This window comes from Neltuma alba, unplaced genomic scaffold (assembly GCF_004799145.2).
Source record: "Neltuma alba isolate B1F8T4 unplaced genomic scaffold, ASM479914v2 tig00001525_pilon, whole genome shotgun sequence".
NCBI classification, from domain to species: Eukaryota; Viridiplantae; Streptophyta; class Magnoliopsida; order Fabales; family Fabaceae; genus Neltuma; species Neltuma alba.
The window spans coordinates 493,835-565,923 of record NW_021632496.1 but is presented as its reverse complement, the minus strand read 5'-3'; the positions used below and the strand labels follow the sequence as shown (position 1 = coordinate 565,923).

At 36.4% G+C, this 72,089-nt stretch overlaps 2 protein-coding genes across 2 annotated transcripts; one reads left to right on the top strand and one right to left on the bottom strand.

The window, feature by feature from the left end:
* The first annotated feature begins 21,508 nt into the window (after positions 1-21,508).
* On the top strand, positions 21,509-44,100 carry LOC114758437 (nudix hydrolase 19, chloroplastic-like). The gene is made up of 6 exons (XM_028947473.1): positions 21,509-22,168; positions 23,290-23,430; positions 23,516-23,620; positions 41,522-41,621; positions 42,893-42,985; positions 43,476-44,100. Exons 1-6 carry the CDS (start codon positions 21,680-21,682, stop codon positions 43,769-43,771), a joined length of 1,224 nt encoding a protein of 407 aa, XP_028803306.1. The 5' UTR covers positions 21,509-21,679; the 3' UTR covers positions 43,772-44,100.
* A 6,480-nt stretch (positions 44,101-50,580) lies between these two features.
* On the bottom strand, positions 50,581-71,501 carry LOC114758539 (U2 small nuclear ribonucleoprotein A'). Its single transcript, XM_028947589.1, has 8 exons — positions 71,316-71,501; positions 71,146-71,186; positions 70,805-70,934; positions 70,465-70,670; positions 69,813-69,986; positions 68,916-68,966; positions 54,176-54,349; positions 50,581-50,904 (listed from the first exon to the last, which is right to left on the bottom strand). Exons 1-8 carry the CDS (start codon positions 71,395-71,397, stop codon positions 50,899-50,901), a joined length of 864 nt encoding a protein of 287 aa, XP_028803422.1. The 5' UTR covers positions 71,398-71,501; the 3' UTR covers positions 50,581-50,898.
* Positions 71,502-72,089: the final 588 nt, after the last annotated feature.

Genomic DNA, 72,089 nt, shown 5'->3' with positions numbered 1-72,089 from the left:
ACACGTGAGGCACTTTGACACATATTAAGTGATGTCTTTCTTCATGTCGGGCCACCAAAATAATTTCTTAAAGTCACGATACATTTTAATCATACTCGGATGGATTGTCTATTTGCTGTTATATGCCTCATTCAAGATTTGCTGAAGGGATATACCTTCTTACCTTGAACTTAAGTAATTCCTCAATAAAGACTTCAAAGTCTTTAGTTTCCCCTTTTAACATCTTGGATTTATAATTATCTATCATCTGGTCACTCTTTTGAGTCTTGATAATTTGTTTTGTTGGCAGAGTATCTGCCTTTCATATTCTTAGTCCTTCTGCTATCAATTGCATCAGGTAAAAGGGGTCCCAATCCCTCATATTTTCTAGCAACTCATGCTCTTTGATCATCATTGTTATTACTTGTACCACTTTCCTGCTAAGTGCCTTTGCCACCACATTAGCTTTTTTCGAGTGATACTTTATTTGGTAGTCGTAGTCTTTGAGCAGCTCCATCTATTTTCTCTGTCTCATATTTAACACTTTCTGATCTTGCAAGTACTTAAGACTTTTATAATCGCAATACAATTCAATAGTTGCCCTCTATAGATAATGCCCCCAGATCTTCAAGGCATAAACTATCACTGCCAGCTCCAAGTCATGTGTGGGGTAGTTTAATTTTCTTCAGGCGATTTCAGCTAATGTGAGGCCTAAGCAACCACTCTCCCTCGCTGCATCAACACACATCCCAATCCCTGTTTACTTGTGTTTGTGTATACTACGCATGGTAGTATTGGATCGGGAATGATCAGCACAAGAATGGAGGTTGGTTTTTGCTTCAACTCTTGGAAACTTACCTCACATTTCTCAACCAATACAAGCGGTTGGTTCTTCCTTGTGAGCTTGGTCAAGTGATGGGCAATTTTGGAAAAGTCTCAGATAAATCACCTGTAGTAATCTGTTAGCCCTAAGAAACTTTTGATTTCTGTTACTGTCTTGGGCTACTCCCAATTTAACATTATTTCTACTTTACTGGGATTTATGGCCACTCCACTTAGAGTAATCACATGACCCAAAATTTCACTTTATTTAGCCAAAACTCACATTTACTGAGTTTGGCATATAACTATTTTTCTTTCAACGTACTTAACACCACCTTCAAATACTGCTCATATTCTTCCAGGATTTAGAATAAACTAAGATATCATCAATAAAGACTATAAAAACTGGTCTAAATATGATCAAAAAATCTAATTCATATAGCCCATGAATATCATAGGTGTATTTGTTAATCCGAACGGCATTACTAGAAATTTATAATGTCCGTAGCGGGCCCTAAATGCAATTTTCAGAATATCTTTTGCTTTAATTCTTAGCTAGCGATAGCTTAATCTTAGGTTAATTTAGAAAACAAAGTAGCACTAGCTAACTGATCTAACAAGCCATTGATTCAGGAAAGAGGATACTTATCCTTTACGGTCACCTTATTTAGCTCCTAATAATCTATACATAGTCTCATGCTCCCATCCTTCTTCTTAACAAATAATACTAGGTCACCCAAGGGAGATTCGTTAGGTTTAATGAAACCTTTCTTTAATAGCTCTTCTATCTACTTGTTCGATTCTGCCATCTCGTTTGGATCCATTTAATACGGAGTTTTTGAAATTAGTTTAGTTCTGGGTATTAGATTAATAGCAAACTCTACCTCCCTTTCTAGTAGAAGTCTACTAATCTCTTTTAGAAAAACTTCTGAAAAATCTCTTACCACTAGTATCTCATCAATTCCTTCTTCTATCTCTGCTTGTACCAAAAAGAACACCATGTATCCTTAGCAAACCTGTCTTAGGTATTTGTCTACTTGGGCCTTAGTTATAATATTTAGTCTCACCCCCGAGCAAGGACAACTTCTTTAGAAGGAAAGATTAGGGTTTTGCTTTTACAATTTAGGAGTACATTACTGGATGGCAACCAGTTTAGGCCAATTATAACATCAATATCATGGAATGGCATATATATCAAGTTGAGAACAGTGCAACAATATGCATATCAAACAATATAGTTCAAACACACACTAGAGGTTACTACTCTAATGCTAGTGGGAGTGAAAACACACAAGTCATATGACAATGTATCAATAGTAAGGCGTAATCGTCGAGCACAATCATATGATGTGAATGAATGGCTTGCGTCCAAATCAAACACTACACTAAGCAATCATTGATACTGATCATACCTTAGATCATTTTGAGTGACTTGCAAGCCTCCTCCTATATAAGGGCAAACATTTGCCTTATGTCTAAGGCCTTGAATTGTCAACACCTTACTGATACTCTCTTGCAAAATGTACAAACTTCCCGTATTGATAAAACAAGTTCTAACCCATCATGCATGGCCTATCGCCATGATTTCTACCACAGATTTCATAATTCTTGGCTTGCCTATAAGTGTCAACTCCCCCTTAATGATTCCCCTACTTAGGCCTTCTACTTAAGTTAGGCCTTCTCCTCTTCCTACAACTGTTGTAGGAAGTTCCCCTTAGTATCATCCTTGCAGGAGGTCTCTCGGCCTTCAAGGTTTTCGTAGTTTGACTACAATGGTTCTGACTACTCTCGGTAATTTAGTAGGCTTCCATTGCCTTATTGAAAACTTCAATCTGCCTCGAGACTACCTTTTCTCTCAGTTTTGGTTTCAATGCCCCTAATCATTTTCTCTGTGAACCAATGCTCATCATTTATGTGTTACAAGTAGGTGGAATACTGGGACAATTTAATATACCTTACAAGGTACTCATCAAAGGATTTATTTTCTGCTTGCCTCACAGTAAGGAATTCTGCCTCTTTCTCATCCCTTACTAATCACCAAATACTTCAAGTAGAATTGTTATTTAAACACTTTCCAAGTAATAAGTGTTTCATTGGCCTAGAGAACTATTTCCGTGTTTCTCTACTTGTTAGCTTCCTTCTCTAACTTATATATAGCCATTTGGGCTTTCCTCTCTTCTGAACACTCTAGGATTCCCTTAAAAGCAGGAGGATTATGCTTGCAAAAACACATAATCCATTGCTACAAACTATTTTGTTTTACTGCAAGTGGTGCCTATTCACTTACAGGTTCTGAGTTTGAACTGGTTGGGCTGCCCTAGCAGCTTTTGGTTCGGGTTGCTATATTTGAGGTATGGGTACTGGTACTATTGCTGCTATTGCAGCTTCTCTCTTATGTTCTTGTTGAGCCTGTACAACTTGTATCTCTTGTATCGTTCATTGTTACTCATCTAACCTATTTAATATTATTTGAAGAGGGTCAACAGGGGGTCTTTCTTGTGCTTCCCCTGCTTGAGCAGTTTGTCTTGTTCTAACCATCATTGATTATCTGCTTAACTACAAAATGAATAGCACTATTATATACATATCTACTTTTACATTTCATTTATACTTATATATTTATAGCAACATAGCTAAAAAGATCAGTCACAATTAGTCATCACATAACTATACAATTACTAAACTAACTACTCATAACTGAAAAAGAAATGCAAAGGTAGATATAATAAAACTCTCTAAAACATCTACTAGCCAATTAAAGGTGCACATGTCAATATTGTCACAAATCCCTTTGATTTGATCTTGCCATATACTAGTCTCCAAGAATGCACCAAACAAAGCTGATCCCTAGACAGTCTCGTCTAGGGCTTAGTCCTCCCAGGTAACCACCCTATGTAGTAGCATGATCTGATAAAGGAACTCTAGGTACATCGTGGCATACTGCTTCTCTGTCCTCTTAATATGTCACCCCATAATTTGAATTCCTTTATGAGGACCTAAGTGTTTGAAATTCCTTCTATACCTGTAACAGCGTCTTCTTTAAAGGTAAAGCATTTACTCTACTAGGACCTACCTCATTAGGGTCTGATTTGGGTGCTGAAGAAGTGCTGAGTCCTACTTTATTACTGTCTGGTCTAGGTATCTGAGTACGCTGAGTATCATCAGTCATATCCATATCCAGTACAAAGTTGGATGCTACCTCAGATTTATTGTGTTCTGGTAACCCAAGCATATATGCCAATCCTGAATAATAGTTTATAAGAGATACATGATCCTCTTCTTATTGAAACCACTAATATGGATATGGCTCCTCGACCATTATCTAATTAACTGTTTCTTCTGAGTGGCTTCCCTCACAACAAGCTATAATACTATTTTTCCTACAACTTATTCAATCATATATTCACCATTACACAACACAAATTCACACAATCAGAGTACACAATAACATGTCAGAACCTTTGCTCTGATATCAAAAATATAACACCTTAACTTATAACCCTTTTTTACTTCAAATAGAAGCAATTGGAACTACTTTTTAAGTCTTTAAGTTAGAAAATTTTAAATTTTAAAATGATTCTTCTCGAGTCACTATTCATTATAACCCTCAAAATTGGCACAACTTTGAAAATACATAAATAAATCTAGAAAAATTAAAATGAGGTGATTCCAAGTTTTATTTAAAGTTTTTGAAAGATTTTTAAGGGAGAAATACTTCCAAGTTATGAATCCATTTCATGTGTAACCAATTTTCACGTCAATATGCACTGTTCATATGGTTAATTTTTCAATTTTTAGAATTTATGCCTAAATTTGGATATGCATAACTTTTTGTACAAAACTCCAATTTTAATGAATTATCAATCATTTTAAAACTAAAAATGAGATCTATTGTTTTGCCAAGTTTCATGATCAAACTCCCCTATTTGCTTAAAATCATGGGGACTCCATTATTGGCTCGTTTTAGGTCAAATTAAATCCTTTTTTAAATGTCAATTTGAACAATTATACCACAGCAACCCAATGTATGCTTTAACCACATTTCACACCATTAAAACTATTCTTTATTTAAGTTACATATCAAAAGTAGCCATCAAGTTATCTAAAGTTGTAGATATTATGATATTGTAACATATTCTTCATGAGTTCATACAAAAACATCAAAATCATTCCTCATGCTAGGGCCACTTCCTTGCATTTTCCTTGAGTAGTTGTAGTCCCTATATGGTGTTAATTTGAGCATAAAAAAGGGTGAGATTTCATGAAAATCTCAGTAGCAAAGAATCACAATCATAATGTTAAATAAGTAAAGCATGTTACATGTTATTCTCAAGATAACAATCAACATTCATGCCATGAAAAGGGAGAAATATACCATATCAATAATCAACTCAACAATGCATATAGTCAAGGCATAAAATGCAAGGAGTTAAGTACATTATCACATATCAAGCTCTACCACATCATGGCACATAAACATGGAATAACATATAACAACAAACCATGCAAGTTAACATTAAATTGTAAGTTTTATGCTACTTCTTGATACATTTGATCCTTCAGTTTCTAGTTCTTGTTCTTGAGCCCTCTCTTGATCAATAATAATGTTTATCAAACAATAATAGCAATGGCATTCCAAATCAATTGCATAATTCCATCAAACACTTAACTAGCAATGGCACATAACCATGGAATAACATATAGCAACAAACCATGCAAGTTAACATTAAATTGTAAGTTTTATGCTACTTCTTGATACATTTGATCCTTCAATTTCTAGTCCTTGTTTTTGAGCCCTCTCTTAATCAATAATAATGCTTATCAAGCAATAATAGCAATGGCATTCCAAATCAATTGCATAATTCCATCAAGCACTTAACTAGCAATAGCACATAAACATGGAATAACATATAGCAATAAACCATGCAAGTTAACATTAAATTGTAAGTTTTATGCTACTTCTTGATACATTTGATCCTTCAATTTCTAGTCCTTGTTCTTGAGCCCTCTCTTGATCAATAATAATGCTTATCAAACAATAATAGCAATGGCATTCCAAATCAATTGCATAATTCCATCAAATACTTAACTATCATCTTTTTAAACATAATTCCTACATGATTTTTTATGTAGAATCCATATATAAACTTAGATTTATCAAAATCCAACTCATTCTCTTACTTTTCTTCTTGGCCAAGAGGTACTCCTGGGTTCCAAAATTTTCATTTTCAATTTTAATGTTTCGAAACACATATTTTCCACATACCCCTACACAAAGTTACCTTCTAAAGTCATTGGAAGCATCAAAATAACAAATCAAATCCTAGCATCATAAACCAGCTCTGGCCAAACAATGTCCCAAAGTTACATAAGTTGAAATATTTCTAATAGCAAGGTTTAACTACCATCAATCAACCATTTTCTATCTCCTAATCCATATATAAACTTAGAATCAATCATGTCTCATCAAGATCCAATTCAAATAGCAACCATACTCCAGATTTTCAACCATCAAACACCATCAAAATCATGTTTAAAACCATCAATATATAGAGTATCATAGACTAGGAAGGAAAACTAAGCTTTTACCTTAATTTAGTACTTAAAACTGCCTTGGTCTACCTTGTTCTTCTTCTCTTCCACCTTCTTCCTCTCTTGACTGAAATACTCTGCCTCTCTTAGCTCTAAGGTTGGACAAAAGAATTACTAAGGAAGAGAGGAAGAGGTATATATAACCTTGGCTCAATTCTTTACCATGTGGTAAACTAGTTTACCATCCAATTTTTACCCAAGACACTTGGCTTCATCTTGTACTCTTCTCCCTGTTGATTTTACCACATAGCCCCCTTAAGTGTCCTCCCATTTAATGAAGATGCCACCTTATGGGATACCTAAGGTTATATGTGAAAAAAAAATCTCTATTTTTTATTCATAATTTTATTTTTTAAAGTCTATCCTTCAATAAATTGTATTATTCCACTTAGGTTCCTCTCCCTCCTCATTCGGCATGTATTGAAGAAAAATGGGGAAAAATTTTGCCCCACCAAGCTTATGATTATTACACTGTATAATCTTACAATATCGGTTGAATTTTTCTTGAATTAAATCCACTATCTCCTGAGCCAATGGCTTCCTTTTAATAAGGAAAAGTTCTCCTAAGTTTCTTAGATTTCATTTTTCCTTATAACTCTGTCAATTAAATTTTTCCTAAAATCGGCCTTTTGTCAATATAATTCAACTTTAAATATTGGGAAAATGACCAGAAAATGATTGTTGAAATTTAAAATGACAAAATGGGCATGCAAATTACTCAAATCACCAAAAGGGCTTGAGGTATCAATATGGAATTTTGACAATTCAGTAGAAAGACTAAAAAGCCCCTGAACCTCTTTGAAAATATGAACAACACATGACACGTAATACCAGAAGAGAGAGAGCTAAGAAAATAAAAATGAAGTTACAGCAAGGGTTGAACGCTAAGAAGACGAAAAAAGTAAGGAAATTTTCTGTTGAAATGCTACTATCTACTCCTCCAACTATCACCATTCTGCAAATCTGATTAATTACGGTGGAATTTTCTTGTGGCCAACTTCGTTTGTAGTAAGAGAGGGATTGAACATGGGTATTATGTAAGAAAGTTGAGGTTAATGATAGGTTTGGGTTTTCAAGTGGTTTATTGGTGCATGGTCAAATAGGGATGGGCTTATGAGTATAGATGGTTTAAATGAAGAATTTGACTAAGATAAGAGAGTGACACATCAAAAATGGAAAAATAGTGGCAACTGATAACGTGGGCATGAAGTTTGAGGGCTAACAGTAAGCATGAGATAGTCAGCATTGTTAAATTCATTAGTGGAATTGTGAAATCCTATATTTAAGTTGTTAATGGAACAAATGGGTGTGTGTGTTTTTTGGGTGTTGTGTTTTTTGTGAAATCTTAAGATAAATGAAATTGATTACTGGGGAACTAAAATATTGATTTATGCTTCTTTGGTGCAGATTAGCAAGCTTTGATGACATCTAACATTGGGTCAACATCTTCAAAGTGTCTTGCTAGTTACTTTCATGTAGGTGGGAAGTTTGCAAAAAATAGTGATGGTGAAGTTGAGTATAATGGTGGAGCTATCAGGATAAGAGTGATAAAAGAGGGTATAAGGCTTAAAGATTTGAGAGTTATGATAGGAGGATAGTTTGGTGTAGATAGTAGTGGTTGCGATATTAAATACACATTAGGCTTTGATGAGAGGATATTAATAGATCTCATTGATGATGATGAAGTTGACAACCTATTTGAGTATAATGATAGTAATGCACATGTTTATGTAGCAGCCAAAGGTAATGAGAATACAAAGGAAGAAGTGGCTGATTGAAATAGGTAAGTCACAAGTTTTTGGTTGTGGAAGTTGTTAGTTGCCATAATGTTGTTGTCAATATCTTAACAAATGTTGTAATTATACATGCAGCATGTCAAAATTATCAGGACTATCACAGCAAAATGATGAGCCAATGATTCAAGAAAATACAGTCAAATATGTGAATTACATAACATCTGGAAATATTCTTAGCTTGTCATATGTAGTAGAGAGTGCACCAACTCCTTTACTGGGGATAAATTCCTTGAAATGGAAGAAAGTATTGTTAGGATTGAGGTAGACTTTTGTAAATACGAATGATTTCAAGAAGAAACTACACAAATTCAGCATTGCAAACAAATTTGAGTATAAATATGTGAAGAATTCTAATGCCCATATACATGTCAAATGCAATGTTAAAGGTTGTTCATAGAGGATCAGTGCGAAAGCAGCTAGAAAGAGTACTCTAGCATTTTTACATGTAACAACATTCAAAAATGAGCATGTTCATAATGCCCAAGACAATCTTCATGTGACACATGCTGGATCAACTAGCTTGACATCATTAATTATAATTGAAGAGGTTAAGGATCACATAGACATGCATCCAAATGATATAAGAAATAGGTTGGAAAGAGATTATAGTGTGAAGTTAACGTACAAGCAAGCATATAGGGCCAAGGAAAAAGCATTGGAGGATATACATGGATATGTGACCAGTTAAAGAAAATCGATGACAAAACAGTGGCAAAATAGGTGGCTATAAGGAACAACACATTTGAGCGTGTATTCATAGCCTATAGGTATTGTATAGAGGGCTTTATTGCTGGTGCTAGACATGTACTGTATATTGAAAAAAGTCATTTAAGTGGACCCTATAAGGGGATACTACTTTCAGCCTTTACTTATGATGTGGACAATGAATTATTACCTTTTGCCATTACGATTGTGAAGAGAGAGATATTTGAGGATTGGATATGGTTCTTATATATGATTAAGGACATAGTTGGGTCAATGCAATTAATAATTATTTCAAACCGACACAATGCAATTATAGGCACTGTCCAAGCAATATTCAGAGGTGAATGACATGCATACTGTGATAGACATGTTAAGGAGAATTTCAGTGGGCAAATGACCAAGTTAAATAAAAGAAAAAGGAAGACAAGTGGCAACACAAGAGAGGATGGACTACATTTCCTAGATGCTATTGCATATGCAAGGCTTGACACAGAGTTTGAGCAAGCAATGGCTAACATAGGAAACTTCAATTCCCAATTATTTGAATGGCTTGTCAATCATGGTGATATTCACAAGTGGGCCTTAAGCAAGTTCCCTTTTAAATGATGGGACAACATAACAACAAACCTTATGGAGTCATTCAATACATGGATGTTGAAGGAGAGATGATATAATGTTGCCTAACTTATACATGAGCATCGTGAAAAAGTGGCCAAAAAGATGTATGCAACAAGCATGGTAATGAGTAAATGGAAAAATGGTGTAGGCCCAAACATAAATGCAACATTGATGGAAAATGTGACAAGATCTACACAGATGTTAAGTGTTCCTTACGGAAGGGGGAAGGTATGTGTCCATATAGCAAAAGGAGCCATTAATGTTGATCTTGGGAAAGGTGAATGTAGCTATGCAGCTTGACAAGTGTCAGGCATCCCTTGCCTGCATGCATGTGCAGCTATCAAGGCCTTGAATTGCAATGTGTATGATTTCGTTGAAGAATGCTACAAGATTATGTTCTAACAAAAGATTTACGGCAGGACGACAATTCTAGTGGTAACAATTGACATGCCAAATCCTAATAACTATCAACTGTAAGATATAGCAAGTCAAGTGTTCCTAGCACCACCTTTGACTAGTCGACCACCTGGAAGGCCTGGGATAAATAGGTAAGAGTCGCAGTTTGAAAACAAGAAGGTGTACCATTGTAGCGCATGCCATCAAGTTGGCCACATAAGAAGAACATGCAAGAATTCAAACCCGAGTTAAGGTTTGATGTCAATACTTGAGGGGTAATTCTTTTGGTGGAAATAGAATGACTTTTGAACCCTTAATTTTTTTGGGAGAAGGGTTGATGGGTAGGCTATCCTTTTTATAAATGATGTTAACTGGATAGGATGTGTTTTGTAATCTAAATGATGAGGAAACATTAGGCAGTAGGTTAATCTTAATGCTAACTTGTCATTTGAATATCAGTTATGTAGCTCCTGTCATAGGTCTATTGGTTTTTGGTAAATATTATCACTTCAGTGCTCAATTCATTACACATGTAGTAAAGTCTTAATGTTAATGTAAACATTCTATGATGGGTAGGCTATCTTTTTTGTAAATGATGCTAAGTGGGTAAGAGATGTTTTGTAATTTGAATGACAAGGAAACATTAGGTGGCGAGTTAATCTTAATGTTAACTTGTCATTTAAATATAAGTTATATAGCCTCTGTCATAGGCCTATTGGTTTTTGGTAAATATTGTCACGTCAGTGGTCAATTCCATTACACATGTAGTAAAGTCTGAATGTTAATGTATGCAATTATCATTATAAATGTTGTGATTTTCATTACTGAGGTAGTGAAATTCCGTGACAAAATTGATACGTGGTATGAACATGAAAAGAGTTGCAAATGGCAACAGCAAGGTGGTAACTATTGTTACAAAAGTTGCAATTATCATTAAGAATGTTGTGATTATCATTACCGGGGTAATGAAATTCTGTAAATAAAAAGTGTCACTTAGGTATGAACATGCAGAGTTGCAAGGAAGATGGTAATTATTATTAAAAAAAGTTGCATTTCTCATTATGAATGTTGTGATTATCATTACTAGGGTAGTGAAATTTGATCCAAAAACATGTTACTTGGGTTTGAAAGACACCAGTTGCAAATAACAACAGTGATGTGGTAACTATCATTACAAAGGTTGCACTTCTCACTACGAATGTTGTCATTGAAAAAAAGTCACTTGGGTATGAACATGCAGAGTTGCAAATGCCAATAGAAAGATAGTAACTATCATCACAAAAGTTGCATTTCTCATTACAAATGTTGTGATTATCATTATTGGGGTAGTGAAATTTGATCCAAAAACATGTTACTTAGGTTTGAAAGACACCAATTGCAAATGGCAATAGTGATATGATAATTATCATTACAAAGGTTGCACCTCTCATTACGAATGTTGTCATTATCATTACCGGGGTAGTGAAATTCCGTAAAAAAAATGTCACTTGGGTATAAACATGTAGAGTTGTAAGTGTTAATAGGAAGATGGTAACTATCATTACAAAAGTTGTATTTCTCATTAGGAATGTTGTGATTATCATTACTGAGGTAGTAAAATTTGATCCAAAAACATATTACTTGGGTTTGAAAGAAACTAATTACTATTAGCAAGTGATGTGGTAACTATCACTACAAAGGTTACTTCTCATTATGAATGTTGTCATTATCATTACTGGGATAGTGAAATTCTGTAAAAAAATGTTACTTATGTATGAAATGTAGAGCTACAAATGCCAATAGGAAGATGCTAACTATCATTACAAAATTTGCATTTCTCATTACGAATGTTGTGATTATCATTACATGTTGTGAAATTTGATCCAAACACATTACTTACGTTTAAAAGAAACCAGCTGCAAATGGCAATAGCAAAGTAGTAACTTTCATTACAAAAGTTGTTAATCCCATTACTTGTGTAGTGAAATTAGGTCCAAGTAGATGTAATTTGGGGCACAAATAATCAACTTGTGATTATCATCATGGAAGTCACATGTCTCATCATGCATGTTGTAAATACCATAACTTGTTTACTGAAATTATCCCAAAAATTATTACAATTAGGCCAACATATGGCAGCCACTTACAACCACAACCATAAGTCAAATATCTTCACAATACCTGGGCACTGCTTTCACAAGTACTATATGCCTAATCTACATAATGTTTATTGCTATCATAGATGTCATCTTTTGGTCAATATGGTGGCTTGAGTTGATGAAAGCAAGCTTAATGCTTCATCATGTCTTGAATTGAGCTCATGATTCACTAGCCACCACATAAGGATTCGTCAGAATTCAGCCACTTGTTCATTTGTATAGTTAAGTATCTCACTGAGCTTCCATTTACTTAACCATATTAATACATGAACGCCACGTCTTGCCTACACATGAAAACATCCCAACGATATAAAAGAATGAAAAAACACGCATTGGGTTGCTTTGAGACCTAACAATATCAACAACATAAACCACTCACAGATTGTTTTGTTGTGAAACAGGAGCAAACAGGAGCCCCAATGATATCACTCATTTTTTTCTTCCCAGTGGCATTAGGCTTAACTATGTCAATAATGTCATAAAATCTATTCTTCTGCACAATATAGAGGTACAATTGTAAACAAAAGGTAAATAAAATATCAATCATAAAAGATGAGTTACATCATCTTTACACATTCAGTGACCACGGTCATCATGTCATCATTAATTACACCCTTTTTCTTGCTCTTCTTCTTACCCTCTAAATTTGGCTTCATTGAGTCCAGCACATAGAAATTCATTATGCTAGGCTCAAGCACAACACAGAACTAGTGAGCGCAACAATTGTGGGTCTAAAGATCAAATCACATTCTCCTATGTTGTAGCCTACATTTTTAGATAAAAATTGATTCTTCCGTTTTGTAGCATCCCACAACTTTGGGTTTGCATCCATTATTGCCTAAAACATGAACATGTTAGTCATTTATCAACATCAATCCACAAAAAACTAACATCTCAGCAAGCTTATGTAAACTCAGCATAAAAAATATACTGCTTCACCTGTCTTTCCTTCTCCATATCAGCCATTAAAGTCTTGTACACAGTTGACATCAGCTGTATGCAAAGAGATGATTGTTTTGATGAACCCAAAACACAACATCTACTAAACAATTAAATCACCTGATCATAAATATTATACTTACTCAGTTACCTATTTTCTCAATTCTACCAAGTGTCCTTAGCTGATCCTGAGTGATATCCTCATCAGAGATTTTCACCAAAAGCCTACAAATATGTTGTTAATATCATTATGTATGTAATCAATTAGTACAAAACTATAATGAATATGATTACGAGGGTAGTGTATATGCACATACATGTCACCCTCCTTACTTGAACACATATGGGGAACTATATCAAAAACTTGGTTCTTGTCATCCATGGTCCTCTTTCGCCTCTTAATTGGATTTGTCAAAATCCATAGAGATATAGCCAATTTCATCTCCCTTTGTGACCTCCAGAGTTGACATCCCTTGTCCATGCGGGAAAGGGCCAAGGGAGACTCCATAATTTCTTTTTCTGCACCTTCTGCTACAACACCAATCTCATCACCCTTATCTAAGCCAATTGCATCATCGTCTCCCTGATCATCTCCCTTATGGAACTCATCTCTATCATCATCTTCCTGATTAGACTCATGCCCATCATGATCATGAGGGTTCTCATTGCCAAATACATCATCATCTCCCTTATCATCATCTGGGATGTCAATAGGCTCATCATCATCTCCGGTCAAATTATTTTCCTCTATCGTTATTTGCACCTTATGCAACTCATCTTCTATTGCACTTATAAGTCTCCTAGTGCTTAATTCGATCTGAGCCATCAATAGTCCATGCAACTTATGTAATCCTACAGGAAATAATTTAAAATGAGTAAACACTTTTTTCATGAGATTATTTGCTAATGAGAATGAAAATTAGTAAGGAAAACACATACCGAGTGTAAATGAGCCACACTTTTATGTTTTCCTTCATCCTTTCTATTTCTATCCGTACTTCCCTTCCCCTTATGCAGTAAACCCTTGTTGCTTTCCCTCTTTTTCTTTTCTAACTTCCTTATCCTCTCATCAGTCCAAAATTGAATACCATTTAGGGACCCTCTTTTAATAGATTTGGATAGTGGGAAGAGCTCAGCAAAATATAACTACAATAGTAAATAATTAACTTCCCAATTCCACAAATAAAGAAAACAATAAATAATAAGCATAGGTGAGAAATACATACTAACAGGAGGTAGATGCATCCTCCCACATTGCAACTTCTTTCATCTTCATCTTTGTCTTCCTTTGCTTTTGTGTACACTTTCACATAATCTCCCATCTCTTTGCACAAGTGCTTCACAATGTACATGGCTCAATTAAATTGGTGAAATCCCTTCATGGTACAACACATGACTCTTATTAGCTTATCACTCACAATTGTTTGCAAAGTAGGAGTTAAAAAACTCCCAAGTATGTATAGCATAAACAAGAACTCAAAGTCATCTTTCTTCTACCTAGATTTAATGTCATTGAGTATCTTCGTATAAGGGACTTTACCAAATTCCTCCTTTAACCTCTGGTATATTTCATCATCATCACATACATCTATTTTTACCTTCTCCCCTGTGTGGGGTACACCCAGTAAGTTTGCAACATCTTTTGCTTCTATTTCCTTTATTATCCCTCTTATTAAAAATTGATGGGTAAGTAGATCATGTGCTCAAAGCACACATACTATGAGGTCATGAGGGAGACTCTCACATCCAATGTCAAGCAAATTAGCGAATCCTAAATTCTGTACCCTTACTTTTAAACCTTCATCATTTTTTATGAAGTCCATTAATGACTTAAATTGCCAAACTGAGCAACAAGTGATAAAAGCAACTTTTTTCTTCCACTTCTTCTTCATCCCTTCCTTTCTTGATTGCTTCACCCGATCACTATAATTCTTTTGCTCTTTTGGTGTCAGCTGCTTCCATGCTTTTGATGCCTTTTTCACTTGTTCGGACATATTCTTAAAATTCCTCCTACCCTTAAGAAATTCTTGTCTAAACAACATGTAGCCATTCTTCACTTTTTCACCTGGCCCTTCTTCTACAACAAGCATAAATAACTAAATCTGGTCAGTTGAACAGCTCAACTTTCTTTGTCTTTCAAAAAAGTTGTCATTACTATTGCCAATGTAGTCATTCACATCGTAAGTGTTGTTATTTAACCACAAAATGAACCTAGACTATTTACTACTCAGATAACTAAATTTGTTGATCATGTAATGAAAGTTATTGCTTCTTTCTCACTTATAAGAACAAAGCAGAAAATAGAGACTAACAGCATAATACACTTTAAGAACAAACTAAAAACAATCTAATATTAGCAAACCAATATAACTCAACCACTCAATTGCTATTACAACTGAATATTACCGTTTGTCACAGTCACAATTACTTCGTCGACCTCCTCCATGACAGCAATGTGATTAATGCTTCTCAGTACTTCAGTGACCTCACGTAATAGTTGAGGATGACTAACCAACATGCAAAAACTCATGTGATAGTAGAATAGATCACAAGATTTTTTTTTTAATTACAAAAGATACAGGGTATTACGAATCATTCAAATAGCACAACCATAATTAAGCTCATAGGCTATAAACAAACTGATTTAAACAGTACAAGCATAATTTAGCACTTACAGACACAAATCATTATGTCTAAATTAGTTTTTAATCTCTAGCTCTTCAATCCTTAAACTAGCAGATTAAAAAAAAGGCAAATCAAATTTATGCCTCATTAATTCCACAAGCATCAATTCACAAGCAATGACCCACATACTCACACGTATACAAATACTTTTACAAGTATGGAATCAGCTTTTAACCTTCAAAACATTTCAAGTAGCAGTAATATATAATATGTAAATTTTTTCCACTTTCAAAACATGCTAATATATAATTCAGATTCATTAAACAGTCTCTGAACCCCATCGTATTCTGAATTTAGGTTTAGTGCTTGACACCTTGAGAAAGAGACTAGGGCCTTCTGTCAACAACACTATACAGTGCACTTCATATCAAGACACTACACAACTATATAATTGAACTCATTTCAATTCCATACACAATGCTAAAAATGTGCAATGTCCATTACACGCACAGACCAAACAAGGGGACAAAAACAGGAAGTATCCACTGGCACATGTGCGACAGTGGTCTCAATTTATGGGCTTCTAAAAAGTAGTGTAACAATCATAAACACACACATATATTATACCTTGTAATATTACAGTAGCACAGCAATCAGAGAGAAATCTCGTCAAAGATGGATCAAGTTTTATGAATTAGAGGAAGGAAACAACTTCAGTAATATGGTTACACACAGAAGCACCAAGTTTTAATCTACCTTTAGATTTTGTTTTAAGCCTTTACCATTGCTTCCCCCCCTTTAGAACCAACATTCACTGGTTTTCCCCAAATAAAACCACTCCAATTAGAGAAGTAGAAGATGGAGAGATTTAGGTGGCTTACCTTGGTCAGAAGCAAATATCGTCTTCTTCCTCCATCAGCGACGATCTTACAGGTGCTCTCCCTTGAGATCTCTCTCTCTAGCCACCCCTCTTCCTTCTAAAGATTGAAGCTTATCACTGGTTTATTGCTTCTCACTGCAACCCCACGAAAAAGAGGAAGAAGCTTGACGCTATGCACATTCGTCACTCACAGTATCCTTAATGATGGCAATGTCAAACTTGGGAGAACCATATGCAATTTCGCCAAGTGCAATGTGAGACTTCGAAGAACCCTATAGCCTATGCAGTTTCGGTGAGTGGAGAACTGTCAACCAAAGTGTAGTTCTGTTCAACAATATCCTGCCCTCTGACTCTGTTTTTTCTCAAAAAAATTGAGGGCATTTTAGTCTTTAAACCAAATTTCCAGATTGATACCTCAGGCCCATTTGGTGATTTGAGTAATTTGCATGCCCATTTTGTCATTTCAAATTTCAACAGTCATTTCTTGGTCATTTTCCCTTAAATATTTTAAAGCTAACTTCTGTTTTAGTAATATAGGCCAACCTGCTGGTTAGGGGTTGGCCTATGGTGGGTTTAAAGGCTGATGGTTCGGTCCTAAAAGGACCGACTTCTGACGAGTTGATATTTTACCAACCCAGCCTGCCAAAGTGAGTTGGTGGATTAGGCCGACCAACTCACCACTTTTTTTATGCCTTTTGTTTTCGTTTAATAAAATATATTCCAATATTTAAACATCTAAAATCAAATATACAAATAGAAATTATCATAAATAAACTATGAAATCCAAAGTTCCAAATATCCTAAAATATTAAATATATATGATACATATCCTAAATGCTTAAACATATATCCCAAATTAAAACGTAACAAAGCTAAATCAACAATAACACAAACATAATGTTATAAATTACTATCAAATGCTCAACCATGAGCACCATTTAATGTTAATATAATTTGAAGAATGATATGAAAATGTGAAATTATTTGGTTGAGCTTAATAAGTAGAACCATCTTCTTTTTGCTTAACTAATTTTACCACAAATAAAATTCATAATACAAAGTGAAAGATATATTACATTAGGGTAATTTTAAATAATGAGAATGAGATGAAGGATCAAAGGTGTAAACATAATTATATTTGAATGGAGGGAAAAATTTAAAATAAAATGGGATGGTTGCCAACCTTGTGGGTTAGCCTACTGCGGGTTCGGTCTTAGCAGTTACGGGCTCAAAATATCCATTTTAAAATGAACCTGATTTTTATCGGGTTGGCAGGTTGAGCCTACTAGCTCTACTTTGCATCACCATAGGCCAAAAATAATTTTAAAATTCATAATAACCTTTTAAATAATTTTTCTAATTTTTTTCTTGAATTATTGAGGCCCCTATATATTTTAAATAATTCAATTTTTCCAATCTTCTCTTAATTAGCCAAAATTCTATGAAATTATAGAAAATTTTAACATAAACTATTTTCATGCTATTTTCATCTTTCAGGCATCAAACACTGCTCTAGACCCTTCATTTTATTTTTCATGATTTTCTGAGAATTTTTTGAAATTTCTGGTACACTTGCCCGGTCTGTTCTATCTTGACTAGATATTTTGAAAATGACAGTTCGATCTTCAGTCAAGTTTCAGTTCAAAAGTTATTCTGTCTTTCTGTTTACTACACTACTTGAACCTTGGTCTATTTTATATTCTCTTTTTTCATGGTTAAAATTATGGGAAAACATATACGGGAGTTCTTATACTTGATTTTGAATTAGGTCCTTACAGTTTATTTTCTTTTCATTAGATCCTTAGAATTTTTTCACTTTAATTATTAGTCCTTCTGCTTGTATTCTATTTGCCATTCTAAACGGTATTTGTTTATGTGAGAGGTGACTGCCACGTGGTCAAGCAGAAGAGCTTAGTTTTCAATAGTCTTCGAAACCGATTTTCTTTCCGGCGGCATATTTGATGCTCCGCAACTTCCTTGCTTTTAATATTTCTCCCTGCCAAATGCCGCACAGAGAAGATAGCCCCAACTTCTTTTGAAGGAGGAACCGAGTGATTGGAGGGAAGAAAAATACTTGGGTTTGTCGGCAGCGGCAGAATCGTCTTCGGAGAAGAAGACTGCTAAAAGATTCATGTTCCTATTAATGTTGTTCCCACAAGAACCAGCTGGGAATACTGTCAAAGGCAAGGAACTTGCACAGCATCACATGCCGTCGGAAAGAAAATTGGTCTTGAAAATTATTGGAAACTAAACTATTTTGCTCAACCACGTGGCAGTTACCTTTCTAAATATAAACAAATGCCTTTTGGTGTAGCAAACAGAATGTGAGCAAAAGGACTAATAATTAAAGTTAAAAAACTCTAAGGATCCAATAAAAAGAAAATAAACAGTAAGGATCTAATTCAAAATCAAATAAAATTATAAGGACTCCCGTATATGTTTTCTCTAAAATTATCAAGATGTAACATTTTGAATCATAATAAATATTTTTGCATCCAAAAGTACTTAGTATTCTTTTTTAATATTATAATAAGTAAATTTGCTTTTCTATCCGTCAAAATAAACCAACAGATGCTGAAAGAAAAACCATAACCTCAATGCCAAGCAAGTAAATATCAACCACAAGAGGGAGAATGCAACTTGCTTTCAATAAAAGGAAAAAGCGATTTGTTCGTGAAGATTCATGAGCCACCGTAGACAGGACCGTTAAGAGATGTTGTGGATGGCATTTAACAATGTAGCATATGGCAGGAAGGAGGTCCAAAAAGACAGAATTTTCCATTTGCTTGCTTCATGCTCCGTGACTGGATTCACTTTCTATTTCAGTTTGGCTCCTTTGAATAGTTGGCTTCCAGTTTGGCTCCGTAACTAATCTAAAAAACATATTTTAGACAAGATGTCTTTTTTTTTTTTAAAAAAAAAAAAAGTTTAAAAAGACTACCACTATTTGTAAAAATGCCACCAATCGTATACTTTAAAACGGTTATAAACAGTGTAAATCACCTATTTTATGTAATTCTAGTGTCATACTACCTCCGGTCCTTAATATAACATCCTATTTGACTTTTATTTTGGTCCTAAATATAAGACCCTAATCCACTTTGTCTCTCATATTTACTTAATTTTTTCCAAGATAATCCTTCTAATAATTATACTTCTAGTCAATACTCTTGATTAGCAAGGATATTTTAGGAAAGACAACACCTATTTAGGACAAATAACTAACTCAACTTTTTTTCTTAATCTTCTCAAATTAGTCAATCGGCTCTTATAATTAGGACCGAAGGTAGTATCATGGAATTATAAAATAACTCCCAAGTGGCCGATTTCATTTTTCACATTCAAGTGAATGATTTAATACCAATCTATAAAAGAAAATTTTGTGGGATAAAATTGAGTTACTTGAATTAAGCTTGTTTGATTAGCATTGTGTTTGGCTCGACGGAGGGAAGGAGAGGGGAGGGATTTTGATCAAGAGAAGGGAAGGGGAGGAAAGGAGAGGGTAGCTACAAGAGGGAGGGGAGGGAGGGGAGGGATTTTAATGATATCCTATTTGGATTGAGGGGAGGGGAGGGGAGGGAGCAATTTTAATAATACCTTATTTTGTTCTAATAAAAAATTGACTATTTTAACATCATAAAATTTAAATAAATTTTTTCACTTTTTTTATTTTATTAAGATATAATTATATATATAATGCAATTCACCAATTTTGATTTACAAGACAAAGTTACACATTTATAGGATATCAAGATAAAAGTTGTCAGTGATAGATTTTAATTAAAGAAAAGACTTTGAATGTGAAAGAAAATATTGACGGCTTCTTGGAATTAGAAGAAGAGGAGGAAAAAAAAAGTTTACAAATACTCACTAATTTTGGAGACAATTATCTCAATAACCTCTTGCTAGATGTTTAAAAGAACTCTCTTATATAGAAATGTTTACGACTGATTAGGAGTTAACAAATTAAAAGGGTATATAAAGAATTAAAATATTATCTCTTATCTCTATTTCAAAAAACCCCACTTTTAGGGTGTGTTTGGTTGGAGGGGAGGGGAGGGGAGGGGAGGGGAGCCCCTCCCCTCATTTGGTTAAAAATTTTGGAGGGGAGGGGCTCCCCTCCCCTCCCTCCCCCCATTTTGGCTCCCCTCCAAATTGGGGGTTTTTGGAGGGGAGCCAAAATTTTGGACCATTATGCCCTTATGATTTTTTTAATATTCCGCTTCTACCCATAAAATATATTATTATAATATTTATTTCAAATAAAAAATATATTATCCTAAGTAAAAAAAATAAAAAATATATACATTATTATAATTAAAAATATATTATAAAAATTATTTAAATAAAAAATTATAATATTATAAAATTAATTGTTTTTTATAAATATATTATTTATTAAATATATTTTAAAGCTAGAAAAAAGATAGCCTAAAGAAAATAAAATTTCATTTTTCTTAGAGCATATAAAATTTGTTAATTTGATTATTTTAAATATATTATTATATTAATTAGAATGAAAAATTAATATACCAATTTTTTAATACACATATTAACATGATAAGACTGAATTTTGATTAAATTATATAATTTAAATTAAGATGGAAATTAATTTATATAATATATCAATAAAAAACATAAACTAATATATAAGGGTAAAATGGTAAATTGATTATTACTATCCCTCCCCTCCCCTCCTTGAACCAAACAAGAGATCATTAAATACCCTCCCCTCCTCTCCTTTTCAATCAAACCAAACAAGGTGAGGATGAAACCTCCCCTTCCCTCCCTCCCCTTCCCTCCCCTCAAACCAAACAGGCCCTTAGTGGAGAGGTTAGAAGGGAAGAGGAAGGGAGAATAGCTCCTCCCTTTTTAAAAAATATCTTGACCAAATGAAAAGGGAAATTGTTTCCTTTCTTTCTTTAAAAATTGCACCAGCCAAAACAAGGGAGCAACTTCCCTCTCCTGAAAACCCCTCTGAAAACCAGTACCAAACATAGTATAAAGGTAAAGGGTGAGGGGAAAAGAAGAGAGGAAAGAAAACGCTGCGCGTGCTAAGAGGGGATGCTCAGACTCTTCTTCCTTCACCCTGTGTCTACTCTCCCTTCGTTTTCTGTCGCTAAAAGGCTCTCCCGTCAAATCTTATCTTTAACCAGATAATTCTCACACGTAAATCTTCCCCTACCTCCATGTCCATCAACTTAGCGTCCCACGTTTTTGCTGGCAGCCCTCTAACATCCAAATCCTCAAATCCGGGCAATCCGTTTTCGCCTACGGCAGGTCTTGAAACCATTAAAGCCAGTCTATCGGACAACAAACAATCTGCATGCTCTTCTAATTTCAAAGTTTTGCTTTTCAATTGCGGGAGGCCCTTGGCCTCTTCGATTTCTGTTTCCGTTGATTCGCCGCCGGTTTGGAATCTGGGTTGGATCAGTTTAGATGATCTCATCAGGCTCTTGGAAAGTACTGGTGTTCAACTGAGCGGAGACCAGTTTGTATATCTGGGTTCGCGCGCTGACGACAACGTAGTTTACTGGGCAATCGATGTTTCTGCTGAGCGCAGCCTGGTGCCTTTATTAAGAAGCAAGCAGTTTTGTTTTGTGGAGCTTCGAACGCTCATGGTGGCCACTGATTGGGCGGACCTGCAAGCTATGGGGAACTTGGCTATTGCTGGTCATGTAAGTGATCGTTATATATTTTGGGTTTCTTTGTTTTTTTGTTTTTGTTTTTTATTTGGGGTGCGCTTGTTACCATTTGGTTTTGCATGTTTTTCTGATATTAGCCAAGGCAAGAGCCGTCGATTGTAAATTGCGATGTTATGAAGTATTCCGTATTTCCAGTTACTCGGGAATTAGAAGTTCATCATCATGTTTATCCTATGTAGGGAAATTAGAGTGGAAAAGGTAGCGGAATGTGGGGCCAAAAAGAAGAAGCAGCAAAACAAATTTGCCTTTCTTTTGTCTAAAAGTTTGACACCCAAATGGACACATTTGTGTCCGTTCCTTTTGTTTAGGAGCTGTGCTGTTCTAAAGTGAACGTAAGGGTATGATTTTTGCACACTGATAACAAAATTAAGAGATTCGTATTATTTTTTAAAATTAAAAAAAAAAGAAAATAAAAAGCGATGCTACTAGTGAAATGCCTTGTGAAGAATGAAGATATATGAAGTCAGCCAAGTTATTAATCCACACGGTAGTCTTCTATATTTCTTGTTGGTCTTCTTCACTAATTAATCACTATATGAATATGGTCACGGTAGAAGAAACGGATGAAAACTGAAGCGTTTCAAAAACAGATAAGGGATGAAAATTTCGTAAGAACAACTTAATCTAGGTATGATGATTATTCATTAATTATCAGATTTATGGGAAGAAATGGAATAAGGTGTGAAAGTCTGCTTTATGAGCAATCATGTTACCCCATGATAGATTTACAGCAAAAATTTTAAATTTGGGATAAAAGGATGATACATACTCTATAATTTGATGAGGCCTGAGGGAATTGAATTTAGTGTTGTGAAGAGTAAGGGGTGTAATGAGATCCCTGTTACCATTCATTTTTATTTTTTCCTTTTTTTTTTTTTTTGTGAGACGTACCAACCATTTTATGGAAGCCATATTGTGCCTTACAAATTGAGCCACGTTAGACTACAGGCATGTAAAGTCCTATTTAATTTTGAAATGTCTCTAAACAAGGGCTAACTTTCCTCTCCATTGTTTCTTATTCGATTCTGTTCTTTCAGACTTCAGTAAACAGTACCCACAGTGAACTAACATATGAAATTACTTGGTTGGGCCAGGCCAGAGCACTGCTGGAATGGCATAATTTATCACGTTTCTGTGGACATTGTGGAGAGAAAACGCTTCCTATTGATGCTGGGAGGCGGAAGCAATGTTCAAATGAATCTTGCAAAAAAAAGATATATCCACGAGTTGACCCGGTTTGCCATCTTATGATTCCAACTTGTAATGGATCTGTCGATGATTATGTATTTTGATGACCTCTTTTAATCCAATCATGTGCAGGTGGTAATTATGTTAGTCATTGATAGAGAAAATGACCGTGCCCTTTTGAGTAAACAATCAAGATTTATACCAAGGATGTGGAGCTGCTTAGCGGGTTTTATAGAGGTAAATTTCTGCCGCATCTTCTAACTGCCTTTTCTTCATGGGGACTTTGTTGCAAGACTTCGGGATGTGCTAGCCCTAGTTCACTAAGTTAGAATTAGTCAGTCCAAATTAATTTTGTCATTTACTGTCTGATTTTATTTTCCTATTTCCATGATCTTAGGAGTTTTGAATATGATCCTCAATATTCCTAGATCAGATTTGATCACAACGTCGGATTGGGTATCTCTATTGAACAATTTGATGCCAAAATACTGTATTTATTCTATTGATAGGATACAATATTTTATAGATAGCATAGGAAGATTCTAGGATCACGAGAGATTACATAATTAGGGTAAATTAGAATTAAATGGGATGAATTCAAAAAAAAAAAAAAATTAAAAGAAATCAAATCTGCCATAATCTTAGGGATTTGGCGTTAGCTAATCTTAATCATTAAATGTAAGCTGGATAGGCCTAAAGCCCATAACTTCGTCAACACTCCCCCTCAAACTAGCGAATAGATATCTATCATTCCCAGCTTGCTTTTGAGATCTTCAAACTGTGGTCTTGCTAGAGTTTTAGTGAAAAGACCCCCTACTTGACAATGTGAAGGAAAATGTGTTATTTCTGTAATTCCTGCATCCTTTTCTTCCTTAATGAAGTGTTTGTCAATATCAACATGCTTGGTGCATTCATGATGGATGGGGTTTCTAACCATAACAATTGTAGACATACTGTCACACCTTAGTCTGATAGGTGTATTTGATGCAAATCTTAATTCCCTTAGCACTCTTATTATCCATAATCCTTCACAAACCCCATGAGCTAAAGCTCAGAGTTCTGCTTCCACACTGCTTCAAGATACTACAGTTTGCTTCTTGCTTCTTCATGTAACAAGATTTCCTTATACTATTGTGTAGTAGCCTGAAGTAGATCTTTTATCAGGTAGGAACCCCCCATGATCTACATCAGTATACACCATAATTTCTCTTGACTTTTCTTTTGCAAAGCAGAGTCCCCTAGTGTCATTTTCAAGTAATGTAGAATCCTGTAGACTACATTCATGTGTTCTTCAAGTGGCTCATTGGTGAATCTACTTACTACCCCAACTGCATAGCTTATACCAGGGCATGTGTGAGAAAGGTATAGAAGTTTACCAACTAGCTTCTTGTACCTTTCCATATCAACTGGTACTGTTTCATTCTTTGGCTTCTTTTTCTTCTTTCTTCCTCTGTATCAAGAAGTTTGTAGGCTGGTTCCATAGGGGTTTCTGCTGGCTTTGCTCCCAGCATTCCTATTTCTTTTAACAGGTCGAGTGTATACTTTGTCTGTGACACAAAGATTCTTTCTCAGGATCTTGCTACCTTCATCCCCAAGAAGTATCTAAGTCTTCCTAGGTCTTTTATTTCAAATTCGTTTTCCAAGGACCTCTTGAGTTTGGTTATTTTATCAATGTTATTTCCAGTCAGTATGATGTCATCAACATAAACAATGAGGATAGCCACTTTACCTCCTAAGTGTTTAACAAATAATGTGTGATCTGCCTGGCATTGAATGAATACCACACTCTTCGCTGCTCTTATGAATCTCTCAAACCATGCTCGGGTGACTATTTTAGGCCGTAGAGTGATTTGTAGAGCTTACATGCTACTCCGTCAATCCTTGAGGCACATCCATATATACCTCCTCTTCTAGATCTGTATTTAGAAAGGCATTCTTTACATCAAGTTGATCCAGTGGCCAATCTAAGTTTGCTACTAGTGATAGGAGTATTCAGATTGTGTTCAACTTTGTCCCAGGAGCAAATGTCTCTTGATAATCAATGCCAAAGGTTTGAGAGTATCCTTTTGCCACTAACCTCACTTTGTACTTGTTTCTTGTTCCATTAGGATTGTATTTCTTTGTAAACACCTATTGGCACCTAACTATTTTCTTTCCTGTTGGTGGTTTTGTGATTTTCCAAGTCTGGTTCTTTCTTAGGGCATTTAGCTTCTCTTCAATAGCCCTTCTCTAGTTCGAATCAGATATGGCTTCATGAAACATGGTAGGAATATGTTCATCTACTAAACGAGTTACCAAACTACGCATAGATGGTAACAGATGTTTATATGTCACAAAATTGCTTATAGGATGTCTAGTGCAGGATCTTTCCCCTTTTTTCAATGCAATTGGCCATGCAAGATCATCAAGACCTGTAGTCGAGGTTGATTCCTAGTATTGCTCAGTTCTAGAGGGTACTTCATTATTGTTTTGATCAGTTCCAGCGCCTGTCTCCACTTGTTATGGGATGTTCTGATCTGTTTCTCCATTTCCAGAGTCCTGTCTAGCTCCTTGTTGGCTCAACCATCATTGTTTAGACCTGTTTCCAATATGTCCAGATCTGGGTTGGTTTGATTTGGTTGTGGTTGAGGGTGATTGATCAAGATAGGCTCAATTTGAGGTGGTGTGATAGGAGTAGGAGGTGTGGGTTGGAAAAACTTCCATTCTTTCTCACTCTCCCCCTGAATGGGTGTTATGGGGTAATAGGCTTGAGTTTCATCAAAGGTGACATCCATTGTAACAGAATTGTTTTTGAGTTTGAGGTTTAACGGAATAATTCTGTATGTTCTGTTCAACTGAATGGGAAAGAGTACAGCATATATAACCGAATTGAGATAACAAAGGATAAATAAAGATATATCTTACAGATCATGCTATTTGTCCTAACAGTAACTATCCGATCTAAATAGAAAGATACATAAGTAAACTAAAATTACTTAATAAGTAAAACTAAGTTTATTGGGCTTGGGCCTTGGGCCTTGTCTTCCAATACTCCCCCTCAAGCTAGAGAGTAAATGTTGACTATTCCCAGCTTGCTCTTTAGTCCTTCAAACGTGTCCCTTGGTAACGGTTTAGTAAATAAATCTGCTACTTGACTTTTGGTTCTGACGTAGGCCAATTCAATCGTGACTGTTAGAATCAAAGACCTCTACTAGCCGTGGCAATCATATCCCCATATATCCTACCCTTCCTTTTCTAGTACCTAGAATCTCAGATAATAAGTGAGGCAGATCAAATGTAATCAATCATATTTAATGGGATCAGATTTCTAGCTATTTTGAAAATGGGAATCTAAGTCCTATATATGTACACTTCTACATTCAGAAATACACATAGAATTCAAAATACATTTTCCCTTTTCAATATGGTATCAGAGCTGCAGAAAAGAGGAAAATGAACAGCGATCAATTCCCACCTCTGTTTAGGTCTCTACAGCAGAACCCAACAAACAGAGGGCCGAACTCAACAGCCCTAATGGCTAGTTCAACCACTGCAAGCGAGTTGACCACATCAACTCCCTGCAACGCGTCAAATTTTGGAAATACCCAAAGCTCCAGTAGCTCGATTTTGTCACCTCTGATCACCTCAATGACCGAAAGTCCACAACTGGTCACAACGCACAAACTAAATGGGAGTAACTATCTCTAGTGGTCACAGAGCATTCTGATGTACCTTCGAGGTAGACGCAAGGAGAAATACATCAATGGCCAAGCTCCACAGCCCCTGCCCAGTGACCCTAATTTGACGCTTGGTTCGCAGAAAACAACCAGGTCATGAGTTGGTCATGCAATTCAATGACTCTTGAGGTTAGTGAGGGGTACCTGCTCGCACAAACAGCAAAAGAGATATGGGACACCACCAAACGGACCTACTCCTCAATAGATAATACAGCCGCATTGTAACACCTTAAGAAACAGCTTCGGGAACTCAAGCAAGGTACAATGACTATAACCCAATACTATAGTGCCTTAATGAGAATTGGGCAACAATTGGATCTGTTTGAAATTTACTCATGGAACTGTGTGGATGATGCTCAGTACTTTAGAAAACTTATTGAAACAGAAAGAACTTATGAGTTCTTATTGGGACTCAATGACACCTTTGAGGATGTTAGAGGCAGGATCATGGATTTAAAACCATTGCCATCACTTTTTGAGAGCTTTAATATGGTGAAATGTGAAGAAAGTAGAAAACAACTCACACAGATTTCAGCAGCACAGAATGAGGCGTCAGCATTGGCAGCTAGGGGCACAAATACAATAGAACCAAAAAGGAAAATGAAAAATGGTGTGATCACTGCAGTAAGAGGGGTCACACAAGAGAGATTTGTTGGAAATTACATGGGAAGCCACCAAATCTGAACAATAAATCAAGAACAAAAAGGAAAAGCTATCATGCTGAAAAGGAGGAGGAGGAAGAAGAAAAGCTAAGCCCAGAAGAGGTACGATTGCTGAGAAAAATTCTAGACAAGCAACTTAGCACTCCCAATGTCAACCTAGTAAAATCAGGTAACTATAATTGCCCTGAATGCTATGGTGACTAGTGATGATGTATGAATTGTTGATTCTGGAGCCTTAGATCATATGACTGGTAACAAATCCTTATTTACAACTATCAAGCATTGTCATGAAAACCTAAAAGTTAGGGTAGCAAATGGTATTAGTGCACGTGTGTGTGGTCTTGGAGTAGTTAAGTTATCTGAATACCTAACCATACATAATGTGTTATTTGTACCTGAACTTGCCTGTAACCTCATTTCAGTAAGCAAACTAACCAAAAATCAAGTTTGTCAAGTCCTTTTTGATGACTTTGGCTGTATTTTTTAGGATCTAGCTTCGGGGAGGATGATTGGCAAAGCTAAAAAGTGGAATGGACTATACTATTTCAACATGCATAATAAGGAAACAAGACTAGCCATGGCAAGCCACCACACACAAAGTAAAGATATCTTATTGTGGCACCATAGGTTAGGCCACCCTAGCCTTAACTATATGAAGTATTTGTTTCCACATCTAATCAATACAGAAAACACTGTTTCTGTCAGCTATGATACTTGTCAGTTAGCTAAGCAAACAAGAAGCACTTATTCAAAACAATCTTACAAGCCCACCGCTCCTTTTACACTCATCCATAGCGATATTTGGGGTCCAGCCAAAACAAAAACACTCTCTAACGCTGTTGGTTTGTTACTTTTATTGATGATCATACTTGAATGACATGGGTTTTCCTACTCAAAGAAAAATCTGAAGTATTTGAGACTTTCAAAAGATTTTTTGTGTTTATAAAAAATCATTTTCAGACCTCTATTAAAGTTTTGAGAAGTGATAATGCCAAGGAATACCTAAACAAGTTTTTTAAAGAATTTCTTGAACAGCAAGGCATCCATCACCAAACCTCTTGTGTTTATACTCCCCAACAAAATGGGGTAGCTGAAAGAAAAAATAGACACTTGTTGGAAGTAACTAGAGCCATTATGTTAGAAAAGAACGTTCCTAACTTATTTTGGGGAGATGCAATGTTGACCTTAGCATATCTCATAAATAGGATGCCCTCTAAGGTCCTTAACTATAAATCTCCAGTTCAACAATTACTAGCAAGCTATCCTAACTCCCCTCTCATAAATCAACTACCTCCCAAAGTCTTTGGTTGTATTGTTTTTGTGTACAAAAATACTGGAAAATTGGACTCGAGCTGAAAAATGCATTTTTCTAGGTTATTTCCCAACACAAAAAGGGTATAAATGCTATTGCCCAATCACCAAATAATTCACATAATTAAAAATGCAGTTTTTTATGAGGAAGATGCCTACTACCCTAAATTACCCATTTAGGGGGAGAACTATGGAGCTACAGAATGGCTAATTCAGGAACCTGAACCTACTGTCTTATTCGAAACAATATTAGAACTACCAAACAGACCTGACATACAAACATATAGACTTGAAACAATACCAGAACAACCAGACAGACCTTAGTCACCATCACATAGACCTGAAACTACACCTGAACTGCCAAACAAACCAGAACCATCACCACACAGACTTGAGATGATACTTGAACTATTAAATAATTCTGAGCACTCACCCCAAACAAATCAGGAACACACAAACAGCCCCAATAGTAATCATGGCGTAAGAGAAGAACTTGAAAGAGATGTTCCCACTACAAGGCATAACCATGAGTCCAATACAAGGTTAGATCTTGAAGAAATGGGATGACCTATTGCTTTAAGGAAAGGTGTAAGAGCTTGCACCCAACACCCCATCCAAAGGTTTGTCTCTTATGGGAACTTATCTACTCGAATGAAAAACTTTGTTGCTAACAGTGCACATGTAAAGGTACCAAAAACCTTCCAACAGGCTATAACCAACCCAAATTGGAAGAAAGCCGTGGAAGAAGAACTACAGGCTCTCAAGGAAAACCAAATATGGGACATCACCTCATTACCATCGGGGAAGAAAGTGGAAGGATGCAAATGGGTATTCACAGCAAAATTCAACCCAGAAGGTAGTTTGAATAAATATAAGGCAAGACTTGTTGCAAATGGCTACACTCAAACCTATGAGACCGACTACCAAGGAACTTTTGCTCCAATGGCCAAATTTAACTCAATTAAAATCTTACTCTTTGTGGCAGCTAATTTGGATTGGCCCTTACATCAACTAGATGTGAAGAATGCCTTCCTAAACGGAGACTTGGAACAGGAGGTATACATGGAAGTCCCTGAAGGGGTACAGAAACCTGAAAATACCACCAAAGTCTGCAAACTCAGAAAATCCTTATATGGGCTAAAGCAATCTCCAAGGCTTGGTTTGACAAATTTGCAAAGGCACTGAAGAGAATTGGGTACTCACAGGGCCAGGCAAATCACACTTTGTTTGTGAGACACAGAACCAAAGGAGTCACTATCCTAATTGTCTATGTGGACGACATTGTGATCACCGAAAATGATGAGGAGTCAATAGAATCCCTAAAGAAAGCACTAGTAACTGAATTCCAAGTAAAAGGCCTTGGCCAGATGAGATACTTCTTAGGCATGGAGGTGGCAAGAACCAAGAAAGGAATTAATGTGTCCCAACGAAAATACACATTGGACCTCCTCCATGAGACAGGAATGCTTGGAGCTGCACCAAGCGAAACACCTGTGGATGCTTCATGTAATCTAGAAGTCAAACCAGGTGCCACCCCAGTTGACTCTGAGAAATATAGAATACTAGTAGGGAAACTAATCTACTTGACACACACATGCCCTGACATCAGCTACGCAGTAGGAGTAATTAGTCAGTTCATGCACCAACCACAAGAACATATAGAGGCAGCACTCAGAATCCTAAGTTACCTAAAACTCAATCCATGAAAGGGAATTTTCTTCGAGAAAAATAGAAGGGACATAGAGATTTACACAGATGCAGATCACGACAAATCCCTAGAAAACAGAAGGTCAACCGCAGGATACTGTACTTATGTGTGGGGAAATTTGGTGACATGGAGAAGCAAGAAACAACCGGTGGTGTCAAGAAGTAGTGCAGAATCAGAACTCAGAACAGTAGCTCTTGGTGAAGGAATATGGATCACAAGACTCCTAAAAGAACTCATAATCACTTATGATGGCCCACTCCACTTATGGTACGACAATAAATTTAACATTGAAATGATAAAAAACCCAGTCTATCATGACAGAACTAAACATGTGGAGATTGACAGACATTTCATCAAAGAAAAAGTAGAGGAAGGCATCATCAACTTATCCTACATCAGATCATCTGATCAAATTACGGATGTAATGACAAAGCCATTAGCAAGAGTCCAGTTTGATGGTCTTCGAAGCAACCTGGGAATGTTAGATATTTATTCTCCAGCTTGAGGGGGAGTGTTAGAATCAAAGACCTCTACTAGCCGTTGCAATCATATCCCCATATATCCCATCCTTCCTTTTCTAGTACCTAGAATCTCGGATAATAAGTGAGGCAGATCAAATGTAATCAATCATATTTAATGGGATCAGATTTCTAGCTATTCTGAAAAAGGGAATCTGATTCCTATATATGTACACTTCTACATTCAGAAATACACACAGAATTCAAAATACATTTTCCCTTTTCAATAGTGCCTTCTTCAATTTTTTCTCTAATGAAGTGCCTGTCAATTTCAACATGTTTTGTCCTATCATGATGCACTGGATTTCTGGCCATTTCTATGGCCGATTTACTATCACACCATAGTTTCATTGGTGCATTGTGCATGAGTCTTAGCTCTTTTAGAACTCTGATTATCCAGATCCCTTCACAGACTCCAAGAGCCAAGGTCTTTAGTTCTGCTTCAGCACTGCTCCTAGAAACTACAGGTTGCTTCTTACTTCACCAAGTCACTAGGTTTCCCCACAAGAAAGTGGTGTACCCTACGGTAGACCTTCTATCCAACCAAGATTTTCCATGGTCTGCATCAGTATAAATTTCTATACTTCTAGACTCTTCCTTTCCAAAAAACAATCCCTTTTGTGGATTCATTTTTGAGTAATACAGAATTCTTTTAATAGCTTCCATATGATGCTCTTAGGGTTTATTCATGAATTGACTTACTACCCTACAACATAACTTATATCTGGACGAGTATGGGCTAAGTAGATAAGTTTTCGTATTAGCCTTTGATACCTTCCTATGTTGACAGGTATACCATACAGTCAGCCTTTATAGGGGGTTTTTGCAGGTTTGGCTCCAAGCATCCCAATCTCCTGCAGTAAATCAAGAGTACACTTCCTTTGAGAGACACTTATTCCCTTTTTAGATCTAGCGATCTCCATCTCGAGAAAATATCTTAGTTGTCCAAGATCCTTCATCTCAAACTCAGTTGCCAAAGATTTCTTCAATCTTCTTGTGGCACTCTCGTCATTTCCTGTAATCACAATATCATCTACATATACTATAAGAGCAGTTATTCGGTTTCCTGCATGCCTTATGAATAGTGTATGATCTGATTGGCCTTGTGAGTATCCCATTTTTTTTTTTTCATGGTACGAGAAAATCTTCGGAACCAAGCTCAAGGGGATTGTTTCAACCCATACAACGACTTCTGCAGTTTACAGACCTGTGGAGAACGACTTCTGGAATTCTGTAACTCAGCCGGTATCTCCAAATATACTTCCTCTTCGAGATCCTCGTTTAGAAAGGCGTTTTTAACATCTAGCAGGTAGAGTGGCCAGTCTAGATTTGCTACCACTAATAGGAAGACCTTAATGGTGTTAAGCTTTGCTACTGGAGTAAAGGTTTCCTGATAGTCAATTCCGTAAGACTGTGTGTATCCCCAGGCTACAAGCCTAGCCTTATACTTTTGCTTCCATCTGGATTGTATTTTATGGTAAAAACCCATCTGCAACCCACTGTCTTCTTTCTTGAGGGCAGATCAGTGATTTCCTATGTTTTGTTTTTCTTCAAAGCTTCCAATTCTTCTTTAACAGCGTGCTTCCAATTTGGGTTCTCAATTGCCTCGTGAAATGTCCTTGGTATTCTCTCATTTAAGAGATTTGTAGTAAATGCTTGCATTCTCGGTGATAATTTATCATATGAAACAAATTTACTAATTGGATACTGAGTATAAGATCTTACACCTTTTCTGAGAGCAATAGGCCAGCCAAGATCATCAGGATTTGACATCGGATCAGAGTCCTGGTTATGCCTTGGAATGTGAGGGATTCTAGTTTCTTGTTGCTCGTCTTCATCATCTGACTCAGTGTTTTGCTGCTGGCCCACCCCTATATCATTTTGCGCACTAGTTCCCAAGTTGGTGTGGTTGGGTTAGATGTTTTGGTGTTGTAGGATGGTTGATTCAAGGTTGTCTATTGGCTCAGGCTTAGGGACAGTAGGTGAATTAGTAGGGATGTCGATGTTTAGGTGTGTTGCAGGTTCTGTTTGTATTGGTTTAGAAGTGGAATCTAGAGTTAGCCATTCGTCAATGTCATAATTCTCCCCCTGAATGGGTATTTTGGGATAAAAAGTGTCATCCTCAGAAAAAACAGCTTCTTTAGTGACATAGACCCTTTTTGTTGTCGGGCAAAAACATCGGTATCCCTTTTGAGAAGGGAAATAACCAAGAAAAATACATTTTAATGCTCATGGCTCAAGCTTGTTACCACCATTATGGTGTATGTATACCACACATCCAAATACTCTCAAGGGAATATCTGAGACTCAGGGTGAACTAGGGTAGGTTTCAAGCAACCTTTGTATAGGGGTTTGGTACTTTAGGATTCTTGAGGGCATTCTATTGATCAAGTAGGTTGTAGTGAGAATAGCCTCTTCCCAGAATGAGTTTGGAATATTTTGGGCAATCATAATGGCTCGAGTTACTTCTAGGAGGTGTCAGTTTTTTCTCTCAACAATCCCATTTTGTTGGAGTGTGTAAGCATATGAGGTTTGATGGTGGATTCCTTACTGATCAAGAAATTCCTTAAAGGCTATATTGAAATATTCTCGTCCATTGTCACTTCGTATATTCTAATTACCCCTTGAAATTGAGTTTTTATAAATGTGTGAAAACTTTTGAAAACTCTTAAGAATTTCAGATTTTTCTTCTATCAAATATACCCTAGTTACTTGAGTGTGGTCATTAATAAAAGTCACAAACCACCTAACATTAGAGGTTGATTTAATTCTCATGGGTCCCCAAATGTCACTGTGTATTAGGGTGAATGGTGCTATTGGTTTATAAGACTTTTTAGGATAGGAGATTCTTGTTTGTTTGGCAAGTTGACAGGTTTCACACAAAAAAGGAGCTGAATTCTTATTAAACAAGTCTAGAAACAAGTGCTTCATATAATCAAAATTAGGGTGGGCTAGCTTAGAGTGCCACAGTAATACATCTTTATTCAAAAAATCTGAACTAAATAACACCTTGCTCACATATTTATCTGTGCCTTCAAGAGAGTCCGTCACATTCCTTAGCAACGCCAATCCTCCTCTTCGTTGTCAAATACTGAAAAGCACAACCAGCATCATCAAAGGTCACTCTACACTAATGACTTCTGGTTACTTTGCTTATTGAAAGCAAATTACATGCAAGTTTTGGAACAAATAAAACATTATGCAGTTCTAAATTTTCAAGAATTTTGACGGTTCCAACACCACAGACTTTGGAGAAGATTCCATTTGCGACTTTCACCTTTAAGTTCTCGTTCTGACAATAGTTTAAAGTTTTGAATAAAGATTTGTTACCAGTCGTATGATCTGTAGCTCCCTAGTCAATGATCGAAGTATTATATCGAAGTATTATCATTGGTCATTGTGGCATTTAGAGCTATGATAGAATTACCTGACTTTACCAGATTTGCCTTTGGAGTTACAGATGAGTTATTATGTCTCAAGGATCTGTTTGAGTACTTGTAACTCTTCTTGGCTTAAGGTCTCTCCATTCTCCTCCTTTTCATCAACTACTGCAGAATAGCTCTTGCTTTTTGGTCTTCTTTTTTGCTTTAGATTAGCTGGTCTACCATGTAGCTTCCAACATGTGTCCCTAGTATGACCATTTTTGTTGCAATGATCACACCATCCTTTTGAATTCTTCTTTCCTCTTGGCTCAGATACATTACTGCCTTGCACTGTCAAGGCAAAGTTTTCTGATGGTGCAAATATACTCTGAGTGAGTTGCTTCCTACTCTCTTCACATTTTACCATGTTGAATGCTTTAAACAAGGATGGCAACGGCTTTAATCCCATAATTCTTCCTCTCACGTCTTCGAATGCATCTATAAGACTGAGTAAAAACTCAGGTCCTTTCTTTCTCAACTATTTTTCTATATAATTGAGCATCACCACTGCAACTCCATTCATGGACATCAAACATGTCTAGCTGCTGTCACAAACGTGTAAGGGCAATATAATACTAGGTTACATTCATAGATCCTTGTTTCAGCTATCTTTGTAGTCTCTTGATTTGAAACAATGCAGCAGTGTTGTCCATGGCAGAATAGGTTCGTCTTGCTGCATCCCATATCTCTTTTCCTGTCTTAGCAAGTAGGTAGCCCTCACTAATCTCCACTATCATCGAGTTGCACAGCCAAGTCATTACAAGGTTGTTTTCAGTAAACCATGTATTGTAATTAATGTCACCAGGTTTAGGCTGTGGGGCTTCTCTCGTGATATATTCTTCCTTCCTTCTTCCTCTCAAATACATGAGGACACTTACTGCAAGTAATTGTGTCCATTTAGTTTATGGGCAATTGTCATTTGTTGTGTCTCGGCTGAAGGTACAGGTTTTGTTCCCATAGAAGATGAGGTAGACGAAGAGGAAGAGGCTTGCTGCGATGTTATACCTGCTGTAAGTGCCATGGGTGTCGAGTTCGGATTTCCTCTGGGACATCTCATTGATCCGAACAGGGGTGGGAGTTCTTCGAGTGCCATCGTCGTCTGCTTCTAGGCACAGACTTGCGGTCGACTCGAGTCTCTGTAGCGGTTTCTTTAGGTCGCAGCTCCTGGGTACGTCAAGAAACAATATGTTTCGTCCTGCGGTTACATTCCACTCGTGCTCATCTCCTGGATCGCAGGTTCATGTTGCCGAGTGCTTCTGGTTGCGAGGAGGTTTTACGCGACTTCTCCAGATCACGCTAAACAAGGCAGAATTCGAACTCGCTCTGATACCATGAGGTTTAGCAAAATAATTTTGTATGTTCTATTCAACTGAATGGGAAAGAGTATAGCATATATAATCGAACTGAGATAACAAAGGATAAATAAAGATATATCTTAAAGTTAATGCTATCTATCTTAACCCTAACTATATGATCTAAACAAAAAGATACATAAGTAAACTGAAACTACTTAATAAGTAAAACTAAGTTTATTAGGCTTGGGCTTTGGGCCTTGTCTTCCAACAGAGTTAAAGAGTAATATTTGTAGCCTTTTTAGGTGGAGGAATAGCCAAGGAAAATGCATTTGATAGCCCAAGGGTCAAGTTTGCTACCATGGTCATTGTGGATATAGGATGTACAACCAAACACTCTTTCAGGAATATGGGTGAGAATGTGAGTTGGGATAGGTTTCAGATATGGTTTAAATTGGCATGTGAAAGTTTAGAGATTTTGAGGGAAGGCAATTTATCAAGTGTGTGGCAATGAGAATGGCTTCTCCCCAATAAAATTTTGGTATGTTGTTGGTCAGTATTATTGCTCGACTAACGTCTAGGAGGTGACAATTCTTTCTTTCAACTGTTTCATTTTGCTCTGGTGTATTTATACAGCTTATTTGATGTACAATACCATGCTGTTTTAGGTAAGTTTGGAGATGAGTATTCATGTATTCCCTCCGATTGTCACTCCTAAGAACTTTTATGGAAGTATCAAACTGGGTTTTGATCATTTTGTGGAAGTTTATGATAATTTGAGGGAGGTCAGATTTTTCTTTCATGAGAAATACTCATGTAACCCGTGTGTGATTATTAATTAGTGTTACAAACCATTTGGCATTTGTTAATATGGGAATGTGAGCAGGGTCCCATATGTTACTATGCACGAGAGAAAAAGGGTAAGTATATTGATGAGAATGTGTTTTGTAATTGTTCTTAGTGTGTTTAGAGAGTTGTCACACCTCACAAGGAATAGACCAAATATTTTTATTGATCGAATTTGGGAACAATCTGAACATGGGGTGACTTAACCTACAGTGCCATAACAAGCTTTATTATTTGAAAATTGAGTCACTAATTCCTTTTCTGCTGCATAGGTTCTAGAATATGCTTTATTTTGCTTGCTTGAGTAGTGGTCTACACAATAAAGTCCCTCTAGTAACATCTATGATAACCATAACATCTTCTATTGTCTTCTATTTATGTATCGCATGGTCACATGAATAGAATATACAGCTAAGACACTAATTTCCTCAGCCAACTGTCATGGTATAAGAGCCATGGCTGTCGAAAACATCCAATTCGACAAATACCAAGTGTTAAACATTGTAACAAAGGATGCCCTTCAAAGTGCAAGCAACACTAGTGCGGACCACTAATTTAAACATTCACTTAGTGCATTGGGGTTAAATACAAAATTAATCCAAGGATTGCACTATAAGGTGTAACCCTAGGTCATTTCTCTTGTCAAAGCTTTAGTTATTGATCCTAAGTTTACTAAATGCCAAAAAATGCAAATTGACTAGGGAAAAGTTGGGGGGTTTTCATTAAAGCTATTAATTGAGGTAAAATGCAATGTAAATATACTTCTTGAATTTTTGGGAAATTAAAATGGAACGAATGGAAAACAAGTTGAAAACAATTGATGAAACCTCTTGAAAATGGATCTTAGCAATCATAGTTCAAAATGATTTTGGGAGTAGAAATTACTAAGTTTTGTAAATGAAAAACCTTAAAATGTCCTTTAAGTTTGGGATCTTAATCAATGGCCACCCATCTCATAAAATCCTATTAAGCTCATTTAGTGTGTGTATTAGGATTAATTAATACACTTGGTTTAATACAAATCCAAATTAACTCAAAAATCAAACAATGTCATGCAAGAAAGGGAGTATCAAAAGAGTTGCAAAAAAACATATATGTAATCACATATGTTGAAGCTCACATTCAACAAATCTAAAATACACGATAATCATCCAAAATTGATTACAACCATAATCAAAATAGCTTAGCCAGAATTTACAAACCCTGGATCTAGGAATTCATAAACAACTAGAACTATAGATGAAGCCAACTTGCCTTTAAAGCTCTTGGAACTCACGCCAGTCAACTCATCTTCAAGAGAACAGATGCCTAGCCACGCATTGGAGCAAGAAACACCATAACCAGCAGTAATTTTGAGTTACCATGGTGGAAAATGAAGGAGAAATGGAAGGAGATGAAGATTTGGTGAAGGAGAGTGGGAGAGGACGAAGGGAGGAGGTTGTGGATGAGTGAATGGTGTGTTCTGGCAAAAATAGGGTTTCTAAGGGTTTATGGGACTGAAATGAGTCAGATCTAGTGAGTGGGTACTCTATTTTCACGCTTATGATCCGAATCTGGTTTGCTGATTCGAGGCCTTCACCGTGACGAAGGGGAATGTTTGTCGCCGCGACAGTGTCCTAAGACAAAAAGGGGTCTGGAACTGCCGATTATGTCGCAGCGATAGGGGAAGTTGGCCGCGGTGACAATATCCTGAGAGGAACTCCAATAAAATTTTTGCAAGGTTGCCATGACGGAGAATAATTGTGGCCGCGACGAAGGATTCTCGATAGACACTGAACACATTTTCACACTTGCGCACTGGCACATAGTTTCTTAGCTACGGTGATGATTCCAGAACCAATATTCTGGGTCTTGTGTTGTATAATCTCTTGGTCTTCAATCTTGGTTCTAATTCTCAAGTGTCCTACCATGAAAAGCAACAATTTGAAGCATTAATTGTCCTAAAAATCAATTGAATACAATTAATAAGCAATTATGACAATTTTACCCTCACAAAGACACTAACTCAAATAAGAGACTCTAAATCTAAATTAAGCACAATTATCACTAAAAGAACCACTAACCTATGATAAAAGCCCTAAAATAATATGAAACGACAGGGAAGAATTGGGCTCAATCAACCACTTATTGGAAGCTCTACCCAGTCACACAAGTTGGCAAATCTGATTACATTGCATGAGCTTGATGGAGAGAACTATCTCAGTGGTCTCTCATGTTCCTCATCTTCATTCAAGGCCATGGAAGAGAAGACTACATCAAAGGCCTTCACCTCTTCTGGTCGCAATAGATCCCAAACACGCTACTTGGAGAGTCAAGAGCAGCCAAGTCATGTCCTGGCTGGTAAATTCAATGACATTGGGAAGAATTTTTTTTCTATAAGACTACATGAGAATTTTGGGACGCTACTCGAGAGTTTTCTTTGCTTCAAACACTACAATATTGTTTGAGATTGAAGGGATGCTTCATTAACTGAAACAGGGGACTATGATAGTCACTTTATATTACAATACAATGACAAAATTTTGATAGTAGATTGATCTATACACAAATCATATATGGATGTGTACAGCCAAGACATGCTACAACTAGAAATTGGTAAAGGCAGAATTTATGAGTTTCTCTTTGGTTTAAATTCAAAATATGAAAAAGTGAGAATTCAACAACATTAAGTTACTTCTCTCTTTGGCTGCCAATCTTGATTGATCATTATATCAATTAGATGGTAAGAATGCCTTTTTAAACAGTAATTTGGAAGAAGAGGTATCCATGGAGATTTCCCCAGGGTTCAAGAATAATGAAAATGAGGATAAAGTCTGCAGGCTCAAGAAACTGTTGTATGGCCTAAAGCATAAGTATGATGCAGTTGAAATCGAATGAATTTTTATACCAAGTGCTTGGTTTGAATGCTCGACTTAGGTTGCTAAGAAGAATAGTTATTTGCAGTGTCAATCCTATTACACTTCGTTCATTAAACATAGGGGTGTTAAGATGGCTATCCTAATTGTCTGTCAATGATATTATACTCACTAGTGATGATGCAGTTGAAATAGATAGACTCAAGAGGATGTTAGGGTATGAGTTTGTTATAAAGGATCCAGTAAGTCTGAGATATTTCCTAGGAATGGAGGTTGCTAGATCAAAGACAAGGGTTATCGTTACACAAAACACAAAGAAAATATGCGCTCGGTTTGATACATGAGATGGGGATCCTTGGTTGTAGGTTGTATGCTACTCCTGCGGAATTGAATTGCAAGCTTGGACTAAATGAAGATAGCCCATAAGTCGATAGAGAAGACATCAACGATTGGTTGGCAAACTAATTTATCTCTCCCACACACAACCAAACGTTATTCATGCTGTAAGTGTAGCGAGTCAGTTCTCTTATCGACCTAACAAGGACCATGTGACTGCTATCTTCAGAATTTTACTATATCATAAGTCTGCATTAGGAAAAGGAATTTACTTCAAGAAGGGAGCTCACAAAGGAATTGAAGATTACAAAGATGTCGATTGGGCCGAATCAGATACAAATGAAAGATCTACAAGTTATTGCACATTTGTATATGGGGGAATCTTGTAATTTGTAGTGTAAGAAACAACTTGTAGTTGTTAGCTCTAGGTCTTTGTGGAGGCCTTTGACTAGAAAGATTGTTCAAGGAACTGAAGATGGACTATGAGGGTCCAATTAAAGTCCAATTTGACAATATGGTAACAACCAGGATTGTTAAAGAATCTTGTTAATTGTAATTGGAGGAAGCATGCTGAAATAGATTGCCATTTCATCAATGATAAGATAGAAGGGAAGATTGTAGGAGTGTTACATACCCACTAGGCGTCAAGTGGCGGATGTACTCCCCAAACCTGTTGCAAAGCCTAAGTTTGAAGAATTGACAAGCAAGCTGTGAATGATGAATATCTGTTCACTGGCTTTTCTTTTTCTTTTTTTTTTTGTGGGGGTTGTGGAAGGCTTCAAGATGTGCTAGGCCAGGTCCACTAAACTAGAATTAGTTGGTCGTAATTAATTGTCATTTATTTTCTGATTATATTTTCCTGTTTCCATAATCTTGGGAGCTTCAAATCTGTTCCTCAATAATTCCTAAATCAGATTCAATCACAACATCCGATTGGGTATCTGTATGATAAACCTAACATGATAAACCTAACATCTCGTATTCTCTTCTATAAATGTAAAACACAATTACATGAATAAAATACAGAGCTAAGACGCTAATTTCCTCAGGCAAATCCATGAAACTGAATGACGTTACTGGTTCCCAATGAATTTTAAGTTGACTAAATAATAGAATAAATGGAAGTATGTTTGAGTATCATGTATAACAATAGCCAGCAACCCAAATGACCTAACTATTTTCTTTCTCAAATGACTCTTTCCTTGTGAAGATCTGATGGATCTGCTGTTAATATAATCTGATTTCTGAAAATTCTTGCATTCTTTGGCATTACATTTGAGGTGAGTATAGCTTGTGCTTGCAGACGTTGAACTCTTGAAAGTTCAGACTTTTTCATGCAAGGGAAATAAATCCTTGTTTTATTGGTTTGAGGATCCATTTTATGCATGGACACTACCTTCTTCCTAGTTGTTTTAATTTAGCCTTTCTCCATGTCTAAGACATTTTTAGCTTGTATTCTCGTTTTCCTTTAGCCAGGAGAAAGTTTAGAGGAGGCTGTGCGAAGAGAAACATGGGAGGAGACTGGTATTGAAGTGGGAGAAGTGGCGTATCACAGTTCTCAGCCCTGGCCTGGTATGATTTATCCTACATGCTTTGGTGTTGCTCTAAGTCCATGCTTCTGTAAGTTCATTCTTGTGTTAATTATATGAGATATTGTGTTTAATAGTTTGTAACTATTGAAGAAAGAAACATGTGATGAGCCCAATAGACCGCTGGGCACCATGGAGGGCATTGTCCATACTGAACTAGAGTTGATTCTGAGTCATGGCTAGTAATGACTCTTATTCATACTCGTGCACCATGCAGAGTTATATAGAACAAAGTGAGGGAGCCTGCAATATCAGGAAAGAAATAAAAACAGAAAATAAATATTGAAATCGATTTAGTCTAACCACATATAATATGGGATATGTGGTCAGAAAACTAATTAGGTTTAAGCTAGGTTAACATAAAGTAATTAGGCTCAGGGTAAGGCCTAAAGACGTCATCCAACAGTTATTGACTACTGTGACCAGCTAGGTTAGTTACTGTTTTCCATTTTCCTCTTTGCCCTTTTTTTTTTGTGGGGGGGGGGGGGATGGTTCAAAGGAGAGAGTATATCATCCCATGTCTTGAACACAAAGCCTCTTAAAACATTCATGAAGAATGTTCCAGAAAGCGACAGAGGAGATTGGTTCCCATTTTCCTCTCTCTCTCTCTACCTAAAGAGGTTGTAACTGACCATTAAACTGAAGCATTAGTAATACAAGAGCTCAGTTCCATCAACATGTCATTGCAATTGGATGTTGTTTAGTCATTAGACTTTTGAGCTTAATTTATGTTTGTACTATGTCGTTGCATATCTTGTATTTTTTTTTCACTAGAATTTTGATTCTTTCAAACATCCTTGCTTGATTTTGCCTAGTCATCTGGCTAATGAAGGATGTCAATGTGTTCCTCAAATTTTCATTTATTTTTCATTTTGGATTAGCATGTCAATGTGTTCCTCAAATTTTAATTTATTTTTCATTTTGGGTTATATCATGGCATTGTTGTCCTTCATTCAGTTGTAACATGCAAGTTCTATCAGTTGTTGTTGGGTGGGGGTTTGACCTTGGCCGTAGCTGCTCACGTCTTGAATATGTATTGACTTACAATAACTATTTGGTTTTCCATTTTTAGCCAGCCTTCAAAATAACTAATGTGAGTATGCGCGCGCGCAAGGGTGGGTGGATTTTTTTTTTTTTTTTAACGGGGGGTGGGGGTTGTGTGTTTTATGACTTTTTCTCTTGATTAATTTATAGATTTTAGTTTTTACAACTTCTGTCCATTAAAAGTATCGTTTCCATTCGCTTGGTTTCCAGTTGGACCGAGCAGCATGCCATACCAACTCATGATTGGGTTCTTTGCGTGTGCGAAATCCCTTGAAATAAATGTGGACAAGAAGGAGTTAGAAGGTAAATTGAACTTGAGCACTTAATTTCATTCACCTATTCCCCTTGACCCCCCCTTGTACTATAAGTAGTTTTACTCTGCACGCCATCTTACCCATCAACGAGTGCAGTGTGATGGGTTAGTGGCGCATTTCTATTATATTGTTTGCTAAATTTGAAATATTAGACAAATGAACTTTTTTTGATTTAATTTTTTTTTTAAATTTCTGCAACAAATCGCCATTGAGTATTCTAAAGTTACAGGTTCTCATTGCTAAGATTTCTCTGTTCTTGACACTGTCAGCAAGAGTGGGCAAAAATAGACAATAGTAGGTGAAACCTTCAACATATTAAGGTTCTTTGTCCTCAATTTTGCCTCATCACTTCCCTTGATTGCATTTCTGCCTTGGAAATCTTAGTCCCCTTTTTATATTACATTTGTTTATGTGAAATTACGAAGTGATTTAGATCTCAAAAGCATTTGATTCTTCCCTCTCACCCCTTCCTTGTATAGATGCTAAGTGGCACAGCAGAGAAAACGTGAGAAAAGCTTTGACATTTGCTGAGTACAAGAAGGCCCAAAGAACGGCAGCAGCTAAGGTAGAACAAATGTGCATCGGAGTGGAAAAGAACCAGAACTTGGCTGCAGATTTCAACGTGGAAAGTGGGGAACTTGCTCCTATGTTTGTTCCTGGACCCTTTGCAATAGCGCATCATCTTATTTCGTCTTGGGCCTTCCAGGATCGAGATCCAGAGAATAGTGCTGAATGCCATTCTAAACAACCCAGCAGCTCTCTGTCAAATTTGTAATAATCAAGAGAGATTTGGATCCAAAGCCCAGCCTTATTACTGTGGGGTATCAATTGAAGGGAGTGGGCTGATTATGCGGGTGAGACATAATTTTTCAAGGACCGGCGGTAGTACATAATTTTTTAAAAATATTTTTAAAATATTATGGCTATTTATTAAAATCTTCACTTCCAAGAAAATAAAAATGATAATTATTATTTGCATTAGATATATTAGTTTATCCAATCAAGTTGTTTCTAAGAGATCGCAAATAAATAGTTATAAAAGTTGAGCATTTGTACGAATATAATAAATTGTTTCCAATAAAAGTTGTAAATGGGTTAATGAAATAGTGAGGCTACGTAGTAGTGTTGTCTATGCTGTTGGTAGTGTGGTAAATAATTTTTAATAGGCCTTTTACTGTGATTTTTTTTTAATGAAGTGTTGAAATTGTAAATTGTAAATGAAGTTAATGAAGTAGTGAAACTTTGTACAAATGTACACATTTTTTTTTTAATAAATGATTTTTAATAGGAAGTTTTTTTTTTTTAATAATTATCTTATAGTTGTCCGTTTATATTTAGGATTGGAGGTAGTGTATGATTTTGCATGGTCGTAACTAAGATGCTTTGTGGCTCAATGTTCACTTAGTCTTTTCCTACCTTGATCATCTTGTCCTCAAAAGACAGTCATCAGTGTTGGAGCTCCAGCGGCCTGCTGCAGCAAGTTTGCTGAAGAAGGTGAATTGGGTTTTTTGCCCTTTAGTTTTAGGCTAAAGTATTGGTTTTGTCTTTTAAATTTAAATTAAGTTTCAGTTCAGTCTTTTAAGTTTAAGTGTTATTTTGGTCCCTTAGTATTAACACCGTTAGTCTCATATAATGAATAATGCTAAGTCAATTAGTTAAGTTTGAGTGATAACTGTACAAATAAGAGCCTATTTGAATTTGAATTCGTGGTGAAAAAAGTGATTTATTTTTAATTGTGTTTTTGGAATCCATAGAGATCTTAAGATTAAGTAAAAGTTAGATTAGGTAATCTAATTTGTACTTAGATTCTAATTGAAAACGCAAGAGCATGATTTTTGTTATATGTGTGTATTACATATACATAATATCATATCTTTAAGGAAAAAAATAAAAAATAAAAATAAAACTAAGACTGAAAAGGACATGAATTTGATTAAAAATATGTGTATATTATGTGTAAATAATATGAGAACTTTAAGAAAATATGAACAAATAATATTAGAAATGGAATATTTATAAAATTATGTAAAACGAGTGAAGAGCAACAAACAATGAGGGAAAAGGAAGAGATAAATTGTTACCAACCCGTCATAAGCACGATAAAATAAGCAATAAGCCAGAACAAAATTCTTAGGAAAAGTCCCATATAAATACCATTTACATTTTAAAATTCTAAATTAGTCATTCTAATATGATAAAGGGTAAATAAGTTTATAAGTATTAATTTGAGATTTATAAATTTTGGCAATTTACCTATGTGCCCTTTCTCTCATTTCGTGTTTTTTAAAATCAAAGAGATTTCTTCTCTCTCTCTCCCCCTCTCTTTAGGTCCTCTTCTCTCTCCTTCACATTGTTCCTAGCATCTTTCTCTTCAAAAATAATTGCAGACCCTCTACTCACTTTCAAATCATTCATCTCCGAATGTCCAACTCTAGTTCACTTGTTGTTTGTTTTCCTATTTTGATTATCTCCATGTTCCTCATGTTATCATTCTTCAATCAGACAATAGGCTGATTCTCTATTCCTCTAGCTTTTTTCATGTTGCTCAAAGAACACATGTCTGTACTCTAGGCTTCTCATTCCTCATTTGAACATATGTAATATAGTTACTGTCATAGTTCCACAAAGTTATTGATTTTTGGTAAATACCATCACATTATATATTTAGTAAAATTGTTTGGAAATAGATAATAACTGATTATAAAATGTGTTAAGAAAATAGTCTATTTCATTTCACAAGTTATCAGACACGTTATATATCTAGCAACTTTATTCAACTCAATCTCCTTGAGTTTCGTTAAGTTTGTAAATGGCTAATAATAGGTTGCAAAACGTATTATAAAAATATTTAAATTCAATTCGAAAGTTGCTAATCACTTTAAAATATTGTTAAAGGTGTGTTTGATTATAATAATACCTAAAAGCAAAACTTTTTTACACTTTTCATCTCTCAGTGGTATTTTAGTCTTTCCACCAAACTTCGCAAATTGTAAATTCATAACTCAAACTCATTTGGTCCTTTCGTTTATTTGCATGACTTATTTATCTTTTTAAATTTTAATAGGTTTTTTTGGGTTATTTTTCCAAATTCTTATCCAACCAAGCGGAAAATTTGCAATTGTGATCATGGGCTCATAAAGCTGCATTTTTGCTATTGTGGATCCAAACCAACCCTAAATACTAACAAGACTTCATATTTTAATTTAATATTTTTATATTTTAAAACAAAATAAAACAAGCGAAAAACCTAAAAAAACCATCTCCTCTTCTTCGACGGTGCCTCTACTTCAAACTTGCTTCACCTACTCCTTCCGTTCCTTCTTTACCTATAGCAGCTGGAAACCTTCTATTTGCACGACCAGCAAAATCTAAAAGCAGGAGAGGCTGTGACTATGCCCTTTAATCAGAGCGGGAGAGTTCGGATAGTTTTGATTATGAAGGTATTGGAGGAAAGGGAGGAGAAATTTTTTTAATAAGCTCGATTTAAAAAATTTAAAAAGTGAGATTCTGAAAATTTGATAAAAAGAATATGCAAGATAAAAAGGAAAAAAATTTGATTAAAAATTTTAACCCTATTTTTTTAATTTTTTAAATCAAGTTTATTAAAAAAATAATTTCCTCCCTTCTTCTCATACCAAACGCACCATAGTGACAAAGGAAATAGTTAGTGTTGATTGCATTTAAAGCAAAGAGCAGAGATTGAATTGTTTTTATTTTAATTTACATTATTCACAATTTTAGGAGTAATCATAAACTTAGGTCAACTATGTCCATAAAACCAATCAGAATGTGCCACCTGTACTAAGTTTCAATCCGGCACTTAACCACAACACACATTGTTACACCTCCGTTAGTCCTATTTCTTTAAATAAAAAAAAATATTAAAAACAGAATGAGAACGGGAAGGGGAAAAGAAGCGGCTGCGTATATGAAGGACGGACGGCCGCAATGCGATAGTCGAAGATGCACAACAAAGTTACAAAGAATCGAAGCAAGCCAAAATATTTACAAAGTCAAGAATATAAACTAGACGCATGCTTTTATACAAGTCCTTTGCTCTAACAGTGATCTCATGAAGAATTAATCTCCCTAGATTGAAGATTTTCCTGTAGCCACTCTTCAAAAGGTAGGTTGAGGAATTTTCGTTGAAGGAGAACACGTGGAGAGAGACAGTGGACTTTTATGGTTGAATATATTCTGAGCAATGAAAAATTGCTTAAGCAATCAGAAAGCAATACAAGAGAATAGGATTTTTAACCTTTTTGGCGATATTGCACCTGGAGTGGAAACCGAAGAGGTTTAGTTTCGGAGGAACATGCAGCTACGGTGTCTGATCTCACCCTAGGTTCTGGTTCTGTATTTAATTATTTTTTTTTCCCAAAAATTGGACTAATGGTGTGTTGGGGGTTAAGTGCTAACATGGAAAATTAGTACAGGATTGTCTTCACGGAACTACTTGACCTAAGTTTCCTTGTAAAATACTATATTAAAAAAATTAAGCCCAGTCAATGTTTAATTGCAATTGTCCAAGTGTTAATGAATAAGTAAATTTGGCGATCTACTATCAAAATTTAGCGATTTATAACGAACATAAAGGAATTTACAACTTCCAAATACAAGTGTTTATATGTGAATGAATAATTCAAATTCGATAGTTTACAACAAAAATTCAGCCATTCATAAGGAACATATGGGAATCTACAACTTCCAAATGCAAGTGTTTAAACGTAAATGAACAATTTTAATTTCACACTTTACAACTCAAATTCAATAATTTACAAGGAGTATAAGAAAACTCACAATTCCCAAATACAATTATTTAGATGTAAATGAATAGGTAAAATAAGACGGTTTACAACCCAAATTTGGTGACTTACATGTGCTATTTATAACCCAAATTTGGTGATCTGCAAAGAACATAAAAGAACTCACAACTCCCATTTAAAGTTACGGGGCAGAGTTCAAGTTCAGCAATTTACAATGAAAATAAGGCAATTTATAAGAACCATAAAACCTAATTTTTTTTCCTTTTAAATTGCCTTATGTTTCTTATAAATCTCTTAATTTTTGTTGTAAACACCCTTATTTCAATTGTTTCTAAATCTTGACACTTGTATTTTTCTCTTCCGAAAACCTTAAGGTTGTAAATTCCCTTCTGTTCCTTGTAAATCACCAAATTCTGCTTATAAATTGCTAAATTTGGATTGGTCATTCACACCTAAATAGTTGCATTTTGAAAATTATAAATTTCCTTGTTACGTGTTAAGTCGACAAATTTTGGTTATAAATCGTCAAATTTGAGTTCTTATTCACTCCTAAACACTTGTACTTGAGAGTTATGAATTGGGAAAATTGCAAATAAAACCCTCTAATATATAAAATAGCAATGAGGGACCCTGGATTTGGAAAATAGCTAGAAAGGATCAGGTCCCAAATTGCAAATATGAAATCTTGGTTAAAAGACAAAAACATCCTTCTGCTTTTCATATCCTGTTCCCATATCCATCTCTCTCAATTTCTTTTGCGATCTCCATTTTCATCAGTTCCATCCTCACAAACCCACCTTCTAAAACTTTAATTACATTCACCATCTCTCTCACTAGATTCCTCTCTCTTTCTCTCTCTCACCCACAATGATGAAGACGATGAGGCTCGTTATTAATCACCTGGAAGTTGCTTTTCAATGAAAACAAAAACCCAATATCCATTCAATGCTTCTCGTAACTCTGATTATGAGCTGTGGGCAATAACTAAAGGACACGATTCATTCACTCGATCGCGAGTAATAGTACGCCACCTAATGATATTAGGAACTAGGATCCATCGTCACAAACCCACCTTCTATGGATAGCTGAGAAGTAAGAACTATTATATAAGATCAATTAATAATATTTATGTTGAATGGAAATGGTATGCCACCTATTTAGTATTTGAATGTAAATTGATTGGGAGCAACATTGTGATGAAATAAGAAGGGAGATTAGTCTTGATGTCATTTTGATTCTTATTATAACTTTGTGCCCACCGTATGGATGCTCCGGACTGAATATCAATCTTCACAACATATATATAGCAACATTGTAGAGCTATATAAATTCTCATTTCAACAGATAAATTTTAAATTGTACGAAAACCTTATCGGAACATGTCACTAGCCTTACTTAACTTGTTATTAGCCTAATTGAACTTGTCATGAATCCTATATCAGAAGTGCTTGCTGTCAAATAAATCTGTAAATTCTCATTTCAACAGAGAAATTTAAAATTGTATGAAAACCTTATCGGAACTTGTCATTAGCTTTACTTAACTTGTCATTGACCTAATTAAACTTGTTATAAATCCTATGTTAGAAGTGCTTGATGTCAAAGAAATATGCAAATTCTCATTTCAACAGAGAAATTTAAAGTTGTACAAAAACCTTATCAGAACTTGTCAGTGGCCTTACTTAACTTGTCATTGGCCTAATTAAACTTGTTATAAATCCTATGTCAGAAGTGCTTGCTGTCAAATAAATCTGTAAATTCTCATTTCAATAGAGAAATTTAAAATTGTACAAAAACCTTATCGGAACATGTCACTAGCCTTACTTAACTTGTCATTGGCCTAACTAAAATTGTCATGAATCCTATATCAGAAGTGCTTACTGCCAAAGAAATATGCAAATTCTCATTTCAACAGAAAAATTTAAAATTGTACGAAAACCTTATCGAAACTTGTCATTGGCCTTACTTAACTTGTCATTGGCCTAACTGAAATTATCATTAATCCTATATCAAAGTGTTTGCTGTCAAAGAAATATGCAAGTTCTCATTTCGACAGAGAAATTTAAAGTTGTATGAAACCCTTATCAGAACTTATCATTGGCCTAACTGAACTTGTCATCGTCTTCATCATTGTGGGTGAGGGAGAGAGAAAGAGAGGAATCTAGTGAGAGAGATGGTGAATTAGAAGGTGGGTATGTGAGGATGGAGCTAATGAAAATGGAGATCGCAAAAGAAATTGAGAGAGATGGATATGGGATGAAAAGAAGGAGGACATTTTTGTCTTTTAACCAAGATTTCATATTTACAATTTGAGACCCGGTCCTTTCTAACTATTTTTCAAATTCAGAATCCCTCATTGCTATTTTATATATTGAAGGGTCTTTATTTACAATTTTCCCTTATATATTCCCCTCCCTCATTTTTTGTAAATTACTGAATTTTAATGATAAATGGTCGAAATTAGACAATTACATTTGTTTTGTTTTATATATATATATATTTTCTTTGCATTATACAAGTAACTAAACGGATTGTCTGGCGGCCACAATTTTTTATTCTATTCAAACCCTTTCTTAACGAACTTGACAGAAAAATCTCCGAAGGTTAGAGCTCTGCTAGCCGGCCTCTAACAGCGGTTAATCTTTTTATTTCTATTTTTTCTAAAAAGGGGTATTATTATCCTTTCACCCTCAAAATTTGATTTCATTTTTGGGATTTTGTAGGAGCTGTTAGATATTAACTGCGTGCTGCTGGGGTGTAAAAAAATTCTCCCTTTTTTCACGTGAACGGTGACAAGAATTAAATGCGCATGACCTGAGCATAGGCATAACCATTTCATTGCGAAGGAATAACCTCACTAGTCATATAAAGAAATCAAGTCTAAACCAGCAAATTAAAGAAAATAGCTGCCCCACAATGATTCATTGAGTCACATGCACAGAGATTCCAACGTGCCTAATTCAGTCATACATAGGAATTGAGATAATCACGTTCCTTACTTAACAAAAAGAAGACCCTAAATGGCATAAACACGACAGAGGAATTAGATAGTCGATCACCTATACTTACGGAAGATAACCACGACCCCGATTCTAGAACCCAGCAATAAAGGCTGCATGATTTTCAAAGCATCTCCACTCTAATCCTGTCAAAAAGGAACAATAGAAAAGAAAAAAAAGATTACTGTAAGCACCAATTGCCATATTTACCTGTACTGAAAATGAAAAGAGAGTTGGTTATTGGGGGGGAAAAAAGCCAGCTCAAATGAAAAAAGAAAACGGATGTGGGGCGACAGAGAGGAGAGGGGAGAGGGAGAAAGAGAGTAACATGACAATTAAAACACAATCTACCAGGGTAGCGGCAAAGCAAACCATGTATATTGACAAAAATTTGTTAAAAATAATTTTTTTCTGTAGAAACAGAACAAAATTAGTATAAAACTCGAGTAATATTAAGAAATTTCATTCTCCTACATTTTGGCTCAATTCTCATTTGTGATCCCCTCTTCCTACCTCTTCCCTCCTATTTACATTAATATGGTATTAGAGCTAGGTTCCACTGTAACTGGAAAACGCCGACCCCCCCCCCCCTTTCACATCACTAACTCAGTCAACATAGTATGGTCAGCAGTCCGCCTTATTGTCCTCTAGTGTTCCGATCTATTTCGAGCAGCACTTTGGAAACTTGCATCCCTTTCTTAACGCTGACCTCAAACCAGGAACTCTTTAATGTTCATTTTGAACACAAGCCCTCAACAGGACATTTGAATCATGACAATCAATACGTCCACTCTTGAGAAATCATTTGCTCCTGACAAGAAGGCTCCAAAAACAGTTCCCTACTGTCTATCAAATATATACGGTCTGTTGCTCTATTCTTTAAGGCAGTAGTTCTTGTAGGAAGCTTCGTAATGGTTTTGATAAAAGCTTAAACGGTTTCACCCCATTGCTTTAAAACAATGTTTTGAAATAGAAAAGAACTTGTATTCGAAAACAGGATACCATCTCTTCAATTAACCACCCCATCTTGTTGCACTGCATAACACAAGAATACTCAAATTATACACTAGTTCAGGAAAATTTTGAGAATCCCTGGCTGAAAAAGTTTTTAACACCATTAGAACAAAATCTTTCTATTCCAAAACCAAACTGTGTTATAACCAAGTCGAATATTTGGAAAAAGTTTAAGCTCAAACCATATTTCTATTTTAACAAGTAAATCCATGTCCAAAAAGTAAAATCATCAATAAAAGAAGCAAACCAACATTCCCAAGGGAAAAAAAGAAATAGAAGGGTCTCACATATCACAATGGATTAAAGGACAGAAGTTTTTATGATGAATTGAAAAGGAAACATGTCTGTACTTATCAAGTTCGCAAACTTCGCAAAGGAAAGCGTCAACAGTTAGTCTGTCAAATGAAGATGAAGACATGGTTTCACCAGACAAAGGCGATGAAGCTACATAATGACAACTACCTTGTTCAAGGATGGCAAATCGTCCTTATCAATTACTGGACTCTCAAAGCCTTGATAGGTCAGGAGGATCTTTGAGGTAGCCTCTACTCTTGTCTACGTTACATTTATAAGCTCATTTGTTTATGCTGTATTGTAAAAAATGACCTACTTGTTGGAGATGGATATATAACATCAACTACGAAACTATAACTACAAAATAATATTCAGATATCATTTAAGTTTGAAAATTATATTTATTAATTTATCATGCTGCACTTGACCGGCAAAGCAATAAACAGCAATCTATCTTCACAGAGAAAGAGAAGGAGCAAAGAAGCAAGAGCTTGCTTGACCTACCTTAGAATATTGGTTTAGTCTGCTTAGTTGGTAAAGTTTGGGTAGACCGCACTTAAAAAAGCAAGGCAAAGGTTCTTCACTTCCCCTCGCTTAGAAAGAGCTAAATCAACCTGGTTTGCTCTTGAAGTTACTTATGACCTATCTACTGCAGGTTCAATCCCCGGTCATCTAGCTCAACATACCTCAACTGAGCTGATGGGAAGCCATGTGGAAGACAACAACGAAAGGAAGGAGAAAGAAGCGTCAACAAGGGAGTTGCCTTCAAGGAAGATTTCAGGGAGCATTTACTCAATAAGATTTAAAGGAGACTATCTTGATTAAGTTTTGTTGAATTTTCAATACCTGTTGAACAATTAAAGGCAATAAGATGTCATTCTTTTTCTTTTTGGTGAAAAATGTTGTGAAGGTAAATGTTGAATTTTTTAAAAATTTTAAAAAATTTCCTAGTAGCTTAAACAAGTCAACCCAATTAACCCACCTAGTGAAACAAGCTTTACAACAACACCTAAGGTGGGTTAAGCAAGCCCGCGTAACACAACCAATCACGAGTTTGCTCATTCAACCCAAATTTATTGACGGCTCTTAAGAGTCTAAATAACTGATGCTTCAAAGCCTAAAAGAGAACCACTCCTACTATATGTTCATTTTTAAAGACAAGTGTGCAAGTGATTGCAGTTCACTTGAAAAACAAAAAATGGGATTATGGAACCAACTTTAAGCTAGGCGTCAGTTAAATTTAGGGTAAAATGTATAAAACTTCCTCATCATTTTCAGCGCACACAAGAATCTTTCCTGAAACTTTAGGAGCTTTGTACTTAGGGTATACAATGATTTGCCACAATGGTACAGAGGAGAAGTTCTAGATAACAAGGGCTACCAAATGGTGGCAAGAGTAGGTTGAGATGTGGATAGAAATCAAGGGCTCAAACTCTCATAATGCAAACAGAGAGAAAAATCCTGAAGATGTTAAATTGCATCATTTTAGATTCATAGATTTAAGTATTAAGAAAGTGACACAAATGAGTAGCAACTGTGCAAGGCTCTGATGAGCCCACTGCAAGTGGCACATGTGGATAAAAAGAAGCAGGCTCAGGGTCCAGCTAAGGCAGAGACACTAAAGAAAGCCTCAACTAGGCCCAAGCCCAATAGCTCTAAGGAGGGTAGTGAAGAGGCAGTTATCTAGCGTTGTGAGCTCCAGCAAAGGCAGGTTTTGAGGCATTGAAACCAGGGAGAGCTACTGGCCTCTCAAACGTCAGAAAATCTTTACATTTTCGCTGTTTTTCCTACTGCATTTTACTCTCTTTCTCCACTGTGCTGAGCTGAGATTAGCTGCTGTTATCAATTTCTCCTCTTCTTTCCACCTAAAGAGTGTGTAGCTAATCATTCAACTGAAGATATAATAAAAGTTCAGTTCCATCAGGCTCATATCCCATCTTTACACGAGTTACCTTTTCTTCATATCTATCTTTGAATGCACTATAAATACATTCAATTATATGAATGCAATTTGACTTTGTGAAGGTACATGATAAATGATCTAAGCTACGCGCTAAACAATCAAAGGAAAAAAGAAAAGCAAAATAAAATAGACACTCAAAGTGCTACCTGTTCCATGGGAGAAGAATCAGCTTTTCCCGGCTCTTCCGTACCATTAGGTTCACCCTCATCTTGACTCTTGTCTATATGAAGCACTCCATCACGCCCTTCTTTGACGTTATTTGACATTACATTTTCATCCAAGCTTCTAAAATCTTCTGGAAGCTGACCTAACTTTAGCGCCTGCAGACACAAATCCCATTAAGTCCACTAAACTTATGCCTGTCACTTTTTTTTCACTTTTAAAATGTGCACACAAAAAAAAAAAAAAAATCCAAGCCCCCATATGGGAAATATGCGTTGTGAAATCTCCAGAGACAGTTTTCTATTTCATTCATGCAACCAGTACAATTTACATAGTGCTAGGTCCATAGCAACAGGTTGGCTATCCTCCCGCAAATCACGCTTGATATTAAAAGTAGAAGATACCCAATTATCAGATAGAATCAAAAAGCCTATAATCAATTAATCATAAGAGATAGGTGAAAACAAAACAGTATAAAAACTGAGTTAAAAACAATAGAAACAGAAACAAAGAGTAGATCCACTAAATGGGGTATTGGGTCCAGCCCATTCCACCACTCCCCCTCCTCCTCAAGTTGGAAAACAGGCGTCTATTGTTCTCAGCTTGCAGTTCAATACATCGGCAACATGTGTATTTGATGAGGCGTAGAAAATCTGATGAGAATGAGAGTCTAGAGAGAATGTAACCGAAGCAAAAAAGTATTTTGTATATTCTCTTGATTCAGAAAGTGAGGATACAAGGCTATTCATGGAGGAGTGGACCCTTAAGAGTAATAAATATGCTACAGCTAACAATATTCATAAAAGGAGATAACAAATGGATGGTGACAATTTTAGCGACGGGAGAAAAGATATCACCACAATCTAAGCCAGAAATATATGTATAACCTTAGACAACAACCATGCTTTCAAATGACCAATAGTTCAATCTACGAATGACACCCAGCCATAGATTTAGTGTATGCCCATTGACAACAAACTACATATTTTCCAAATGGTAGATGAAGTGCCCAAGTGCCATTAGATTGCACGGATTCCATTTCATCAATTATAGCTTGTCTCCACCAAGATGGCTTCCAAAGCAGTATATGGAATAGATATAGAGGACTAAGAAGAAACAAAGCCATGACTAGGTGATGAAAAATGACGATAACTTACAAAATTGAAAATGGGATGGGGAATACTAGTAGCACAAGTACCTTTTCGAAAAGCAATAGGGAAACCATCATTTAGAAACGTGATTGGACCCAAGGCAAGCATAGAAATCAGGCACAAATTATTAGGAACATCCGTCGCATCAACATAAGGATATGATGGAGCTGAGGCTAAAGAAGAAGTGGAATTTACAATTGTTGGTGAAAACCCCTAATGGGCCAATGGGCTGACTGCTGTAAGTTCCTTAGGGTAAATCTCTCCAGACTATTCCTAGTTAGGTCACCTAAAATTGTGGGATTTAATTCCTGATTTTCTAAGATTGTAATTCTGATTTATTGTACCATAATCCTTGGCTAGAATCTCGCTGATCTCTCTATTATCATTGAGAGCTTGTATCTATTTATACATTGTTAGTATTGGAATAAAACACAAGTTTCCAGAAGCCAAATACTCTGATGACTAAAGTTCATGGTGTCAAAGCAATAATCAAGTTCAGATTAGGGTTCAACACCAAGAGCCATAGTGCTCAGCCAAACCCATAAATCAATTCGATAGATCTTTAGCCGTGATTCAGGCTAGAGGCCACACCCAAACCCACGCCAACCCTGTCTCCATCACCATTCATCAGCTAAATGGAGAGAACTATGTGCAGTGGGCAACAAGAGTGCTGCTCTATGTGATGGGCAAAGGGAAATACGGTTACCTCAGGTTCTGTAGAAAAACCTTCTGAAAGGGATGAGAAAATGCAGCTTGGGAGGCATAAAACTCTATGGTTCAAGCATGGTTGATCAACCCTATGACCACCGAAATTAGCAACCACTTCTCATTCTTTCTAACCACGAAAGAAGTTTGGAACGTAGCCCAGGACATGTTTACTTCGCTGAAGAATAAAGCTGCCTTGCTGGAAATTGAGAGCTTCCTTCATGGCTTCAAGAAAGATAATCTCTCAGTTACACAATATTATACTAAGCTATTTGTCAAATGGCAACAGCTTGATACTATGATGTGCACGAGCGGAAGCATCCTGATGACAACTCTCTACAAAAAGATAAAAGAAGAACAAAGAGTCTTCAAATTCCTCCTTGGTCTAGATGCACAGTTCGAAGTAAAAGGGAGAATTATGAGCAGGAAGGTTCTGCCACCACTAAGTGAAGTTTTCTTTACTGTTCGACAAGAGGAAAGCAGAAAGAAACTAATTTCAAGAGACTCCACTACTAAAGTACAACCCAATGCCCTAGTGACTAAAGGAGGGACAAAAGAAGGGGCCAAGAACAAAAAAAATCGATGGTGTGACCACTGTCGGAAGAAAGGACATGCCAAAGAAGTTTGCTAAAAATAGCATGGAAAACATCCAAAGAAAGGAAAACAAGAAGGGAGAGCATATGCTGGAACTACTAGAAACAATCCTAGAACAAGCCTAAATAAGGAAGATATTGCCATGAAAGATACTAGAGAAGCATGAAACCCCAAAATACCTTCAAGTTATGCTACATACACAAGTAAATCCATTCTGGCCCTCAAAGCTAATGTTCACCCTAAAGCTCTCTAGGTTGTTAATTCAGGGGCAACTGATCACATGACTAGCAACAAGGACTTATTGACTGACCTAAGACCTTGCACCACTAATATATCTATTCAAGTTGCTGGTGAAAAACTATTAAAGTTGAAGGCTTCGGCACAGCACATATAAATGATGAATTAATCCTACAAATGTTTTTAATGCACCAAAATTAAAGTACAGTTTACTTTCTGTGAGGAACATAACAACAACAACAACAACAACAAGCCTTATCCCACTAAGTGGGGTCGGCTACATGAATCACACGACGCCATCATGCTCTGTCAACAACCCAGTCCTTAGATATGTTGTTGACTAGGAGGTCTCGTTCAATGACCTCATTAAGCGTTCTTCTTGGTCTTCCTCTGTTCCTTTTTATGAGACTCCATCTTGTCTGATCCACCCTCCTCACCGGGGCCTCCAATGGCTTTCTCTGCACATGTCCAAACCATCTTAAGCGATTTTCAACCATTTTCTCTTGGATAGGTGCCACACCGACTCTTGCTCTGATATTTTCATTTCGAATTCTATCTTTTCTTCTATGACCACACATCCATCTCAACATCCTCATTTCTGCTACCCCAACTTTGTGCTCTTGTTTTCCCTTTATTGCTCAACATTCAATACCATACAACATAGCCGGTCTTATAACAATCCGATAAAATTTTCCTTTAAGTTTCTCAGGTACCTTCTTATCGCAAATAACTCTGGTAGCTTTCCTCCACTTTAACCAGCCAGTTTGTATTCTATGAAAAACGTCTCCATCAATTTCCCATCCTCTTGTATAATGCATTCTAGGTATTTAAACTTTGATACTTGAGGAATGATTTGCTCCCCCATCTTCACCTCCAAATCCCCATTGTCTTGCCTCCCCCCAAAATCACAATGCATATATTCTGTTTTGTTCCTGCTCAAGCGGAAACCTTTCGACTCCAACGTTCTTCTCCGTAGCTCCAATCTAGTGTTGATCTCTTCTTTTGATTCCGCCATGAGAACTATATCATCCGCGAAAAGCATGGACTTAGGGATTCTTTCTTGAATAGGTTCAGTTAGAACATCTAGAACAATGTTGAACAAGTACGGACTCAAAGAGGATCCCTGATGTAGGCCAATCTGCATAAGGAAGTTCTTTGTCTCACCTCCAAGCATCCTTACACTGGTAGTTACCCCCTCATACATATCTTGTATGGCTTTGATATAAGCAACCCGTACACTTTTTTTTTCCAAAGCCTTCCACATTACTTCTCTTGGCACACGATCGTAAGCCTTTTCCAGGTCAATAAAGACCATATGTAAATCCCTTCTTTTACTTCTATATATTTCCATTAACCCTCTTAGTAAATAGATTGCTTCCGAAGTGGATCTCCCTGGCATAAATCCAAATTGGTTTTCTGAAATAGAAGTCTCCAGCCTCAACCTATATTCCATCACTTTTTCCCACAACTTCATTGTATGACTCATAAGTTTTATCCTTCTGTAGCTTGCACAGTTTTGAATGTCTCCTTTATTCTTATAAATAGGAACTAAAATGCTTCTCCTCCACTCATCCGGCATATTCTTAAAGCGTAAAATTTCATTAAAAATCTTAGTTAGCCACACCTCACCCTCATCTCCCAGACATTTCCAAACTTCAATAGGGATACCATCAGGCCCAACGGCTTTTCCATTGTCCATTTTCTTGAGAACTACCTTAATCTCTCCGATACTGATCCTGCGGTAGAAGGCCAAATTCTGATCATCTTCGTTAATTAACAAGTCCTGTAAGTCTTGAGTCGCATAATTGCTTCCCTCATTAAACAATTTGTAAAAATAAGCCTCCCATTTGTCCTTAATATCACCATCAATAACTAACACTTTACCATCTTCATCCTTTATACACTTTACTTAGTCCAAATCTCTCTTTTTCCTCTCCCTTTGCTTCGCAATCTTGTAAATATTTCTTTCTCCCGTCTTTGTTCCTAACTCCTAATAAAACCCTTCATAAGCTTTAGTATGTGCTTCGCTCACTGCTTTCTTTGTCTCTTTTTTAGCCAACTGATACTTTTCCCAGTTTTTTACACTATTGCATGTGTATGGCCTCAAAACAATCTCTTTTCTGTTTGACTTTCTCTTGCACACTCTTATCCCACCACCAAGTCTCTTTATCTCTCTGACCAGGACCTTTGGATTCTCCCAAAATTTTTTTAGCCAACTGTGAGGAACATAACTCAATCTAAATTGTGAAGCTCACTTTACCACTATTGAATGTCTACTTCAGGCTCTGGGGTTGGGAAAGACGATTAGCGTAACTAAGATCCTTGAAGGACTTTACTATTTAGAATGCTGTCAATAGAAGCAGACTCCTAACAAGAAAGATTCAGTTACTTTATCTACTGTTTCCTTCAATAAAGATGTGCTGTTGTGACACTATAAGTTAGGCCACCCTAGTTTTCATTACATGTCAAAATTTTTCCCTCAATTCATGCATATAGATGCTTTATCCTTTTCTTTGAATTTTGTCAACTTGCAAAACATAGTAGAACTACCTACAAAAGTCATCGCTATCAATTTTCCAAACCTTTCAATTTGATTCACAATGACATTTGGGGACCATCCCGCACCACATCTCTTCACATTCAAAGTAGTTTGTCACATTTATCGATGACCACACACGCCTCACATGGATTTATTTCATGAAGATACCCTCTACCCTGATAAATTTCCACAAAATGATTACCAACCAGTTTCAAACTTCGATTTGTGCCTTGAGAAGTGATAATGGGAGGAAATACATGAGTGGAACCTTGCAAAACTACCTCAAAGTAAACGGGATCCAACACCAAATGAACTGTGTCAACACCCCCCAGCAAAATGGGATTGTCGAAAGGAAAAATAGACACATACTTTAAGTAACCAGAGCCATAATGTTCCCAAATACTCTAAGGAAGAAGCTATCCTCACTGCAATATACCTCATAAACTGAATGCCATCTAAGACCCTAGACTTTGAAACTCCCATCAATCTCCTCCTTAAACACTATCCAGATACTACATTTGTAACCAGTATTCCCATGAGTTCATATGCCTAGCCCATGTCCATTCTCTCACAAAAGGGAAACTTAGCCCTAGAGCCATCATATGCATCTTTTTAGGATACTCCAATACACAAAAAAGGTATAAATGTTACTCCCTTATATTAAAAAGATTTTTTGTCACAATGGATGTTACTTTTAAAGAACACCTAGCCTACTATTAAAAAGCCACCCATTCAAGGGCAGAGCAATGGGGAAAGGGAGCCTTTAGATGCACCAGACATCCCTGACAACCCTAAAGTTACACCAAACGGTCCTAAACTTACACCAAACAGCCCTGAAATTGTTATCATCAATCCTTAATCAGGCCAAAATACCCATCATAATGACCAGACCCTAGCTGAACCAAATCTGGACCCTCAAAATGCCTCTCCAATGCCCAATACCACATTAAACAACAAAGAATACGAACAGGGAGATGATGCAGAAGGAGACATTAATGAGACAGAAGTCCCAAACAGTAATGATCCCTCAAGAGCTCTGTGCAAAACTAAGAGACAACTCCAATCCCAAAACCTAATGCTCTCGGGTGGCCAATTGCCTTGAGGAAGGGGGTAAGGCAATGTACAAAGCATTCCATAAGTAACTTTGTTTCTTATGACAAGTTATCTCCATGTATGAAAATTTTTGTAACCAAGATTGAAGAAGAAATTCTAGCTACCTTCAATGAAGCAATAAAAGATCCCAAATGGCATGTAGCCATAGATGAGGAGTTGATGGCCCTTAACAAGAACTAAACATGAAGAATTGTGAACCTTCTTGTGGGAAGAAGGCAGTCAGGTACAAATGCGTACTTACCATCAAATATAACCCTAATGGCACAATCAACAAATTTACAGCAAGGCTAGTGGCAAAAGGTACTCCTAAACCCAAGGAATTAACCACCAGGAGACATTTGCTCCTATGGCAAAATTTAGCAGCATTCGAATTCTTTTCTCATTGTTGCCAACCTTGATAGGCCATTACATCACCTAGATGTAAAGAATGCATTTCTGAATGGAGATCTTGAGAAAGAAGTGTATATGAAGATACTTGAAGGTGTTGCCGAGTATGGAAACAAGAATTTGCATGCCAACTGGACAAGTCCCTGTATGGATTGAAACAATCGCCAAGAGCTTGGGTTGAGTGATTTACTAAAGTAGTAAATAGGTCAAGATATACCAATGCCAAGCAAATCACAATTTGTTTGTAAAGCATACAGGTGGAAAAATCTCAATCTTGATTGTTTATATCGATGACATTGTAGTCACAGGAGATGACCTTGAAGAGATAGAGAAACTCAAAAGGAAATTGGCGATAACATTTAAAGTGAAAGATCTAGGAGGCTTAAGGTACTTCCTAGGAATGGAAATTGCAGGATCACAACAGGGAATTTCTGTGTCTCAAAGGAAGTATACCCTGGACCTACTTAAGGAAACTGGAATGCTTAGAGCCAAGCCATCACCATTACTAATGGACCGTTTTGTTGATTTAGAATACAAGAGGGATGGAACACCAGTTAATGCTAAAAGGTATAAGCAGTTAGTCGGAAAACTAATCTATTTGTCCCATACTAGACCTGATATAAGCTATGCTATAAGCATGGTAAGCCAGTTCTCATCACAACCTCAAGAACAACATATGGAGGCTATATACACTATCTTAAGGTACTTAAAAATGACACCTGAAAGAGGCATCCTTTTTAGCAGGTCAAATACCAAAGGAATAGAGATATATATAGATGCAAAACATGGAGGTGATCCTGGGAACAGAAGATCAACGAGTAGTCTTGTAACTTGGAGAGGTAAAAAGCAACTGTAGTCTCAAGAAGCTGTCGAGAAGCTGAACTCAAGGCTGTAATAGATGGGGTATGTGAAGGAATTTGGATTACACGAGTACTACAGGACCTAAAAACCAGCACACAGTTACCTATAAACATATGGTGCGAATGATTGACAACCTAGTCAATCATCATAGAATTAAGCATGTACAAATTGATTGACATTTTATAAAGGAGAAGATCGAGTCAGAAGTAATTCATCTATCCTACATAAGGTCCTCCTCTTAAGTGGCAGACGTTCTCACTAAACCACTAGATAGAGGCAAGTTTGAGTTTTCCAAAAGCAAGATGGGCATGTTAGACATTTACATGCCAACTTGAGGAGGAGTGTTGGTGAAAAACCCTAATTGGCCAGTGGGCCATAAGTTACTTAGGGTAAATCTCTCCAGATTATTTCCTAGTTAGGTAGCCTAAAATCATGGGATTTAATTCCTAATTTTCTAAGATTGTAATTCTGTTTTATTGCACCATAGTCCTAGGCTAGAATCTCGCTAATCTCTCTATTATCATTGAGAATTTGTATCTATTTATACATTGTGAATATTGGAATAAAATACAAGTTTCCACAAGCCAAATACTCTAATTTTTGAACTTCAACAATAAACACTGTGGAGGGGAGATCACTAGGGACTCAATGTAATGAACTAGACTTGATAGGGATTAAAGAACAGGAGTCAAACGTACATGTGGAATAATGAGAGGACTAAAAAGGTGAGGTGAGAGGAAGCACCTTAGAGATATAAAAAGAATCATTTGTAGATTCTAAAGATGAATAGAATGGTATACTCAAACAAGTTGACATCAATAGCAGTGAAGAATCAATTAGCATCAAAGGAATAGCATTTATACTCTTTTCAAAGATGGCAGCATCCCAAGACACATTTTCAGGATTTGGCTAACTCATCTCGTCCAGTGTTAACTTATGAAGAAAGCAAGCACACCCAAAACACAAGGTAGAAGTGGAAATAAAGGATGCTAAGGGTACAAGATGGAGTATGGAATTTAATTATGCATGACAAAAAGAGGGTATACAATTAATCAAGTAGTGAGAACATCTGCCCAACAACTCAAGGGAACATTGGGATGAAGAAGGTTTGAGCTGTTTCAACAAGATGATGATTCTCACACTTTGCAACCCCATTCCATGGGGTAAGGACACAAGAAGACTGATGAGCTACGCCTTTGTCACATATGAATGCTTTAAACTGTGCAAATAAATATTTATGGGCATCATCACTTATTAGAATTAGGATTGCTAAATTGAGGATAAATCTCGTTGAAAAATTACAAAAAGATTATGTTGGAAGTGGGCCCAATAAAGGCCCAATTACAGCAAACCCTAGCTTAATTAGTAACTGCCAGTAATTATATGTTTTAGTATCTGCATAATTTTAGGGATTTGTTAGATTTTTATCTGATTTATTATTCTATCATTACCCTAGTTTAGATTTGATCAGATTCGGTCAAACCCTTTCTTCCCTCTATATGTATCAATCGGTTCCACGAAATAATAGATGAGTTCAGCGCCAAACTCTGTCATGGTATCAGAGCAATCATGACCTTCAAAGCAGTACTGATGGGTACTCCACGAGCCTTCATTGCCGGTGGTCCGGAAAACTCATCCTCGGCCGCAACTGGCGGTGGCTCAAACAGCAGGACCAATTCTGCAGTGAACTGACCCTCGAACCAATCTTCATCTCTGAGTTCAGCGTTGGATTCACTATCTCAAATCACCATCTCCCACAGACTCAATGAGAACAACTACCTACAATGGTCCAAGAATGTACTTATGTTTATTCGAGGACGACACAAGGAGAAATATCTCACGTGGGATCCCAAACCACTATCAACCGAGGATTCCCAATTCAATGCATGGCGGCCCGAAGACAATTTGGTAATGACCTGGTTAGTGCATTCCATGACTCCAGAAATCAGCGAGAATTACCTGCTTGCTAGTTCGGCTCGTGAAATCTAGGAGTCTGCCAGGCGAACGTACTCAGTCAAGGAAAATTCTGCCGCTATAATTCAGGTCAAATGGCTCCTACGTAGTCTGGTTCAAGGGGAGCAAACCGTAACTCAGTACTTCAGTGCACTCATGCAACTCTGGTTGCAGATTGATATGTATGATGTTCATCAATGGACTTGTCACACCGATGAATCATACTACAAACAAGTAGTTGATCGGGATCACTGCTATGATTTTCTATTGGGCCTTAACGACACCTATGAGGACATACAAGGCAGAATTATGGGTATAAAGCCTCTCACTTTGCTTGAAGAGGCCTTTAATATGGTTAAGAACGAGGAGAGTCGTAAGGCATTGCTCCAATTAACACCTCGAGCTCTACCTTCCGCTGATGCCTCGGCTATGGTCATCCGTGGCAATCATGAGAATGAACCTAGAGGAAAGAAATTTCTAAGGTGTGATCATTGCAATAAAAATGGCCATACACGAGACACCTGCTGGAAAATTCATGGAAAACTAGCTCATCCTAGACACCGAACAAAAGGGGACAAGGACAGTAAGGGTATGACAGTGAGCAACATGCAAGACGGTGAGTTTCTGAACCAGGAAGAGGTTTCTATTCTCCGGAAAATCCTAGACAAATATACTCAAGATAAAACAAGTGATAAAACAACCCCTCAAGTTACTCTAGCACATGCAGGTATGATTTTCTTGGCTACTCACAAAATAAAGAACACTTGGGTGGTTGACTCTGGAGCCACAAATCATATAACCGGATTTCGTGAATCATTCTCTGACTTTAAGCCCTATTCTGAATATTCCCGAGTTCAAGTGGCCAATGATACATATGCAAAGGTCATGGGGTCCGACACTATTATTATCTTAGCCACTATTACATTATATAATGTTCTCTTTGTACCTGAGATCAAGTGTAATTTACTATCTGTTAAAAGTGTCACCTGCCAATTAAATTGCCGTGCCATATTTGACAAATTTCATTGTGATTTTCAGGACTTAGCCTTGGGGAGGGTGATTGGCAAAGCTAAGGAGTGTCATGGACTCTACTATCTAGAAGGCGACTCGAAGACTTGTGTGGTTGATTCTTCTGTTTCAAGTTCTTTTTTTTCTGCTATGTCTCATGATGACATATTGCTATGGCATTCTAGGTTAGGCCATCCAAATTTTAGTTGCATTAAAATTCTGTTTCCCGACTCCATCAATAAAGATTTTCAGTTTCATTGTGATACTTGTCATCGAGCAAAGCAAACTCGCTCAACTTATTTGCCAACTCCTTACATACCTACACATCCTTTTGCCCTAATTCACAGTGATGTTTGGGGTCCATCTAGGATTGAAAATATTTCTAATGCAAAATGGTTTGTTACATTCATTGATGATTATACTCGCCTAACATGGGTATTTTTAATGAAGGAAAAATCAGAGGTCTTCTCTGTCTTCAAGAACTTTTATGCTTTTATTCAAAACCAATTTCAAATTTCAATAAAAATTCTTCGAAGTGATAATGGCAGAGAATATATTAATATGGATTTTCAAAAATTTCTTACTGAAAATGGAATTCACCATCAAACTTCTTGTGTGCATACACCAAAACAAAATGGTGTAGCAGAACGGAAAAATAGACACCTTTTAAAAGTGGCAAGGGCTCTTTTGATTGATAAAAATGTTCCGACCAAATTTTGGGGAGATGCCATTCTTACTTCTGCGTATTTGATTAACAGAATGCCTTCCAAAGTACTAAAATTTCAGATTCCTGTTCAAAAATTCTTAGAGCATTATCCTCATTCTCATCTCCTCAACTCCCTTCCCAAACGTGTATTTGGATGCACAGTTTTTGTTTTTGATAATCAGGGTGGAAAACTAGGCTCTAAGTCTGAAAAATGTATTTTTCGGGGTTATCCTTCCACTAAAAAGGGTTATAAATGTTATTCTCCTACTTCCAAACGTTTGTATATCACTCTTAATGTTAAATTTGTTGAATCTCTTCCTTTTTACTCCAAATCACCCATTCAGGGGGAGAGTGATAGAGAATGGCTAATTTGTGTTGGTGATAAGGGTCATATCAGTGAAACCAATTGCGAAAATCAATCATCACCTAGCTATGGCCCCCAAACAGCACCTTCGTCCACTATCCCAATTGACACTAATCCACTTTCCACCTATGATAAGCCGGCTCAGTCTATCCCCGCCATTGAATAGCCTATTATTGAACCTGAACAGTCTATCACCGATTCTGCACAGCCACCTTCAAACCTTGACAATAGACCTACCCATGATCCTAATCTTGAGTCCCAAGTCCATGAAACAGAAGAAGAGACAACAGTTAACAGAGAAGAGTCCATTGCACCACCAAGGCTGAGTCATGAAACTCAACCTGAGTCTATTTCCAAAGATCTACAGTGGCCCATTGCACTAAGAAAAGGAAAGAGAAGTTGCACCAGGTATCCTATTAACAGGTATGTCTCCTATGACAAGCTCAACCCATCCTTTAAGGCATTTGTTGCTAATATTGACAAAGAAGAAATCCCAAGATGTTTTGATGAAGCTATATGTGATCTGAATTGGAAGTTGGCTATTGAGAATGAACTGAATGCCTTAGCTAAGAATCAGACCTGGAAAATAGTGGATTTGCCCCGAGGAAAGCCTGTTGTAAGTAGCAAATGGGTCTTTACCAAGAAGTACAACCCAGATGGAAGCATTAATAAGTATAAAGCAAGATTGGTAGCAAGGGGTTTTACACAAACTTACAGTATTGACTATCTTGAAACTTTTGCTCCTGTTGCTAAGTTCAATACTATAAATGTTCTATTATCTCTTGCTGCCAATCTAGATTGGCCATTACATCAAGTAGATGTTAAAAATGCCTTCTTAAATGGGGACCTAGATGAGGAAGTGTATACGGAAATACCACCAAGATTACGGAACTCTAAAAATCAGAATAAGGTGTGCAGACTTTATAAATTCTTGTATGGACTTAAACAATCCCCGAGAGCATGGTTTGAAAAATTTACATGTGCCATTAAAAAATTCGGTTACACACAATGCCAAACAGATCATACCTTGTTTATAAAGCACTCTAATCATAAAATTACTGTGCTAATAGTCTATGTGGATGACATAGTATTAACAGGGAATGACATCAAAGAAATTGCAGAACTGAAACAGAGGTTAGCAGCAGAATTTGAGATAAAAGATCTTGGGAATCTGAGATTTTCTGGGACTGGAGATTGCTAAATCACCTTAAGGTATTAGTGTGTCACAAAGAAAACACACTATGGATCTTTTAAAGGAGACAGGGATGTTAGGAGCTAGACCAGCTGAGACTCCTATGGAACTAAACTGTAAACTTGAGATCACACCAGATGGGAAGGCTACCAACAAGGAACGTTACCAAAAATTGGTGGGTAAACTCATATACCTATCTCATACCAGACCGGATATTTCTTATGCTGTAGGAGTTGTGAGCCAATTTAATAGTAAACCTCAAAAAGAGCACATGGAAGCTATATACTGAATCCTCAGGCACCTGAAAAATACACCTAGGAAAGGGTTATTCTTTGCTAAGGGGAATAAAAAGCATGTGGAAATATATACAAATGGGAAAAGCGTGAACCCTGGTACAAAAGAAGACAATGACATTGAAGTATATACTGATGCTGATTGGGCAGGTGCAATTGATGATAGACGCTCTACTACAGGCTACTGTACTTTTGTGTGGAGCAACCTAGTAACATGGAGGAGTAAAAAACAACATGTTGTATCTAGAAGCTCTGAAGAGGCAGAATATAGAGCTTTAGCTCTTGGAATCTGTGAAGGGATGTGGGTTGTACGGCTACTGCAGGAACTTGGGATAGAGACTACACCAATAAAAATGTGGTGTGATAGCATGGCTGCATTGAAAATCGCCAATAATCCTGTTCAGCATGACAGGACAAAGCTTGTTGAGATTGATCGTCATTTTATTAAAGAAAAGATTGAGGCTAAGGTGATTGATTAGGCCTACATTCCTACTGGAAGACAAATTGCAGACATGATGACAAAGCCACTGGTTCAGGCAAAGTTTGATGAACTCACAAGCAAGCTGGGAACGATCAATATCTATTCGCCAGCTTGAGGGGGAGTGTTGGAAGTGGGCCCAATAAAGGCCCAATTACAGCAAACCCTAGCTTAATTAGTAATTGCCAGTAATTATATTTTTTAGTATCTGCATAATTTTAGGGATTTGTTAGATTTTTATCTGATTTATTATCCTATCGTTACCCTAGTTTAGATTTGATCAGATTCGGTCAAACCCTTTCTTCCCTCTATATGTATCGATCGGTTCCATGAAATAATACATGAGTTCAGCGCCAAACTCAGTCAGATTCAAAACAATTTATACCAATTGATGACCCCAAATCACTGGCCCTGTAAAAATATCTCTCGCATCCTGGCCAAGCATCAAGCTTGAAGCATGGCATGGTGTTTGAACATACAGACTAGTCCTTCGATTTCTTCCTTCAAGGCCAACATGTAGATCTAACCCAATAAATGGGCATCCCCCCCACCAAAAAAAAAAAAAAAAACCAACTCACAGAAACACATGTTGGTTCTTGATTTTAATATGACTTGATTATGATTCGTTTGTAAATGACAAGATCCATTGTGATTGCCTATAAACAATTTCAGAATATGATGTAAATCAAACATATTGACTACAATTCTCACATTTTTCTCACATTATACATAAGAGGTTCTTATAAATCAAATTTGATTCTCACTCTCTACATATCTCAGCTGATTCTTTTTAATTCTCATGATCCAGAATTTTTTTTGCCTTTACCTTATCATCTATTTTGGTTGACCATATCCCGTCTTATTCAAGGCAAATGCTAGGGAGTGATAGCCGGTAGTCAAAGCTAGTTTTCTATTTATACTCCACCCGTTCAAAATAAATATATATATTGAATTTTCCTAGAAACTTCCATACGAGTGACAGACACAGCTAATATGGGAGAGAGCGCTGCAAGATCATCTCACTTGCAACAGGTCATTAGCAATTATTTTATTTATGTAAATCTAGTAATGTGCATCTCAAGAGCTATAAGAAGAAAACTCATTGTGTAAGATTGCGTGCGTGTGATCTAGAAAAGCAAGCACCTTTTCAAGTCTTGCAACCTCTTCAAGAGTTTGTGAATTCACAATGGCAGCCTGCATACAAGAGAAGCACGATAAACCACATGTAGCAAAAATCAGCAACTACAGACAACCATAAAAAGATGGAAGCTGCATAGCTCACAAGGAATATCATATAGGGGCCAATCAAATGGGGAGTGTTAATATCTTACATAAGTTAAAAAAATTAAAAACATAAATAGGACTCTTCAAAATCTCATATGCAGGTAACTTGAAAGCCCTTCTCATCTTTTATTGTATGATTGAGATTTGACAACATGATTAATTTAATCACTAGAAAAAGTGTTGGACGTTTGCAAAATCTAAATGCAAAATATTGAAGGAAGACTAATTTAACACCTTTTCTTCTATGCTGGATGATGTCCTAATTTTCTATTCATGTATAGACTAACTAAACCATAAAAGTGGAGGTTAAATAGCACGTGAAGGTTAAATAGCACGTGGTTATTCTATCTGAATCTTATCTAATTTTTGTGGCACTTCCATAAGGAACAAATTAAATAACAGCTTGATTCATACATGCATCCAAATATCCTAACAATACACCACGATTATTAAAGCTGCCACAACAAACCTAAAATTTAATTTGTTGCCCCTCCACTATTTATTCAAAGCTCTACCATTTTCATAACTGACTTCCTACTACGATATTGTGTTTGAGAGAGCTATTTAATAAATACAAAGGGGCAGAAGGGAAAAGAATTAGAAAAGACGAATGCCCAAATAGAAGTGCCTCAAGTAGAAGCAGAGATATGCCAAAATCTCACATGCGAAGAAAAATGAGCCCTTATAAATCTAAACCAAATATCAACTAAACATCAGATAGTCATGCTTAAACAAATTAATTTATCATTGGTATACCTTAATTGCAATAATCTGCTCTGGTGTAGGTGCGACCACTTTGGATGTTTGCTGTTCCTGTGTAACTTCAGAGACATTTGGAGTTTCAACAGGTGAAGCCACCTTAATTGGTGCCTTTTGAACTTCTTCTTCTACTTCTTTGGAAGAAAACAAGTTTTTGGCTTCCAACCTCTCCTATTAAGTAATAATTAATTTCAAATAACTATCATTAGGTTGCAAGATAATTGCAGAGAAGGAGTGAGTCAGAAGTAGAAATGCTTGCAATAACCTGACATAATTCTCCTATACGAACATCACAATGACTATTCTCTATTCTCTAGCAACGTAATAAAACCTTCCCCCTACTTATATGTTTTTAAGGCATAATCTGCTTGCAATCAGTTTCTGGCAGATTGCATTTCCACCAGCGAGTCAACTGCAGTAAATTAAGGATCGAAGTTGAAAGACAAAGTATATGCTACAGACTAGAGCTATATGAAATATACTTTTGACACTTGACTCAATGCTCAGTTTTATGCTTTCTTTCTCAAGCTCAAAATGCTGATTTTCTAGCATTCACAAGTTAAGAACACATTAGAACCCATGCTTTACAAAGAAAAAACAGCAATTCAGTTGACAGCAAATATGAGTATGGCGAGAAAGGAAATCTTACTTTATTTTTCACTTTCTTGAAATCTAAAACACGAAGGGACTTCAGCTTGTAAATGACATAAAGCCTGTAATTTGGTTTCTTTGTAATACTGTTATCCAACAAACTAAGGTACTGGAGCTTTGGAAGGGATGCTAAAGGATCAATCTCCACCAAGTTGACAAGCCTGTTATTTGTAAGAACCAGCGTATGTAATTTTGGCAAGAATTCTGCAAGGCAAGGGGCCCAGTAAGCTACAAAAACATACTATCTTGAATTCTTGAGTATATCTGGCAGAAAAGCATAAGGCTGGTGACTAAAATTATGAAGTAAATAGAAGAGATGAAGTTCAAAGCCAGAATACCTCCAATGTTAGGATTAATTCTAGTAATTCTATTGTTATTTATGAGTAGGGTACCCAGCCGATTGAGATATGGCAAGTTTTCCAGCTTGACAATCTCATTGTCAGAGAGGTCTATGGTGTCAAATTGGTCCTGTGAGAGAGTCAATACAAAGAAATCAAGAAATTTATCCTCAGCCAGACAAAGCATTACTTAAAGCAATCGCACTGCTACAGGGCATGGACTGAGCAATATAAAGAAACATAGCAAAAAAGGAGAAAAATAAAAGAGCCACGAGGCATATCCAATACCTAAGCATACGGGATAAAGTAAAAGGACAGGAAATGAAGCTAAATTTGCGCACCTCAGTAGCGCCCAAATTTTCGATTACAGCTATCTTGTCCCCTGAACAATAACAAAACTTGTTATCACACTAACTACAAGCAACTCATCTCTCAAAGAGAGATGAGAAAGAATGTAAACAACACTCTACTAGACTCACACAGGAGCAAAAATTTAAAGGGTATTGCATACCTCGCAGATCCAATTCTCGCTCTTTAATGGCATTAAAGAAATGAGGGCTTTTCCAGATAAGGTCGGCAGTGAGCCTCACCATCTCGTCCCTTTCTGCGTTTGCTAGGGAAACTTCGAACCTCCAAGGCAAGGTCTAATGAAGAACTGCGCGGTGAAATGCCGCTTGAACCTAGAAGGATTTTCGTACTGACCTTTGCTCTCGTTATTAGGGCGCGTTTGGTCGAAGGGAAGGAGAGGAGAGCTTGCGTTGTTACCTTATTTGGGATATAAAAAATAAATAAAAATAAGAGATAAAATAGATTAGGATGTTATATTCAGAATCAAATTGAATATCTAGTTAGCCCTATTAAAAAGGAGTAATATTAATTAATTATATTTTTTATATACAATTTATTATTTCAAACAAAAATATAAATTAAAATATATTTTTTTTATATAATTATCATATTAAAGTATGTCTTTTTTGGTAATTTATACTTTAAAAAATGATTACAATAACAACCACTTAAACATTTTCACTTTATCAAAATTATTTTTTTCACAAAATCTATTTTTTTAAAATTTATTCACAAAATCTATTTTTTCAAAAAAATGTTCTTCAAAACTATTTCTAAATCACAGTTTGGCTTCACCCAAACATCTCGTTATACTTTATAGAGAGGAGAGAAGAAATTTCAAATGGTCATTACTTGGTCCAAGAGGAAAGATGCTGGTAATAATTAAATTACATCGTTCTCTTTTTTTCTTTTTTGCCGGTACTAATTAAGGTAAAAT

Bases quoted from the DNA above. Each gene is read 5' to 3' on its own strand.
- LOC114758437 (XM_028947473.1), top strand. From the start codon at position 21,680: ATGTCCATCAACTTAGCGTCCCACGTTTTTGCTGGCAGCCCTCTAACA. The intron at 22,169-23,289 runs GTAAGTGATCGT...TGGTTGGGCCAG, and splicing joins ACTTGGCTATTGCTGGTCAT to GCCAGAGCACTGCTGGAATG. The intron at 23,431-23,515 runs GTTTGCCATCTT...AATCATGTGCAG, and splicing joins TATATCCACGAGTTGACCCG to GTGGTAATTATGTTAGTCAT.
- LOC114758539 (XM_028947589.1), bottom strand. From the start codon at position 71,397: ATGGTGAGGCTCACTGCCGACCTTATCTGGAAAAGCCCTCATTTCTTT. The intron at 69,987-70,464 runs GTAAGATTTCCT...ATTACTTAATAG, and splicing joins TCAAGAAAGTGAAAAATAAA to GAGAGGTTGGAAGCCAAAAA. The intron at 68,967-69,812 runs GTATACCAATGA...TCTTGTATGCAG, and splicing joins AGCAGATTATTGCAATTAAG to GCTGCCATTGTGAATTCACA.